This window comes from Chenopodium quinoa, unplaced genomic scaffold (assembly GCF_001683475.1).
Source record: "Chenopodium quinoa cultivar QQ74 unplaced genomic scaffold, ASM168347v1, whole genome shotgun sequence".
NCBI lineage: Eukaryota > Viridiplantae > Streptophyta > Magnoliopsida > Caryophyllales > Amaranthaceae > Chenopodium > Chenopodium quinoa.
The window spans coordinates 202,586-274,674 of NW_018745067.1; the positions used below are offsets into that span (position 1 = coordinate 202,586).

The 72,089-nt window shown below is 35.7% G+C and overlaps 5 protein-coding genes and 2 long non-coding RNA genes across 7 annotated transcripts; 3 read left to right on the top strand and 4 right to left on the bottom strand.

The window, feature by feature from the left end:
• The first annotated feature begins 9,099 nt into the window (after window positions 1-9,099).
• LOC110709381 (glutathione S-transferase T3-like) lies at window positions 9,100-11,274 on the top strand. Its single transcript, XM_021887593.1, has 2 exons — window positions 9,100-9,414; window positions 10,120-11,274. The coding sequence occupies exon 2, from the start codon at window positions 10,129-10,131 to the stop codon at window positions 11,272-11,274; it is 1,146 nt and encodes a 381-aa protein (XP_021743285.1). The 5' UTR covers window positions 9,100-9,414; window positions 10,120-10,128.
• Window positions 11,275-11,869: 595 nt separating this feature from the next.
• Window positions 11,870-13,216, top strand: LOC110709382 (protein ALP1-like). The gene has a single exon (XM_021887594.1). The coding sequence runs from the start codon at window positions 11,870-11,872 to the stop codon at window positions 13,214-13,216; it is 1,347 nt and encodes a 448-aa protein (XP_021743286.1).
• Window positions 13,217-18,338: 5,122 nt separating this feature from the next.
• On the bottom strand, window positions 18,339-19,322 carry LOC110709384. Its single transcript, XM_021887595.1, has one exon. The coding sequence runs from the start codon at window positions 19,320-19,322 to the stop codon at window positions 18,339-18,341; it is 984 nt and encodes a 327-aa protein (XP_021743287.1).
• Window positions 19,323-20,216: 894 nt separating this feature from the next.
• LOC110709385 (glutathione S-transferase T3-like) lies at window positions 20,217-21,395 on the bottom strand. The gene has a single exon (XM_021887596.1). The coding sequence runs from the start codon at window positions 21,393-21,395 to the stop codon at window positions 20,217-20,219; it is 1,179 nt and encodes a 392-aa protein (XP_021743288.1).
• A 1,845-nt stretch (window positions 21,396-23,240) lies between these two features.
• On the top strand, window positions 23,241-35,804 carry LOC110709404 (protein ROS1-like). Its single transcript, XM_021887625.1, has 20 exons — window positions 23,241-23,681; window positions 24,194-25,144; window positions 25,777-27,492; window positions 27,593-28,018; window positions 28,626-28,716; window positions 29,061-30,405; window positions 30,505-30,584; window positions 30,775-30,859; window positions 30,942-31,033; window positions 31,114-31,182; window positions 31,293-31,329; window positions 31,409-31,491; window positions 32,118-32,603; window positions 32,971-33,007; window positions 33,086-33,143; window positions 33,269-33,408; window positions 33,492-33,557; window positions 33,641-33,755; window positions 33,829-33,867; window positions 35,426-35,804. Exons 2-20 carry the CDS (start codon window positions 24,397-24,399, stop codon window positions 35,545-35,547), a joined length of 5,835 nt encoding a protein of 1,944 aa, XP_021743317.1. The 5' UTR covers window positions 23,241-23,681; window positions 24,194-24,396; the 3' UTR covers window positions 35,548-35,804.
• Window positions 28,450-29,054, bottom strand: LOC110709407. The gene is made up of 2 exons (XR_002508930.1): window positions 28,868-29,054; window positions 28,450-28,727 (listed from the first exon to the last, which is right to left on the bottom strand). It is a non-coding gene; the product is annotated as an uncharacterized LOC110709407 (long non-coding RNA).
• On the bottom strand, window positions 29,917-38,619 carry LOC110709405. Its single transcript, XR_002508929.1, has 5 exons — window positions 38,012-38,619; window positions 36,856-36,930; window positions 36,083-36,163; window positions 31,523-31,645; window positions 29,917-30,004 (listed from the first exon to the last, which is right to left on the bottom strand). It is a non-coding gene; the product is annotated as an uncharacterized LOC110709405 (long non-coding RNA).
• Window positions 38,620-72,089: the final 33,470 nt, after the last annotated feature.

A 72,089-nucleotide genomic window follows, 5' to 3' on the forward strand; every position in this document is an offset into this window, starting at 1 on the left:
AACCATTTATAAATTAACCTGCCTACTAAAACTAAGCCTAAACATCAATTCTCATATGTCGAATCTCGAATCAATATTGCATAACTCATACATTTAAACAAGGCCTAATCTAATTAAATAGTATTAAATCAATCAATAGGAATTAATCTAAAACATTGAAAATCAACAATAATAAATCACTAGTAGAAAAAAGCAATTAATTTACCCCAATTAGGAAGCGGTTATTGAATTCTGCTCCTAAAAACCCACCCAAAAAAAGAGAGAATAATACAAATGGGGAGTGGTTATGAGTGAACTACTTCCAAATATTGTAACTGAGAGTGGTTCCAATATTGAACCGCTCCTCTCTCTCTCTCTCTCTCTCTCTCTCTCTTCTCTCTCTCTCTCTCTCTCTATATATATATATATATATATATATATATATATATATATATATATATATATATACATATATATATATATATATAGCCTAATACCACTTAGCTGCCTAATTTGTCTCTCCTCTTTTCTTTCATCATCTCTTTCTAACTACCACAAACACCTACATTAACCACCACTTCTCTTCTCTTTCTCCTGTCTTCTTTCTCACGCCTCTCTTCTTTTCTCTTTCTCTTTGTCATTTCTTTCTCACAAAATTCGACATTGTTTGTGGGATTCGACCATGGAATTATTGGGTTTTTTTAAAGACAAACTACATGTTTTTATGTTAAATTCGACCATGAAAACTCTAGATCTAGAGTTTTCAGGGTCGAATTTGACCCTAAATAAAAACCCAAATTCAAGCTTATTTTGGGATTTTGGTGGAATTCAATGTGTGTTTCCTTTTTTCTTTCTTTTATTTTATTTTTTGAGATTTTTTTTAACTATTATGCTAATGTGTGGTCGTATTGGTTTGTTTTAGGCGGATCTAGTTTGGGTGGGGGTTTTGGTGGGGTCGTGGTGGGTAAGGTGGTTTTTTTCTTTTTAAAGGTGGGTTATAGATGGTTGGTGGTTGTGGTGATACGGGATAGGGGCTAGAGGTGGTGGTGGTGGTGATACGGGTTCTGATTTGATTTTGGTGGGTGGTATGGGTTACGAGTTAGTGATAGAATTCGTGGTGAGTGTTGGTATTTGGATGTACCGTTTTTGGTTTGGTGGCCGGTGGTGCGAGTGGCTGGAGGTGCGTGTGGCGGAACAAGAGAAGCAACATATTTTATTGTACTCCGTATTATTATTAATTAATTTATTTATTTATTTTGATGAAAATGTAATATTATATCAATTGATTAATAAAAATACTTATGTTTATACATATATTAAGTGTTTATGTATCAATTTAAGTGAAAATAAATGAATTTTTTAAAAAAAATTTAATAGGCATAATGGGAAGCGATTCGAAGCCAAAACCGCTTCCCATGCCATTACCTTCAATTGGGAAGCGGTTCAAAACGCTTCCCATTTAAAGGGGCAATGGGACGCCCCCTCAAGCCCAAGCGGTTCAAAACCGCTTCCCATTTGGGGTGTTGAATTGCTTCTCAATTACTTTTTACTACTAGTGAATCATTCTTCATAATATTTACGGATCCCCAAGAACCCTAGAAATAAACTACTCACACATAATTAAATCTAAATTAAGCAAAACAATTAATTAAACAAGACATAATTAATCAAAGCAATAAAATAACTAGACATATATAAAGGGGAAATAGATCGTTACCAAAATAAACGGAAATTATGAATTGCAAAAACCAAAGAATCTTGAGAGAACAAATTGTTAAGAAACTTAAACTCTTAAATTCGGAAATTTAACTAATGAAAAGATGTAATTATCTCGCTTAACAAAAAGCGTATTTGAATTAAAGAAAGAAAATCCTAATTAAAAATAAAGTAAAACGATCCTAATTGCTATCAAAAACCCACGCCCGGCAGGGCTACTGACTGCCTGATCGAGCGTACCTCCGGATGAATCTTCTCTCTTCCCTGCCCGACCGAGCACGTCTCAGGGGCGAGGGCCCTTCTCTTACCTGGTCGAGCGAGTCCACCAACTAATATTATGGACTCCTCGATTGGGTCCTTTTTCTAGCCCAATTCGAGCTTTTCCTCCTTGGGGTCTTTACAACTTCGGTCCATTGCCTCGGTTTCTTCTTCTTCGCTGAGCCCTTAATCACCAATCTCAATTACTCTAACACGATCTTGTGCTACAGAACATGGTCATGTGAATGTACGCCATATCAATTGCTTGTAGTCACTCAAATAAGTCCGAAAAATGCTCCAAATCTGTCATTTCTTACAAAATAATACCAAAGCTACAAAAACACTAAAAATGCATATTAGTAATAAAAATAACTCTGTAGAGCAAAAAAAACTCATAAATATGACCAAGGAGTTGGGGTAAATTAATATATAAAATAGACATATCATTAAATTTGGAAAATATACACAAAATAATATACGAAATATTATCTACATAAATAGATTATTTTCATAATTTATCGGATAGCCCTTAAAATAATATTTCGAATGAAATATCATAAGCCCAATTTTGGTTTAAAAGAAATTGATATGAGCAAAATACTAAATCTATAAAAGATACTGATGATGTTAGAAATCACAAATCTAAAACTTTCCAATGATATACTATTTGTCTATTCCGAGTTCTCGATCAAAAGTTATGATTTAATTAACATCTACAAAACCAGCATACTAGCACAACACGCTAGATTGGGCACACTAGTAGTGTCACGCTCAGTTTCTAAGCGTGAACGACCCACGGTAATGTGTCAAGCTCAATTCCTAAGCATTTCGTTCTAGTTTGGTGTTTTAATCCTACCAAAAGTCGTCCTTTTAACCCAAATATTATCCTAACACGCCTAGATTTGAGCCAAAAAACTGTAAATCCATCCGCTTATAAGCGTGACCAGTGCTAGCGTGGAACGCCCAGTTTATGGCATGACATGCTAATATGGGCGTGTCACGGTCATCTCCTAATTTTTTTGTCATTTCTTATTTCTCAATCTATAATAGGAAGCAACTTTCATATCTTGGGAACAAAAAATTTTTTGATCAAAAATCAATCATCCGAAGGCCAAATGAGATAATCTAAGACCACTGAACTTTGTGTTTCAATCCCTTGTTTAAGTTATTCAAAGTCCAAAATAACATCTGAAGGTTCTACCTTTGACCAAGGCGTGAAGGTAAAGTTTACTAACAATTAATTAGTGATATAGTATTTAAAGTTTCAGGTTCAAAGTGAATACTTATTTCTCACGTATTTATCTATTTTAATTATATTATTGCTTTGACTATTAGTAATCATGTTAGGATTATTTTAATTATTTTTAGTATTATCCTAAGTTGCTTTCAATATTTTAATGCCACACGCTATTTATTTGTTATACATGTTTTTATTGCTTTTAATTGCATGATCACTGATACCTTGCTAATCAAGACCAATATTTGAAAATCGCAACTAACAACATGATCATAGACAACTGGTTAGATACCCGTTAACAGAAAATTTTGAATTTTGGTACCTCGAAAATGACCCTAATTGAATTTTCACACCCGTTTAAAACTTTATATATATATATATATATTTCGGTACCTATCAAATGTAAAAATATAGGTTTCTGGTACCTTTGTCTATTTTCAGTTAACTTTTCCGTTAGTGGGGCCTAGCCATAGTCTTGCCACCTCCCAGCCACCCTTAGCCTCCCTCCCCCCCAAGCGGCTGTCAACAACCTCGATTACCACCTTCCAGCCAACAAAACACCAAATATCAGGTGCGCAACCAACCACAGAATCTTATCACCGCGGCCAGGCACGCGGCCTAGCCACAGCAACCTGCCGTCGCGGCCAGGTACGCAGCCCACAGTCACCAAAGCCGGCGAACACACTTTAGCTGCCACCACCACCACTCAAAACTCCATAATTCACCTCCAATTGGCCGCTCCATCACACCACCACCATAAAAATTACCCCCTGCAACACGCACCAGCAAAACCCGCCTGAAACATCCCCGCAAAACCACCTGAAACAACCCAGAAAATCACCCGTTTTCTAGGTTGTTTAAAAACCCTAAACGGGTTTTTTTTTGGGTAGTTTCAGGTGGGTATTAAGGTTTTGGGGGGCGATGGAAAAGGGAGGGCAGTTGTTTCAGGGGGAGGGAGGAAGCTAACGAATAGGAGAGGGGGGTTTTTTCGGCGAACGATGTTTTGGAGGGCGGCTATACGGCGGAGTGCAGTTGTTTGGCGGCTGAGATTAGAGGAGGGAAAGGGTGGAGGAGGGCTCCTTGGCGCCGGGGGAATGTTTGGGCACCGAAAGCAGGGACGGGGATGGGTAAGGGTGGCTGATGGGGGGGGAGGGGAGGGGTGGTAGTGGCTTATTGGTTTTTTTTTTAAAAGTTTTTTCTTTTCTTTTTAAATAAATAAAATTATTAAATATTAGATAATTAGCCCCACTAACGGAAACTTAACGGAATATGGACGGAGGTACCAAAACCTATATTTTTTACATTTGATGGGTACCAAAATAAAAAAAATAAAAAGTTTTAAACGGGTGCAAAAATTTAGTTAAGGTCATTTTTGAGGTACCAAAATTTAAAATTTCCTTAATCTTATTGTATAATTAAGTGATCACAATATTTAGCATTTTTATTTGCATTAATATTCACCGACTTAGTATAATCTAGTTTGGAGCAAATTACTATATGTCTCAACAAAAATCGAGTAGAGCCAATACGACGGAATAGTCTTCTTAATTCAATTTCTTACCATCATCCTTAAACCTTTCTTGTTGTTTTACTACCACATGGAATTAGTGATCTTGTGGATTTGATTGGGCATAACCTTTATTGTGGTTGTGGTTGTCCATCTAATGAAAATCCATGAATGGTTTACAAATGTCTTAAAAAATTGTTGGTGAAATGCATACTTTGTGCATTGTCCTATTCGATTTAATGTCACTTTCACATCTTTGTGGTTGTCAAGCACATTCACACATGCTAAGGTAGGCCGACTTCTTCGACACTTATTGTCACCAATCTTAAGAATACACATAACTAATCGTGCTTAAATGTGGATTAAGTTGGAATATGTATGTACTCATTTAAAGAAAGATGTATCTTATTGGTATAAGTAGTACATTAAATCCCTGTAAAGCAATCATGTGTAGTATCACACACACCCCTAAGGACAACAATGACCTTATTGCACTTAGAAACTACCTACATATTTGGCCAAAGCTGCTGGTGGTATATCCCCATAATGGAAACTAATCACGTATTCTGTAACACCCCGACCCCAAACAAATTAGGAAAGGGCCTATTGTCGAGAAATGCACATTAAGGGCCAATAATTGTCCTCACAGACCTGCACAAGACCTTCCGACACATATTTTCCTCACTCATACGCACCCAAAAAAACTTCTAAGCCTATCCTAAGACTGCTCTCAACCAAGTACGCTTAACTAAGAAGTATATTAGCCTATGAGCTTCAATTCCTAAAAAGAAGATGCATCTTGTTGGTATAAGTTGTATATTAAACTCCTTTAAAGCAATTATGAGGGGTATTACATATTCGATTAAAGCCTATACTAACCCCTAGTATCCTCTCCCATTAGGAAACTAACTTGGGATCATAAATCCATATGATAAATTATATCTTTATTTGTAGGGTTACTATGACACTCCACAATTAAATGTGTTTGTCTAGGAATAGTCTTAGCCTAGAATCCTCTGTTACCAGACAACCAACATTTATAGGATCTTTAATCTACATAATTAGAATTGGCATAAGGTTCCTATGATATCGCGAAGTTAAAATGTGCTTAGTTAAGATTAGTCCATGGATGTGTGAACAATATAAGTAGAGGATAAAATGCGCCAAAAAAAAAGTGTTGTTTTACACCGACAATTATTGGTCATAGATGTGTATTTCGTGACAATATGCACCTCTTTAATTAATTAGGGTTGGGGTATTAAAAATGGTATAAGAGCAACTCTATGACATCATTGATTTGGTTGATTGAAGAAAATTGCTTTGTCGCCTAATAGAGGAGACTTTTTAGGCTATATCACCAACTTTGGTAAAATATTTAGGCAGTTTCCAAGCATATTGAGCCAATTGTGATCTTGCGAGTGTATAATACTCCTCGTGTTTGCTTTAAAAATGATCTAATCTACTATTCATACTAATAAGATGCATTTTTATTTATTTTAGAGAGCTCATATGCAAAGATACACCAATGTTGAGTGTGCTTGAATTGGTTAATCGCTAGGAAGCTTTTCAAATTATGTAGGAGTAAAGACAATATATGCCAGAAGAACTTGGGTATTACTAATGTGGTTGGCCATTACCTACTGACAGGCTAAAGTCGTATCACCCAATCAAAAGTAATTTCTAAATCCTCTAACTAATGCAGGTAGGGAAGTAGGGTCGAATCTACAGGGAAACTGGTCTTTCTATTCCTAATTAATCTAAGCAATCTAAATTATTAAGTAACAAAATAATATTATGGAAGGGAAACTAAATTACGAAGATCAAGGGTAAAGGAAAATCAATTAATAAAGGACCTAGAGCATAGATTCACCAATAAATAACATTCCAGGGTAAAATGTAATAATCAATCATCAATGCATCAATTAACTAGATCATAAAGGGCTCTCGCTATGTATCACAATCACAGAATTAATCTACCGGCATTAAATCTCAACTCTCGAATCTCGACTTAAACATTTATAAATTAACCTGCCTATTGAAACTAAGCCTAAATATCAATTCTCATCTCTCGTATCTCGAATTAATATTTCTAAACTCATACATATATAAAAGATCTGCGCAAATCTAGTCGCATAGCATTAAATAAATTAATAGGAAATTAATCAAGCATTTATAATCAACAACAATAAATTACCCCTTCATATTATTTATGGATCCCCACAAACCCTAGAAAGAAAACTACTCACACATAATTAAAACTAAACTAAACAAAGCAATTGAAGGAGACATGATGAATAAAAGAAATAAAATTACTGAAATTAATAAAGAAGAAATCGTTACCAAATTTAATGTAAATAATGAGTTGTATCAAGAACAAAGTATAGATTTGTAGAGAGAGAAAATTAAGCTAAGTAGAGAGAGAAAGTCTAAGAGAGGAAGTACTAAAACCAATAACACTAAAACGTACTTATACAAAACTCCTCAATAATCCTAATTAAAACTAAGTAAATTGCTGAACACATCCCCTCATAAACACGCGCCTGATCAGGCGAAGGGCCGCCTGATCGGGCCCGCCTTTTTCTTCGTCTTTTGAATCTGGGCAGCCGCCCGATCGAGCCAAGAGTTTCCCGATCGGGCCAGGTTATTGGTTAGACTTGGTTTGGGCTTCACTTCTTAGCCCATTCCGAATTTCCACTTTGGGGCTTGATCACTCGGTGTCCAATGCTCAGTATTTCACATGTCGAGCCCTTGATCACCGGCTCGATGACTCTAACCGACCCTGGGCTATGAAAAGTGGCCGTGCTCCTCCAATGCTCGTAGTCGCTCTATAAAATCTCGGAAAAATGCTCCAAAAATGCAATTTCCTACAAAACTCAACCAAAACTACGAAAACACTAGAAAACACCAATTAGTAATAAAAGTGGCTCTAAACAGCCAAAAACACTACCAATTATGACCAAGGGACGGGGTAAAATACTATATAAAATGGACATATCACCTGCTAGTTGTTTCATCAACTGTCTTTTGATCCTATAAAACAAATGCAGACTATCCCCTCCCTCATCGAGGAGAGAGATAAAATCCTCTCAATGAAAATATTGAAAAACATTTTTAAAACCTCTTACGAAACCTTCCTTGTTCACTTAGCTCTTTTTTGTCAAATCGGGAGAAACTAAAGAATTCTCTACTCTTTCTCTCACAAAAATTAATATCGCGCCAATTACATTCACGTGTACATTCTTGTAGATAACTTATTTTACACCTATACTAAACATGTCCAACAAAAAGTAGAAAGGACGAACATCTAATATTTAAGTTTGCGAATAGGATATATGTATTTGTGTTTAAGAAACCTAATTAGAAAAAAGGAGCTAACTAAAAATATTACTTTGTATCACATATAATTAACTTAACACTTTTTAAATAAAAGTGACCGTGAAAGTACATGTCTTTCATGGGCGATAAAGTTAAAGTAAGGGAATACAGGTTTATCTGATTCCTTGACCAACATTACATGACATACAAATAAAAGGGCAAATGATGATACAAAACATAATCGTTCCACAATTTCTTTAAAGATTATAATTTTGTAAGGTTTTTCAAAATTTTATATATAAAAAACCTAATAAGAGAAAATTATAAAAGTGCTACTTGTAGGTTTTTTTTCATTTATTAAAATAAATTGGCATGTAGGTTGGATATGCTATAAGCTCGAAATCATTAGGCAAAAGAACCAAATCCTACTTAAAGTTAACGTAGTCCAAATTTATCAAATAACACAAGTTATGAATACATTGGACAAACTCTTTTGACATATAGTATGGTACAAATGATTTTATATTGGGTTACGGACCAAATGTCACCCTCATTTAAAAAGAAATGAGTATGTACGCGAAATCAAGGATAAGGTAAATAAATCACAGAGAGATTGTTATAAGATAACTATACTTGAACTATCAAAGTTACTAATTTTTAGTATAATCAAATAAGGTTCCATTTCGGTTCCAGGTGATCTTGAGTTTGATTCTTATCACTCGCCCCTGTAGCTCTCTATAAATATATATATATGACCAAATAAGATTATTACACTTTTACTAAGAGCACTGGTAGTGGTGAGCAAAAATTTTGATCATGAGCATTTTTGATGGAATTAAAATTAGATCAATCATCACAATGGTGAGCAAATGGAAATTACAAGAAAAATGCTCATGAGCATTTATTAAAATGCCCACAGCATGAGCATATTTTGGTATGAATAGTGGTGGTTGTGGGCCCCACAACGTGCAGATAGCAAAAAAAATTTCGCTGACCCTTCGTCAAAACGCGGTGTTTCGTTGAAGTGGGTTGAAGGGTGTGCATCAAAACGCTGTGTTTTGATGTTGGGTTGCTGAAAAAAAATTAAAATCTGATCTGACGCGCGTCAGTTAGATGGCAAATGGGGTGCAGCCACGTGTCATGCGCAGGTTATTGACCAATGAGAAAATACTAGCCGTTTACAACGGTAATATTATTTGTAACTGATTTTCCGAAAAATATATTTGTTAAAAAAAAAAAAAAAATTACCAACGGTCATAAAATTAAATTCTCTATAAATAGACATGCATTTTGATATGTTTTGATATAATTTCGTAATCACCTAAAATCCTCCACTTTTTTATTTTCTTAAGCATTTTAAATTTGTAGAAGAATATATTTGTTGCAAAACATCCATATTGAGGTAAATTTTTTTTTTAAAATATTTAAATTCAGTTATGTAATTAAATTAGTATATATGTGATTTTTTGAAGAAAAAAAAATATTGTAAGCCATGTAATTATATTGCATTATGTAATTAAACAAAGTTGTTGATATTTTCTCCATAAATTACTAAATTTGTAGTTAAAGTGTTGATTATTGGTTATTTTTTTTTTTTAAAATATATACATGTAGTTATGTATTAAAATTAGTATATATGTGATTTTTGGAAAAAAAAAAATATTGTATGCCATGTTATGTAATTGCTTTATGTAATTGAAGAAAGTTGTTGATAATTTCTCCTTACATTAGTAAATTTGTAGTAAATAAAGTGTTGCAATTATTGGTTAATTTTATTTTAAATATATACATATAGTTATGTATTAAAATTAGTATATGTGTGTTTTTTTTAAAAAAAAATATTGTAGGCCATGTACTGTAATTGCATTATGTAATTGAAGAAAGTTGTTGATGTTTTCTCCATACATTACTAAATTTGTAATTAATAAAGTCTTGAAATTATTGGTTAATTTGTTTTTTTAATATTAAAATTTAGTTATGACTTTAAATTAGTATATATGTGAATTGGTTAATAAAGTTGTTGATATTTTTTTGGATTTGTTGTCATTTTAATTTGTTTTTTGAGTAAATCTTAGTAAAAATATTTATCTTTTGTTTTGTGATGCAGAATCTTTTAATGGATCCAAACAACCCAAATTTCCGTCAACAATTTTCTGGTTTTAGTGATGATTTCCTAACTAATCCCGAGTTTCAATTGTTCTTGCAAAGAATGGGCAATACGTCTTTGCAACCACCTCCACAGTATCAGACACCTACTCAGTTTCCCCTACGAAACCATGTTAATGAAGAATGTACACCTGAAATTGAACATGATAGCAACACACAATTCGATGAGAGCGAAGAAGACAACGTACCAGAGACGCCGCAATATCCTCCACCAGTTCCCGAACTGAAATCCAACCAGGTTGTTGCACGAGCGACTCGAATTTGGTCAGTTGCGGAAGATGAAACTCTGATTGGGTTGTACTTGGAGATCAGCGAGAATGCTATTAAAGGCACGAGCCAGAAAGCAACTTCCCTTTGGCGCGATGTACACGCAGCATATCAACTTGCTCATGCGGAGAAGCCGCATATACTTCCACCAAGACCTATGAAGAGTGTGACGTCGCACTGGAGAAGGTTGGCAGCAGACACACTACAGTGGATATCTTGCTATGATGAAGCAGGTAGACTTCCGGAGGGAGGGAGTGGTTACAACGAAGCTGACCGTATAAAAAGTGCGTCGAAGCTTTTCCATCTCGCCCAAGGTCGTAATTTCGCTTTTCCTCACGCTGTTGAAATGCTTAATAGAGATCCAAAGTGGAGGCCAAAGCTGAGATGGTCCTTGTCAAAGGAGGAAAGAAAAGCTGTTCGTGATGTTGAGGAGCAAGGTAGTGCTGGAAGTGGGAAGAGGTCCAGAGATGATGGAGGGGATGAAACCCCTACGGATGGTTTTTCATCTGGAGGAATACAACAACCCGAAGGTGTGAAGAAAGCAAAGGCCAAGCGTAAAGGGAAAGAAGTAGCTTCGGACAGTGGTTCGTCTGAGCTTAGCGAACGAATGAAGGAATTGGCAACAATTCGCGAGAGGGAGGCCATTCTGAAGGAAGAGCGGATCAAAATTGAAAGGGAGAAGGAACAGAGGAAAAGGGAGGAACTTGACATTCATAAGATGAAAACCTGGTTTGATATGGTGCAAGCTATGAAGAATTCGCCTACGCCACTCACTCCTGAAGAAGAGTCGTACAAGAATTTCTTACTGGGTAAATTACAGGGCTTATAAGCATGTTTGGTTGTAGTAGGTGTACGCTTGTATTAGTTAAGTTTTTAATTATGCGCAATGTAGTCTTTTATGTTTAACATGTATTAGTGGTGTGTTTAATTTCACTGTCATATGTAAACTTGTATTCTGATTTTCCAATATTGAATGACAAGTTGTTTAACAAGTTGATTTCAGTTGTCATTGTTACCGACATAGTTGCATTCAATTGTTGTCATTGGGTAGTCACTTTTTTTCTGATTTCACTTTAACTTTGGGTCATTCATGGCAACAAAATTGCAATAACTCTTTATCATTCAGTAGTCACATTTTTGTCATTGTGTAGTCACATGTTTCTGAATTAACTTTGTCAGTATGCTTTAACTTTAGGTCATTCATACCGACATGGTGTAGTCACTTTTGTTCTGAATTCACTTTGTCAAGATTTGTCATTGTCAACTAGCATAGTATACCTATTCCGTGGCTGAAAATTTGAATGCTTTAGTTGGTGTGGTCATTCAGATTTGTAACCACATATTCATTTGATTTATTTGCTATATATAGTAGGCATGGCACATATCCACAACCACACCAATTAAGAAAATTACAATATTAATACATGATGTATTCCAGACCATCATCAAGTTCAAGTTCAAGTTCATCTTCTTCCAATAATGAAGAATATGATCAACTCGTTGATGAACTCTTCACATACCAACCCACATCTTTCCTCATGCCCCAAACACAATCCCAACGTACTTCAAAATCACGTGGAGGGGGTACGAACAGAAGAGATTGGGAAATGGGACATGCCAGGCTGTTCAATGATTATTTTTCCGATAATCCTGTGTACAATACCACCCAATTTAGAAGAAGATTTCGTATGCAACGACCTTTGTTTTTACGTATAATGAACAAGGTCGTTGAAGGTGATGTTTACTTCCAGCAGCGTAGGGATGCAACTGGAAAGTTAAGCATATCACCTCTGCAAAAATGTACAGCCGCGATACGAATGTTAGCCTATGGCATGGCTGCAGACGCTGTTGATGAATACGTTCGAATCAGTCAGTCAACCGCTCGAGTTGCCCTACAACGTTTTTGTGCCGGGGTCATTGACCAGTTCGGAACCGAGTACATGCGAAACCCTACAACTGATGAATTGGCCCGGATACTGCATCAAAATGAACTGCGTGGTTTTCCAGGCATGATAGGCAGCATTGATTGCATGCATTGGGAATGGAAGAACTGTCCAACGGCTTGGAAAGCGCAGTACGCCGGTAGGAACAAGAAAGCAACGGTAATACTGGAAGCCGTTGCGGATCAGGATTTATGGATATGGCATTCCTTCTTTGGTATTCCCGGATCTTGTAATGATCTTAATGTGTTGTACCGTTCACCAGTGTTCGATGAGGTTCTGCATGGTCGAGCTCCTCCGGTAAATTTTACGGTTAACGGCCATGAATACAACATGGCTTATTATTTAGCCGACGGCATTTATCCGAAGTGGGCAACTTTTGTTCAGGGTATCACATTCCCTCAACTGGCCAAAGATAAAATGTTCGCTGACCACCAGGCTGCCGCTCGAAAGGACGTTGAAAGAGCTTTCGGTGTGTTGCAAGCTCGATTTGCAATAATACGAAAACCGTCGCTGGCGTACGATGAGGACATACTGCGGGACATAATGAAAACATGTATCATTATGCACAACATGATTGTTGAAGATGAGCGCCACAACTACACTCGAGCCGAAGTTCTAAGAGCCTTCTACGAAGAAGATCAACAAGAATCAACACCAGCATCAACATCTACAACGCCACTGTTTGAATTCAACGTAGGCCGACCTACCAACTTTGATTTCAACGCATTTCTACAGCGAAAAGCTTCCCTCCGTGACAGAGAAATTCATCTATCTCTGAAACGTGATTTAGTCGAACATATTTGGCAACACTACGGGCCACGTAATTAGGGAGAAATTAGCACGACTTAAATAAAGCCAAGTACTATGGCGTAGCTACTTTTACTTGTTGTGTTTATTTTATTTCCTAAGTTTAATTACGCATGACGTTGCAAATGTAATTGGTTTCTAGTATTGTACCGCTTTTAAAATAAATAAAAACATTTAAGAAATTTTGAGCTTTTTTTAAATTTTTTTTTATATAACGTACTTAATTTTACGACAAATTTTAACGATAAAAAGGACAAAAATAAAAAAAATAAGTTACACAAATTTTAACTAGTTTTTATTTATTTGGAGTAACATTGTTAAAATATAAATGAAATAAATAAGTAAAGAAGTGTTGTGTAGGAGAGAGAAAGTAATGGTGGGGTATTGAAAAAGTAAGAGAGAGAGAGTGGTGGGTGGGCAATTTTTTTGCTCACCATTGGGAGAGAATATGTGAAAAAAATTTGCCCATGAGCAAAACTTATTTCTTGAGAGAGAAAGTGGGTAGAGAGAGAGTGGGTGAGCATTTTTTTTGCTCACCATTGAGAGTGGTCTAACAAATAATGTAACTTGACTCATCCCCTTTTAAAAATAATAATTCTTAACCTAATGAAGATATCTGAAATTAAAGCTAATACAATGTAATAAGTTTTCAAGAGTGACATATTTGGTAAATATATACATGTTGTAAGCTCATACATGCACATTGATATAAGCTGATGGCAGAAATATGCAAAGTGTCCAAGAAAAAGACCAAACACGTGATTAAAGCCTTAAAATGAAGTGAAGTTGTCGGTGAACCTTGGATTTTGTGCTATATATATTAATACCCAATTTTTGGTTAGTGTTTTGGAAACATTTAGTTGCAATTTCTTGGCATAATTTATGCATTTTTAAACTAATTTTTACCCTATGCATTTGTGATAAAAATTAAAAAGTTTATATGTATGTGTTATCTCCACTCCATCGATTGTAGCATAAAATATAAACATTGTTGATATTTCTCTTAAGCCTTGGCCTATAAAGATCAAATTTGCAAATGTTTTTAATTGCTATAAAATTTCATATAATTAAATACATCAAGAGAATTCTAATTTTTATAAAATGATTGCAATCAAAGTAACTACAGTTGTTTTAATCCTTTTTCAAATCTAGTTTAGAAATTTTTACGTGTTTATGATATCTTCACTCGATCGATTGACATTAAATATAAATGTGATCTAGCTTGTGCTCCTGTATACGATGTACACTTTATCAATTGTGTCTAACTAAATACGTAGTATATCATGAAGTTATAGTATGTATAGAAAACGGTTTTCATAGATTGATTTTATCTTCTTTTTCTTTCTTTAATGTATAAAACATAATCTTACACTTCAACCATCAGCTTAACTTTTGGTTGAGTTGGTTCAATTTCATGGTATCAAAACCTACGTGATACAAATGTCATGATTTTAAACCTCATATACCCCCTTCCCCCCACTTTCAAGTGAAATATTAAACGATGGGTATAAGGAGGATCCATGCTGCATCCACACTCCAAGCCTAACGGGCTCTCGTGTGAGGGGATTAATAGAGTATAAAAACATAATCTTAGATTTCAACCATTAGCTTAAACTTTTAGTTGAGTTGGCCCTCTAAGGGCTCTAACATTATTCACAAACTTTACATAGAAAAGCTTTTATGATTCATTGATAAGAAAACAATAGTCACATTGACTCTTAAACATTTTTGTAAAAGCTTTCTCAATGTGTATTGTCAAGATATCAAATCTCTATTATCATTACATATTGCTAATAAGAGATATTTATATTTGAATTTATGCATAGAAAAATGTAATATATGAAAATTGTCAATTAATTTGGAATAGGGTAAGTATTAAGTTACTTCTGATAAAAAATGTATTTCTTACAAATAGTTTCAATTAGGATTAAATTTTTCTTTTAATTTACCCTTTTTGTGTTCTAATCTAAACATACTTATGTATAATGTCTTTAATTATTTTTTTTAATTATAAACATAGTTGATATATCCCTCTCGTGACTAATTAATAGGTTCTCGCATTTTCAGGTGTTATTAATTTATGTCACATTAAATAAATCATGTTGATTTAGATTCAACAACCAAAAAATTAATATATCTTTGGAACCATTTTGTATTATCTTTTTTAGGCCTTATCGGATATCTAGGCTTTTACTATTTGACATGAAGTATAAAAATTGTTGATCCCTCTCATGATTTTATTAAGGTTCCGTCAAAAGGGTGAACCTATTTTGAAATATCACATTTTGTATTATTTTTGGTTAATGCTTTCAGATGTTTACAGTTGAATTTATGATAGTGCGTATCAACTACTTTAAAACTAGAGATGTATTTTTTTTTTCTTATCCAATATTTTGTATCACAAGAATTGTGTTTCATTTGAACACTTTCTATCAGCATTTTATAAATACAATTATTTCACTTCTAAACCGTTTAACAGGTGCACGCATTTTCAGGTGATATTAAATTTTGTCGTAGTAAATGTAACATGAGGATTCCAATTCATAGCTACTAGAAACAACCATAAGATTTATATATATTTTGACCAACTTAAAGATCTTTTTTACTCTTTTTCAGGCTTTACCGGATATTTCGGCCTATAAAATAAATGTTGTTGATTGACCCTTGTCAAGACCTAACAAGGGTCCATGAAAAGGAGTATACCTATTTCATGATTTACAATTACTAAATGAAGATACTTATAAGTAAGTTTATATGGATTGAAAAATGTGACAAATGAAAGAAAACATGCCAATTGAATTAGAATGGAGAAATTACAATTTGTTTTCATTTAATATATCACAAGAATTGTATTTAATATAAACAACTTCTATTAGATTTATAATTTTTTTTTTATTTTATCCCTTTTGAAATATAATCTCAACATATTTATGTCTTAAGTCATTATTTTTAAAGTATAAACATAGTTAATCCTCCCCGTGACTGTTTAACATATACGCGCATTTCAGGTGCTATTAATTTACGTCTTATTAAATGTATCAGGTCACGAGGATTTTGATAAATATAAGCAACAAACATATGATCAATATACCTTTTTAACCCTTTTTAATGATTTTTTTTTTTTTTTTTTTTTTTTTTTTGCGTTTTTAGGCTTTACCGAACATCCATGTTTTTAGTATTTTGTAATAAGCATGAACGTTGTTGATCCCTCTCGTGACCTAACAAAGGGTCCATAAAAGGGGTGCACCTATTTTAAAATATACATTTTTTTTTTACTTTTACTTATTACAAAATAAAAATATAGGTTACTTTATAGATTGACAAACGTGATAAATAAAATCAATTTATTTAGAATAGGGGAATTATTAATTTGTTTTTTGTTTAATATATCACAAAAATTGTGTTTCATATAAAAAAAATTAAAAAATAAAAAATAAAATTCATTTGACCCTTTTTGAGTTATACGCTAAACACATCAATGCCTTGTGTAATTTTTTCTCTAAAGTGTGGACCTAATAGATCCTCCTCATGACTGATTGACTGGTGCACGCATTTTCAGGTGTTGTATATTAATTTTTGTCTCATTAAAAGTATTAGATCACAAGGATTTTAATAAACACGGGCAACACACATATGATCAATATACCTTTCAATCCTTTTTAAAGATTTTATATGTATTTTTAGGCTTTACCGTACATCCAGGTCTTTAATATTTGACAATACATATGAACGTTTTATATCTCGGCCCTCTCGTGCCCTTATAAAGGGTTCATGAGAAGGGGTGCACCTATTTTTTTTTTTTTCTATTTAGTTATGTATCCTTAAAAAGCGTCACATCACGTAGTTGTTTCAAAAAAAAAAAAAAAAAAAAGCATCACGTAGCGCTCGCTTTTGATCGATTCATACAAATAGTTGTCATTAGATTGAATTTATCTTAATTTTACCCCCTTTTGCAATCTAATAAATTTTGTTTTATGTTATCCTCACTTCATCGGTATTTGTCATTAAATATAAATGTTGATCCCCCTCCCGACTATATAAAAGGTATATACTTTTTCAGTTGCTATAATGATTTGATTCATATGAAACAATTTTCAATAAATTATTTTATTTTATTTTTACTCTTTTAGAAATCTAATGTGCGCTTTTTACGTTGTGATCTTATTTTTACTTCGTTGTTATTTAGCATCAATTAAAATTATTGTTGTTTATTTTGTTCGATAACCTAATAAAAGGTGAATGGTTTTTTTTACTTGCTATTAGTTTGTCTCATGTAATATATCACAAGTAGTTTGATATAATGGTTGTCATCAGATTAATGGCATGGAAAGCATGGTCCATCCCCACCTTTTGTTGCTTTTAAATTTTATAAAAATATTTTGTATCAGCACGATCATATACTAGTTTTCAAGGAATATAATAATTGACTTGTTAGACCACTATCAGCAGTGAGGAAAAAAAAAACCTCTCAATCTCTCTCTACCCACTTTCTCACTCCTCCCATACAATTTCTCTCATCAAATGTTTTTTTCACTACATCAATGAGGAGAAAAAAAACCTCTCATCACTTTTTCCTCCACTATTTACTATACCCCACCATAATACACATCATCTTTTTATTTTATCTTTATTTTGAAATAATGTTTATACTACATATTTAATTTTCCAATACAATTAAAATATGTGAAAATAATTTATTTTTTAATTACATTTAAAAATAATTTAATAAAAATGTATAATTTAATAACAATTTATAAGTTTTATATTTACTTTTCAATTACGTTTAAAAATAATATAATAAAAATTTATAATTTTTATATTTATTTTTCAATTACGTTTCAATTATAACTTAATAAGATTGTTTTTTATTTGTCAATTACGTTTTAATTATAATTAATAATTTTTATTTATTTTTCAATTACGTTTTATTTATAATTTAACATTTGAATTAGTAGCACATTTTTGTAATGAACACATTAAATAGTCACATGAGAACTTCAATAACGGTAATACAAACACATGGGATGTTAAATAACGGTACAAGTACGAACTAGATAAAAGTGGTTCTACTAAAATAAAATACAAACACGAGTATTAAAACATAAATAACGATACGGTTACAAATAACAAACTAAAAAATTATTTATTCAACCGCATTATGACGAAAGTTCTGCCATATGTGCTCCACTAAATCTTGTTTCAGAGATGAATGAATTTCTCTATCACGAAGGGAAATCCTTCTCTCCAAATACGTGTTGAAATCAATGTTGGGTGGTCGCCCGACGTTGAATTCAAATGGCTCGTTGTTAAACACCGTGGCACTTGTGCTCGGGTCTGCCCGCCTCACCGTACGTTGTGGTCGATCTTCTTCGTAGAATCGTCTCAAAACATCTGCACGTGCGTAGTTGTGTCGTTCATCCTCGACGATCATGTTGTGCATTATTATACAGGCTTTCATAATATCACAGAGAATATCTTCGTCGTATGCAAGTGCTGGTTGTCGTAGTATAGCGAACCTAGCTTGTAAAACTCCGAAAGCCCGTTCGACGTCTTTCCGAACTGCTGCTTGTTGATCAGCAAACAACTTGTCTTTTCTAACATGAGGATGTGTTATACCCTGTATAAAAGTTGGCCATCTTGGGTAAATCCCATCGGCCAAGTAGTAGCCCAACTCATATTGATGTCCATTAACCGTAAAATTTATGGGTGGTGCATGACTTTGTAAAACATCATCAAATACCGGTGAACGGTAAAGGACATTCAAATTGTTACATGACCCAGGCATTCCAAAGAACGCATGCCAAATCCATAGATCCTGATCAGCAACAGCTTCAAGAATGAGAGTTGCACTCTTGCTACGACCAGCATATTGTGCCTTCCAAGCAGTAGGACAATTCTTCCACTCCCAATGCATGCAGTCTATACTACCAATCATCCCTGGAAAACCACGCAGATCATTTTGATGAAGGATTCTCCTTAAATCTTCATCTGTAGGTTTTCGTAGATATTCACTTTCAAATTGTGAAATAACCCCTTGACAGAAATGTTGCAATGCCTGCCTAGAGGTTGTTTGGCCGAGACGTAAATATTCATCCACAGCGTCTGCGGCTACGCCATACGCTAACATTCTTATTGCAGCGGTGCATTTCTGCAACGGTGATAAACCAAGCTTCCCAGCTGCATTTCGACGTTGCTAGAAGAATTGATCCCCCTCAACCACTTTGCTCATAATGCAGCAGAACAATGACCGTTGCATACGGAATCTACGTCGGAATTGGTTGTCGTTATACACTGGATTATTCGCGAAATAATCGTTGTATAGTTGCACATGCCCTTTTTCTCTTTCCCTATCCCTTTTGGGCTCCGTTGATAGTTCAGTTTCATTATTTAGTGGAGGTTCTTGTGGTTGGTCCGGAGGAAGTAATCTATGAGGTAGGTGATTTGCTACATACTCATCAACTAAGCAATCAAATTCATGATTTTTGGAGAAATCATCAGAAGAGGAGCTTGAGGTGGAAGAAATGAAAGACATTTTTATTTTGGTTAGGTAGTTGGTGTGTTTGGGATTGTTTCCGTTTATAATAACACAGGTATATATAGAAAATGTGAAAGTCATTATTGGATGGTAGTGGTAAGTTTGCATGTGAGTTAAAGTGGAATTGAAATTGCATGTGACTCGAGGTGACAATTCAATGCATTATTTTAGCATGTGATTGTGCAGTGTTATTGATGTTTGAGCAGAGGTGACAATTCAGTGCATTACTTTAGCATGTTGTGCAGTGTTATTGATGTTTGAGCAGAGGTGACATGTGACGCGTGTCAGATTGTATCTTTATCAGATATCAGCTTTATCAATTTCAAATTACTAAGAAAACATGTGAATTAACTGAATATTAATAATAAATTTAACATTACATAAACATAAATTTAACATAAACTAAATAAACACTAGTACATTAAATTAACTGAATAAAACATAAAGTTAACATTAACTAAATAAAACATAAGCCAAATCTCCAAGTCACACGTGCCTTTTACCATATAGCATTGCACGTAATTCCTCCTTGTAGGCCTCTTCATCGGGAGTTAGATCAGTACCCTTTGAAAGTAGATCTTGCAGCATTTCATAGTTCAGCCTTCTCTCTTGTATGTCAACTTGTTTTTGTTGAATTTCGACTTGTTTTTGTTTCCTCCTCTCCCTTTCCATGTCAAAATCCAACTTCTTCAACCGTATTTGTGCCTCTGTTTCCCTACAGGCATTATTCTGCTTCATTTGCTCACCAATGGTTGAAGAATCAGAAGCCACTTCTTTTCCCTTATTACGCTTGGCCTTTGCCTTTTTAACACCATCGGGTCGAGGAAGACCTCCAGAACAGAAACCCGTGGATGGTGTATCACCTTCCTCTACGGTTCTACATCGCTTATCACTGCCACTACTATCATCTTCGACGGCATCACCTACAACTAATCTTTCCTCTCTTGACAACGCCCACCTAAGTTTTGTCCTCCACTTTGGGTCATTTTTAACCATTTCCCAACCATGGTGACAATTAAAATTATGTTGAGTAGGCTTGGAGGAAACATAGAATAACTTACTGGCGTTATTAATTCGATCTGCTTCGTTGTAGCCACTTCCTGTAACCCTTCCTGCTTCGTCATAGCAGCTACTCCATTGTATTAAATCAGCTGCCATCCTTCTCCAACGACTTTCCAAACTCCTCAAAGGTCTTGGTGGTAGAATGTGAGGTTTCTCAGCCTGCGCTTCATCATATGCCGCTGAAATTTTTCTCCAAAGCACAGATGCTTTTTGGTTTGTACCAACAATTGCATCTTCACTGAATTGCAGATACAAACCAATAAGAGTTTCATCCTCCGCAACAGACCACATTCGACTCCCTTTTGTAAGTGGTTGGTTTTGATTGACAGACACTCTTGGAGGAGGTGGAGGGTATTGTGGAGTATCTGGAACACTTTCTTCCATTTCATCTTCATATTGAGAATTGCTCCCTTGATAAACAGGAGGTGAATGTGGTGGTGGAAATTGAGGAGGTGTTTGTTGTGGTGGAAATTGAGGAGGTGTTTGTTGCGGTGGATATTGAGTAGCTATTCGTTGAAGGAAGGTTTGAAATCGAGGGTTAGTGACAAAATCATCACCCAAATCAGAAAAATAATTAGAAAAATCTGGTTTGTTAGGATCCATTAGCAAAATAATAATAATAATAATAATGATAATAATAATAATAATAATAATAATAATAATAATAATAATAATAATAATAATAATAACAATAACAATAACAATAATAATAATAATAATAATAATAATAATAATAACAACAACAACAATAATAATACTACTACTTTTTTTTGACAATATAATAATACGATTTTTTTCAAGGATTAATAAATTTAACAGAAATAATAATAAAGAAATTATTAATAATAATAATAATAATAATAATAATAATAATAATAATACCAATAAAACTACTACTTTTTTTAAATTAACACTACTACTACTACTACTAGTAATAATAATAATAATTATAATAATAATAAAAATAATAATAATAATAATACTAAATAATAACTGAGGTTTTTTTTTTTTTTTACGAATAATAATAATAATAAAAATGATGAAAATAACTCAAAGAAATTGGGAAAAGAAGGAAATTTGTAGTATTTATAGGTTTTTTGAAAGTATATCAAAATATATCAAAATGCATGTCTATTTATAGAGAAAAAAAAAATCTATCCGTTGGTGAATTTTGTTTTTTTTTTTTTTATAATTACAACGGTTATATTTAACTTACAAAAATATAACCGTTGTAATAAAAGCAAAAAAATCTGATTGGTTGGAAGGATAAAGCCTGACGCGTGTCGCATCCCCATTGGCTGGGTCTGACGCGCGTCAGGCCAGCTGCCCCCTATTTTTTTTTCCCTTTTTGCCCCTCAAAACGGCGTCGTTTCGCCCTTCTTTAAGGCAAAACGACGTCGTTTTGCAAGCCAGAAGGGAAAAAAAAAAGCGAAGACGCGTGTACGAGTGGGGCCCACTTGTTACTGTTCACGAGTATTTCCCCTCAACTCTTGTGCGTTTTCCATAGCTCTCAACGGTGAGGGTTTTTTCCCTCACTAACGTAATGCTTGGGTATTTTTTTTACACCCTTATTTTTACTCGTGAGGGCTTTTCTCCTCACTGCTGTGAGTGCTCTTACCGATTTTTTGTTATACTTAATATCTTTTTTCGAAAAAGATTGTCTTATTTGACTTTATTAGCCCCACATTACATTATATTTCAAATGTAATGATTGACTATTATTTTTTAGCATTATAGGGAGTTGAAGTAAATCTTTATAGAAATGCCCTGCAAAGAAGATACTTGAAATATATACAAAAGCAGGTAAGAAATCACTTTTAGTAATGTGGGTCCTATATGCAAATATAAAAAGTCTTATCTAATGTGTATGTGTAGATATATGACACTTCTACTTTTTTATTATTAAACTTTGACAATATATTTTATTGCTCTGAGAAGCATATAATAATATTTTCTCTATTTTTTTTTGTTTGATTCAATTTGATTTAATTTTTTACGCTATTTACACATCATTGTTTGATCATCACTTGTGATTTATAGGTAAGAGAAAACATAATTATGAGATTTTATTAAAGATCACCTTAATAAATGCTATCATAATATTCATTTATTTATTTAATTTTTTAATTATAAAATATATTAATGGTTAAATTTATGCATTGACAATCATAATAAATGAAATAGGTCAAATATATGAATAAAAGATATCTCTTAATTGATAAACAGTAGTATCACATGTATTATGCTGAATAATATCCCTTCTTTTTCACATACGCACACGCTAAAAAAACAATAGGAAAAATATTTTAATTGATTTCCAAACCATCAATGGAACAATTAATAATTTATCTACAATAAATAAATTGATACTCTCATGTATATGTAATAATAATAGAAAGATAATAATAAATCACGCATAACATGAAATAATCAAACAAAAATGGAAATGAAGGATATTAAAATCACCGGTATAAATAAAGTTGATACAGAGTATGTTTTGACCATCAAAATCAAATATCACGTGCTAATATGATATGAAGGGGATGGAGAAGTAGTAGCACATGGAAAATTATATTATTGGTTTACCGGGAAAAGGTGTTATTATCAGTTTCAGAGTGAGGTGGGAAAAAAGAGAGAAAAGCTCTACCCTACAAATACAAACAACAAACAATTTCCTACATTACCATTTTATTTACATAATATAATTACATGAAATAAAATAAATAAAGAAAAACCACCACACCCAACCCATTCTTTCTTCTTTTTCTCACATATTTTTTTCTTCTTTTTCTCTCTCTTCTCTGAATGCACAAACTGTTGTTTCACTCCATTTTATCTTTCTCGACCGCTCAAAGGGTGGCAGATCTCCGGCATTGACCCACTTTTCCGGTAACCAGTCACCCTGATTTCATCTTGTTTACCAATTTAAATACTATTTTTTTTTCTGAAAATTTTTAATGTTCATTTTTTTGGGTGTTGTGGAAATTTGCAGACTGAACTGTAAATCACAGTTATATCAGCTGAAGAATGATCAGTTTTTTTGCTTTTTTTTTTTTTTTTTTTTGGAGGGGGGATTTTTACTGATTTTTGCAGCAATAAAAACAGAATAAAATTTGTTTCTTTGATTTTTAATTAATTTTTAATAAATTAAAAAAAAATTATATCGTTCTTCAGCTGGGTTGGAATGCTCTGATCTGAAAGATCTGCTACTTAATTAGCCCAAAATTTTATGATTCTGTGAATCTGGGCTAATTAAAATGCTTCAGCTGTAAATTAATTAATTAAAAAGATTTCTGGGTGTTTTTTTTTTACCATTTCTGTGAACAAATTCAGGGTATTTTTATTCCAAATTTATTGATTTAATTGCTTTCTTGTCTAAACAAATTTCCCCGAATTTGCAGGTTATAAAGGAAAAATGGGTTCAACCTGAAGGAGATTTTGCAGGAGAGCATAGTTTTGGGGAAGAAATAATTTTGGTCAATTCTCTCCAACAACCCATCTAACAAACACAATTTATTTTTTTATTTTTTTTTTATAAAAAATAAAAATAAGTGTTTTTTTTTTTTTTTTTTTTAGAATTTGGGTGAATTTCCCAAAGAGTTGAATGATGGAAAATTACAAAGGAAAATCAATTCCAACTGTAACAGATTTTGGTATAGAAGGGTCATGGATTCCATTAACCCCATTGAAGCCTCATCTTGGACCGATCTATGAAAATGGTGAAGTTGAGAATTATTTGTCAAGATTTTCTCAACAAAATGATCATGCTCAAACTCTTTTATCTTATTCAATTTCTTCTCAAGAAATCAATAATGGTAGTAGCAGTATCCCCAATAGCAGTAGCAATAACCATCACCAACAACACCACCTTTGGGATGATGGTAGTGGTAGATTAGTCAATAATTTACAGAGTAATAATAATGTAGGAGAAATGCAGAGAAGGGGTTTAGAGGATTATCTGCCTACTTGGAATAGCCAAGGTAGGAGAACAAAGGTGGCTTATCCTTCTACAAACCCGACAGTAGCGGCCGCAGCCATGGCGGCCGCTCAGAGTAGTAATAACAGTAGTTACCCTTACTTTAGTTCTTGGGAATCATCAATGCAATGGAGACAAAATGGAGTCGGAGACAGCGGCTCCTCGTCTGCTGCCGCCGCAGCTATGGATCAGTTTGAGAATATGTCATATACAAGTCTGTTAGCCAGGAATGATGCTTCTGGCCTGGGACTGGGAATGGGAAATGCAGCAGTTTATCAACAAGGTTGGGATTATAATCAGCCTCCTGCAGGAAATAATACCAACTTATATGGCAACCCAGTGTACAACCCGATTTTTGGAGGAGAAATGCAAAATTGTAAGTTTTCTTTTGTTTTTACAAAAGCTTTGATTATTAAATTGTTATGTGAAATGAGGTTGTTCTTTTTACCATTTTGCTCTGTATCTCACAACATCCTTACCACACATGCAGACCTCTATAAAGTGGTGGAAAACTTGGGAAAAAACAGTGATGAAGTTTGTTTTGTGATAAATATAAACGGGAAAAAAATTATTATTTTTTTATAAAAAAAAAGGCTAATTTAGTAGGCTGGGGGGTTTGGAGATTGCTAGATCTACCCACATATAAATTAGACATTAAAAAATTAGTGTTGTTAAAGTGGGATTGCACTAATCCTTCGTTTTAGAAAATTAACTATTTTTTTGATGTATGAGATGGGCAGACTCCAAATCATTTTGGGACTAAGGCTTGTTGACCGGGAGGTAGATAATGGTTTTTCTGTAGTATTTGGCCATCTGAATTGGCAAATTGACAAATTAAAAATATATTGTATACGTAGTATATTTTTCGAAAAAAGAAAAAGGGAATACGGTGAATGGATTCTATGCTTGCATATATAATCTCTACTTTTATATTCTAAATACCCTTTTGTTGGATATTACTGTTCTTAACATTTCCACAAGCTGATACTAAGCAATGGTGTGTTGTAGGTGCTTCTCCTCAGCAGTACCAGAGTGTTTATGATGCCAACTCTTCTCAAATCACAAAGCAGGCAAATGGAAATTATTCCAATTTTGCTCCTGCAACTCCAGATTCTCGGTGGAGAATTGACAATAATGTGGCTCCAGGGAACTCACCTTTTGACACTTTTCAAAGACCAAATGAGCAGAACCGGTTGCCGGAGCAAGTTGAACAAGTTGCTGCTGCAGCGATGATCAACCTTCAGACTGTTCATGAAGAAGTCGCTGTTCCCAATACAGAAGAATCATCACCTGGTAAAGTCTCCATAACAGAAGAGAATCACAACCCTGACAAGGGAGGCGACCAAGTTATTGACCTGAACAAGACGCCAATGAAGAAAACTCGGCGAAGAAAGTACACACCGAAGGTTGTAAGCGAAAAGAAGCCTAGACAGACTCCGAAACCCAAAACTCCCAAGCCCACTGATCCCAAGGAGAATGCACAAGTTAAAAGAAAGTATGTGCGGAAGAATAAGGTGAACACACCTTCAGCAACTCCTCTAGAAAGAGAAGCTAAAGCAGGAGAGCAAACACCTGCAGGAGCAACTGAAGCAGGAGAGTTAACACCTACAGGAGAAACCGAAGGAGATTCAAAACCATCGGGACTTGTCACCAAGTCCTGCAGAAAATCCTTAAACTTTGACTTGAATGGACAAGCAGCAGAAAGTAACTTTCCTCATATGTCAAATGAATATTTGTATTCTGAGCCACAGCCAAACAAGGGTGACAATGCAGATACTCTTAGACAGGGAGAAGAATTGATGGTGGAAACATCAAGGGTGTGCAATGGTTATGACCTTAACTATACCCACACTCAGGAACTCAAAAATCACTTCTCACTTCCCACAAAAGACTACCAAAATAGTGCACAGCCTGACCTTATTATCCTCTCAGGGGGGAAAGATGAGGCTCGTCACAATTTGTCAGGGAACAACGATGAGGTTTCATCCAGAAATGATGCTCGTCTGGCACAAAGTCCCAATTCAAGCCCTTGTGCAAGTTCCAACGAACAGAAAAATACAAGAGGATCAAAGAGGAGAAATCCCTGCATGACAGATGTTGCCACTGGAAGTGTGGATGCTGCCACTCACTGTGCCTTATGGCAGCAAAACCGCACAATTTCTGGAAATGCTATAATTGGAGAACTTCACACCTTTCTCTTTCCCGAAATTTGCAAGAAAAAGAGAACTGAGAAGGTACAAAGGACACACATATCAAGCATGCCATGTACTGCTGCTCCATCTGGAGATATCAACCAGGAAGCCGGCACTCATAATCATCCAAGAGTTGATTCCACTGCATCAAAGTACTACTGCAACCCTGCTTCTTATAGAGTAAATGCAATGTCTCATAATCATGCCGGGTTACTTATGGGAAGTGTTGAGAACAGGATGCAGCTATTGAATACTTGGGCTGACATGGGAAGGTTGAAGAAAAAGAGATCAAAAGGTATTACTCGTGTTCGTGATTTGGCCCCACTGATGGGACTTTCATCTGTCTTACCTCCCAAACCAGGACCCAAAGGTCCTCGCAAAAAGAAAATTGATGCTTCAGAACATGGTTACACTGAGGCCCTAGAAGCTGCAAGCACATCAAACCCAAGATCAAAGAGGACATCTAGGAAATCCAACAAGCAATGGGACCTCGTCTTGTATAATGCTAATCAGTCTGCCAGAAAAGCAACAGGTAAATATTAGATAATGGGGTGTTCTGCATCCTCCAAAATGGAATATAACTCTTTATTTTTTAATAGATGGAATATAACTCATTTTTCCACTTGCTGCAGGTTCTATTCCTGCACTACCATGGGCAAGAACCAGCTCCAGCTCCATTGAAGAAATAACTGAAGGAATGAAGCTGCTGGATATCAACAGAGAAGGTTACAGCACTCCACTTCTAGAACGGAATGCACTGGTCCCATATCGGGCAAAGAAGCAGGCCAAAAATGCGAGAAATGCACTAGTTGTTTATGGGAGAGATGGGACTATGGTGCCATTTGATGGTCCCTTTGATCCTGTTAGGAAGAGGTGTCAACGAGCTAAAGTTGACCTTGATGATGAGACCACTAAAGTGTGGAGACTTCTTCTCGAAAACATTGACAATAAAGGTGTTGATGGAACTGATGAGGATAAAGCAAAATGGTGGGAAAATGAACGAAGTGTTTTCCATGGGCGTGTGGACTCATTCATAGCCCGCATGCGTCTTGTTCAAGGTATGACTTAAAATCCTTTTGATCTATCTATTCTTTATGTTTCATTATAATAGATACCAATATGATTCTTTCTAAAGAAAAGAAAATACGAATCACAAAGAGAGAAGCTCAAGTACATTCCTAAAGGGCTGGCTTGCACGATTGTAAATCCCAAACTAATACTAAAGCCTTTCAATTGAAATTTAGAACTTTAAACATCTCCGAGTCCAAAGTCTAATACAATTTAAACCTTGATGCTAACTTTTTTACAAGACAATGCAACTTTGCAGAATAAAGAATAAACATATACTACCGACTCAAAAGTTAATATAAGGTATTAATTATTTAGCAAAAAGATGTAAACACATTTATATGCTAATAATTATGTGTTGCAACTCCATCAGCTTTGAGCCTATGAATACATTTCGTTCAGTGTGAGTAGAGATTAAGCATTATCCGTTAATCAATTTTCAATTTAGACATGCATCATCATCAATAATGATTGAATTCATAACACGGGTTTCAAAGCTTAGAAACTTACATAAAAGCTGAAATTATAGTATACCATAATTTACCTTCAGCCAAGAGTAATGAAGTTGGTCACTAACAACATGTTTGCTTTATACAGGAGATAGACGCTTCACTCCTTGGAAAGGATCTGTTCTGGACTCTGTTATTGGAGTCTTTCTTACTCAGAATGTATCAGACCATCTCTCTAGGTAAGACCATGCTGAAATAGAGAGATCATTATATTCCACTAAGAACATGCTTGGGTAGGGGTAAAGAATAAAAAGGTTAAATAGACAAATAACAGAGCAGGTAAATGGGTGGAAATTGTGATTGATTAAAGAGGGATCCAGAAATTAATACCCTTTTGGGGGGATTATTATTACTCTGAGGAGGGGGAGTTATTACCCATCTTCCCTCTATCTCTTCCTCCTCCCTTGTCAAACACCACTTCCACTCATCTTCCCTATTTAATTTAGTTGTCATCCCTTGAATTCTTAATTCTACTTTAATCATGCCCTGAATGAGAAGTATCTTAAATCTTGTTTGATTGCAGTTCTGCTTTCATGGCAATGGCCGCTCATTTTCCCCTCAAGTCAGAAGGAAGTGAAAGCAACCTTTCAGAGGAGTCAACAACTGCTTTGGTTGTTGAGCCAGATGTTTGTATAATTGAACCAGAGGAAAGCATTACTTGGAACAAGAAGACAGTAGATCAGACAATTTTGAATACTAGGATTATCCATGAAATTGACCATAGTGAAGAGAAGGTAGTTGTCAATAGCAAAGAATTGACTGGAAGAGCTCCTGGTTCAGTTAGCCCGAAGGACTACTCCAGTGAAAGCAGTGAAAAAACCCCCAATAACTCAATAGTCGATAATGCTAATAGCCAGACTACAGAGACAGAGACAGCAAGTGCCTTAGGAGATGATAGAGCAAAAGATGATGCAACTTCATCACAACACTCAGTAGTGTCATCCCAGAACTCCATCAACTCTCCAAATCTGCAGACTGCTGGAACCATGAGCATCTTTTCAGAGAACTATATAAATACACAGCCTCTAATAACTAGCTCCCAATCCAATTATTTTGATTGTTCCACCCCATTTCTGAGTTTACTAAAGATGGCAGAGAGTCCCTTCCTTAATGAATCTTACAGTCAAACCCAACAAGATCCACTAGAGTGCATCAATCATGTAACAAAAAGTTCTCCAGAAGCACAAGGAATCTGCTCAAACGACCAGTTGAATCTGAATTTTCAATTACCAGATGCAGATAGCAGATCTCCCGATACATCAAGAAAAGATGAGAACAGCTCACCAACAGAACAAAGCAATCTGACTACAGAATCAACAGTGCAACAACTTACACAAGAGAAAATTTCAGATAGCATTCCAAGATCTTTTCCAGAAAATATACGCTCATTTTATGTTCTTGAGGGTGATAATATGGTTATGCAGTCACAAAATCAGTTGGCAAAGGAACCATCAGATAATGCTTCATCTGCAAATGTTCAAACAAGTTCAAATTGGAAAGGAGCAAACTTGAAAAATCAAGTAAATGCTGATGTTACTGAAAGTACTGCAGAATTGAAAAGGGCGAACACTGATAAAAAATTAGTTGAAAAAATCTCAGTACAGACATATGCAGCAGGTGGATTGTCAGAGATAACAAATGCAAATTCTAGCAAACCTGGTAAAGGAAAGGCAGGAAAGGTAAAGGCTGATGCATTTGACTGGGACAGTTTGCGAAAACAAGCAGAGCCTAATGGTATAAAAAAAGAAAGACCAGCAAACACAAGGGACTCTCTAGACTGGGAAGCAGTAAGACATGCTGATGTGAATGAAATTGCTGAAACCATTAAGGAGAGGGGCATGAACAACATGCTTGCAGAACGGATAAAGGTGACATCTTATTAATCAAATATTTGGCTTGTACAAGTTTTGTCTAAGTTCAATCCCATAAATTGTTTGCATCATTGCTAATCCCAAATAATTGTACAGGCTCTATTGGACAGGCTGGTCAAGGATCATGGCAGTACTGACATGGAATGGCTGAGAGATATTCCCCCAGACAAAGCAAAGTAAGAGAATTAATCAAATAATGAAATGCCTACATAATAACAGCTAATTTTATGCTTCGTGCTTAATTATGTAACAATTAATGCTAATACATGAATTCCATACACTATTGTAAATTTACATTCTACTTAAACAGTCATGACATAAACTACCACTAACCGCATAATGCCCAATTTCTTGTTAATGATTCAGAGAATACCTATTGAGCTTTAGAGGGTTGGGATTGAAGAGTGTAGAATGTGTGCGACTTTTGACACTGCACCATCTTGCTTTCCCCGTAAGTCTACATCAATTTCATTCAAAAATAATTTTTTTTAGAAAGAATTATTTCATACTGACTGGGGGCTATATTTATTTAGGTTGACACCAACGTTGGACGAATAGCTGTACGGCTAGGATGGGTTCCGCTTCAACCCCTACCGGAGTCGCTTCAATTGCATCTTTTAGAAATGTAAGTTGTACAAAGTCAATGTTTACTACAGTGTTAATGACTCCTTTCAAAAGATGTTTTAACACCATTTGCTGCATCAGGTACCCTATCTTAGAGTCCATTCAAAAGTACTTGTGGCCACGGCTTTGCAAGCTTGACCAAAAGACTTTGTAAGAACAATATTATATTGATGTTATTTTTCTTTTTAATTTGATTATTGCATTCATTAATTTAATGAATAAAATTTAACCATTGGTAAATGTCATTATATGTGATTCAGGTATGAATTGCACTATCACTTGATCACTTTTGGAAAGGTACATTGATATCGAAAAAGCTTCTTAGCGTTTGTTTTCGTTAATAGATCATAACAGGATTATATTGTAATACACGCAGGTATTTTGCACCAAAAGGCAGCCTAATTGCAATGCCTGTCCCTTGAGAGGAGAGTGCAGACATTTTGCCAGTGCATTTGCAAGGTTAGTATTCCATCTGATCTAATCAATTTACCTTACAAGGTATTGAACAATAGGCATCAAGCGGATGGTTGTAACAGCTGTCAGCTTCCTTGGAAAACCTCTTTATGAACTTGGAACAGAGCAGATTGCCACTAGACACTTTTATCTGCAAACCCTACCAACACCATAAAAGAAATGAGAATGAAGTTAGAGATATTTTATAGTCGTTATAAAAATAATTACACAAGCTTTAAGCTAGGGTGAAACATATACAAGCATTATCCTAGGACAAAACACACACACTAGAGGGTGAAAAGTATACAACTACAGACTCAAATCTCATACGGCACCTTATATATATATATATATATATATATATATATTAAAAAAAATAATAATAAAAAAAATATATATGTTATAAAAAAAAAAGAAAAAAAAGAAGGGATTTTCATGCCTAGGGTATAAACTCAAATTTCCAAGGTACCGGATCGTGAAACAGTTCAATAGAACTGGATGGATTATAGAAAAACTATTTGCTTGCACTGCAAATTAGTATTGCCAAACAAGTTTCCAAATTATACGTAATGCTACTAACTACCTTGTAACCAAACTTTTATAATTGGGTAAATATTTATTGTTGGCTGCAGTGCTAGATTTGCCCTTCCAGGGCCAGAAGAAAGAAGCATTATGCCTTCAAGTGGGGGCAGTTCAGCACATCCAAATCCACAAGCTAGCACCAATTTTTTGCCTTTGCCCCCCTCTTATTCACAAAGCAACTGCAATAATGGTGCTCATCCAAGTGCAGTTTCATCTTCCCCACTGGCACTACCCTCGCCACAGACAATCAATCAACTAGAGAGGCAATCTGAAATTAGGAACTGTGAACCGATAGTTGAAGTACCAGCATCACCAGAACCAGAACCAGAGCAGGAACATACATTATGTGATATTGAAGACTACGAAGATCCTGATGAAATACCTACAATTAAGCTCAATATGAAAGAATTCTCTCGAACTCTACAAAATTACATGGATGGAAATTCAAATGCTTTGGTGGCATTAACACCTGAAGCTGCTTCAATTCCAACACCAAAGCTCAAGAATATTAGCCGACTGAGAACAGAGCATCATGTGTAAGTTAACAACTCTACCCTGCAGAGTATTGCTGTAGTGCTTTCTCCTTTTAAATCAATGAATATTTGAATTTTACTGTAACATAAAAACAAAATTTCCTAATCTAGGTCAATAATTAAGGCAAGTTGGATATAGTATGAAAATTATAGTTTTCACACCTGTTTTAGCTGGTGTATATGTTTAAGAATTAAACAGAAACCAAACAGCTATTTTTCATGCAAACTTCTAGCTACACTCTGCTTTCAACTGACAGTATGTGATTCAAGAAAATTTCATTTAAAGTCAAGTCCCTTCTCAAGAAATATATGACTGTTTTCTATGTAATAGATTTAGTTCCACTAACTGTCTTCTGAATGACATTTGCAGCTATGAACTTCCCGACGCACATCCTCTCTTGAAAGGGGTAAGCTAATTATAAATTGCATTATCTATGTACACTTTTTACCTTGGTTACTTTCTCATGATAGCTGCACAATTGCAGTTGGACAAAAGAGAGCCTGACGATCCATGTTCATACCTACTTGCAATATGGACTCCAGGTAAGTACAATTAGTGTACATATATTATCACGGTGATTCTACTGAGGATAGTCAAGGGGGCTAGTCCTGTTCCAGTTTTCATCTCACTAACTTACTTGTGACATACTAATTGATGCCCAAAATAGGTGAGACTGCAAGCTCTATTGAACCTCCTGAAAGAAAATGTCATTCTGAAGATCCCAGCATATTGTGCAATGAGGAGACATGTTCTTATTGCAGCAGTCAGCGGGAAGCAAACTCCAAGACTGTACGGGGTACACTTCTGGTAAGAGATCAGATATTTTGTATACCTTCATTTGTCATACATGTCATGTAGAGTACTAAATCTTGCCACAATCCATTATTCAGATACCATGCAGAACTGCAATGAGAGGCAGCTTCCCACTGAATGGAACATATTTCCAAGTGAATGAGGTATGTTCAGTCAATTGGGTTCATCAGAACATTAAATCTTTTGCTGCTCATTCTCCCATACTTAGCTTATTAATCGTATGCAGGTATTTGCTGACCATGAATCCAGTCTTAATCCAATTCCAGTCCCCAGGACTTGGTTATGGAACCTTCCAAGACGTACTGTTTATTTTGGAACATCAATTCCAACCATATTTAGAGGTACTGAAAGAAAAATTGTTTGAATTCGCATGTGTGGGTATTCTTCATTCTAATTTCTAAACTTTTCGCCCAGGTCTGACCACTGAAGACATTCAACATTGCTTCTGGAGAGGTATCCAACTATGGCAATGAATCCTTGAGCAATATAATCACATATATTTCCCTCTCCTGTAATTCTTTCCATTTCACCACACAGCTAGAAATATAAATGAAGAGAAATATATTTTTGACATAAATATAATCACTGCTCAGCTCTTACAATAAGGATAAAAAAAAAAACCACACAACTATAGTTCAAAGTATATTAAAATTTAGTTTGACTCTTTAAGAAGTTTGGAAAAAGTAACAACGTTAGCGGCCTTCACCTCCTACCACACCTTCTAACAGATGTGTATTCCCCTACTTGGCTGCCTCTATACGAGTAAGAGCAATGCACAATCTTCAATACAATAAACCCATTCTCAAGTATAAATCTCTTAAAGATGAACAGCCGACACTGAGTACACAAGAGACAATGTTCCTTTGTCCATCCCGCCCCTTAATTTACTAAAGAGCACTGAGAATTTTTTCTTCACTTGGTCGGCTACTTTCTAAGCTTCTATCTATCTTCCTTTATATGCACTAACACCTTACAACTTCCTTTCTAAAAACAGTCCTTTGCTTGCCCAATCATTAATTTGTGTTAGGCAGTTAAAAAGAGGCATGGGAATAATGTTAGTTCTAAGCTCATCTCTTAATTGTTGTTGACAAGAGCATCCTCCAACCATCATCCTCAACAATTTGCAACTACCTTTATTAGAAAGAAAATGCTATCACGTTCAAACTTCAATACTACCTTCTTTGTGCCATGTCAACATCATTAATATGGTGGGGAGGGAATGAAAGGTTTTGAAAACCTGTTGTTTTTTTAGACACCAAATAATCTGCCCACCCCTGCATAGAATGAGGCAGTCTGTGGGAACCAAGGGGTGAGATTAAAGGACCTAAGTCTGCCTCTGTAATGCATCCACGTATCAGGAGCCAGGAAGACTAGATTCAGGGTTCAGTTTATGAAGCAGTTAAATACCCTATTTGACACTGTCACTGTTAAAACTTTTTTCTTCTTTCTCTCTATTCCAGTTCCCAGCCCCCACTAAGGTTCTTAGTGACGACAACATGCTTAAACTCATTTTTTTCGATTGCATATGAGCCTGACTTTGTGTTAGATTTAATAGAAATCAGTAATGCATAAACTGGATATACCTTGTTGGTACTTTCCATCATGAATAATCTCTAAAAGTAGAAGCTGCTTAAATTGTTGACATGGATTGCAAAACTTGGATTCTTGCACAAATCCAGTTATCATAATGGTTTTCAAACAGATTTTTAGCCCTGTGAACCTCATTTTGCATCATACTAAAATTTTATAGTTTTCCTGATTCAGCTATATTTTCATATTTCATATAACCTTTTTTGGAAAATAGTAATAAGTAACAAAATACTTTGTAGTAAAAAGTGATAGAAAATAGCTTATTGCAAATTTTGATAGTGTTTGGTAAATTAAAAATAATGAAAGTAATTTGAATTCTAGGGGGAAAATGCATAAATATGATTTAAGTGTGTAAAACTCTACGCACACCAACCAGTATATGAAAATTATATGTTCATGCTTAATTTTAATGTCAATGCAGGATTTGTTTGTGTGAGGGGATTTGATAAAAAACAAAGGGCACCTCGTCCACTCATGGCCAGATTGCATTTTCCAGCCAGCAGGATGACTAGAGGGGCAAAAGGTAAGACATATGATGAGTAGGTGACCATGTACTGACAATTGATGTCACAGAAATGTCAGTGAGGTTATAGAGGGAATAGCATCATATGGAATTAGGAAATGTATCAAGATAATGACCTTGTACATCATTTACATAGATTGTAGGCAATTTAAATTCATGCTCGAATTGAGCAAGTTTTCTGCAGCAGGAGAATATAGCACAGAATTGAGATCAACATATGTGAATACACTACTTCATGACAGACACATTGAGATAAGAAAGATGTTCTCAGTGAAAATTCAGCATCCGACAATGTTATGCAGTGTTGTCAAGACATAGTTAAATAGTGTATAGAATAACAAGTTGGTAAAAAAATTTAGCAGATAAATTATGTCAAATTGTACATCAGTTATAGATAGCAGATGAAAGCAACAAAGCTCTTGAAAAAACATTTCATTTTTTTGTGTCAAAAAAAAAAAAAAAAAAAAAAACAAATCATTTTCATGGGCTATGGCTTATAATGTTACACGTAGGTGAAACACAAAATTGTTAAATCTGAGTGAGAAAGTATCTTACCAGCAAATCCCGAAGTTTGTATGTTAGGTTGAAGTGATTTCCCTATCTTCTGAAAGGATGAATATCTGACAAGCTGCAAGCCTGCAACAGGGAGGACTTGGAGTTAATATCATCTAGCACAGTTAAAAACTTCAACGCATCCAACAAAATCATAAGCTCAACGCAATTGTCACTACACAGTAAATCAAGATGCAGTGGTACACGGATGCATGCAAACTAAATTGTATGCCATGATCTAACTTTGAGGTTAAAGTTTCAAATTAGCTTTTTGCTGAAAATCTTAGTTAAAAACCAACTAATAACGGTAATAAATAAGCAATGAACACGGTTAGTAAAAAAAGAAAGTTTGAGGCAAACCGTGGAAGACAGTAGGAAGCATATTTCACACATCACAATTGAAAACAAATTCACTGTGTTACCCAGACTCTTCATTATGACACGAGAAATGTTCACAATATAGTCATGTTACACACTTGGACAAGAACATGACAGGTTTAACATTGACAGAAGATCGAAACATCTGTCCAAGATAACCTGGTTTATAAACCAAGATAAACCTTGTTCTTTTTCTGTTTTTGAAAGGAGATAAGCCTTATTCTAGGTACACTAATGTGTGTAAGATGGTTTTTGCAAAAAGTCAATGCTTTTGCTTTCTGTTGTAAACATGATACTTGGAACCATAATCAAAGGCTCTATAAATATAATAACCATATGGGTTTCATGTATCCATTAGATATATTATTGAGAAAGTAAATAAAGAAAATGCATTCTACCTTTGACTGGCTTCTAAATTGGTTCAAAATTTGCCTCACATTCCGGGAAGATTCATCATTCAACAAGCCCCGAATCTGCAAGAAAATAAAAGATTAGTAGTTCAGTGAGTTCTCACTACCTAAACAATGCAACACAACATAGCCTGAGTTTCAATCATGTAAGATCGAGTTGCTACACAGGAACCAAGTGTCTTCGCGAGCAAAGATTCTAAACATTTGTAGCAACACACAAGCAACAAAAAAGAGCATAGAATCGAGCAAACAATTAGCTTAGTCTTACTAAAAACAACAGTACAGCCTTGATACTTTCCAAGGCACATTTAAAGTCTAGGTTTAGCATTGAATAGTATCAATTACTCCTATTACTCATATGTGTAACCGCTTATACACTTCACTAGCAAATTGCAACCCACCATCTCCACCACAAGGTAAATTTAAATAAATTAATTAAAGGCTATTTATTTTTTTTTTTTTTTTTTTTTTTTTTTTTTGAGTTTATCCCTTTTGTTCAACTGGTTCAGTTACTTCAGTCGCTGCCGCTGGCTTCATAAAAACCCTAGAAAACTTCGAATTCAAGTTGAAGAGATTATTTAATCGCTTCGGATTTTATTTGAACATTCAACAATGGTTAACTTCTAAGTTCTAACAGATTTAGTCGCCGCCTTTTTGACGAATTATAAAGCAAGCTTAAGCACAAATCTATAATGTTTGAGATTCAAGTCCACCAGATCATTAGAATACAAATTTTAATCGCCGTCTTTCCCACACAATAAAAGTAATTAACCTAGAATTTTAAATAAAATAAATAAATAAAGCAAACAAACAGACTGAAAGTCTAAAAATCAAATTGACCAGATCAATTAGTTGCATTAGATTCTAGATGAACCTTCAAAAATAGTGAACTTCACCGTCCAACAATATTTCTAGAAAATTCGAAAATCAAGTTAAACAGATCAATTAAATTGCTTCAGATTCAATATAAACCTCCGAAGTTAACAAAAATAAAACTGAAATAATCCAAGCATCAAACTGTAATATTTTCGAGAAAAATCAAACAACTTCAATTTGTTAAAAGTGCGATTATGAAATTAATGGAGGAATCAATCTAAAACGAAAATCGAAGTTTTGGAAATCGAAAATCGACATACGCACGTACCTGCTCGTGTTCTGGTAGAAAGGAAAGAAGACGAAGACGCCGCCATTAGAGTGATGAGCGGAGGAGAGAGAAAGAGAAGTGAAGGGAAGAAAAGAGCGATTTTGAGGTTTTAATGAGTTTTGCCGCTCTTTTTTTATTTTCAAGTTCCCTCCAACTTTTTAAAGCCCGCCATGGATTTGTGAATTTTGGACGCGGAGAAGACGGTAATTTGAGGTGAGTTTTGTCTCTTTATTTGAGTATTGATGACTGAAAGTTGTAGGGCATGTTCGACAATCTTTTTGGATAATTTTTTATATTTTTATCGAGTTAAAACTTTATCGGATTTTATTTTTGGGTTCATAATTTATTCTCTTCATTTTTTAAGTGATATTTTCTTCGTATATTCTTAGCTGCACATTGGTACAGCTAAGCTGGCTGCACCACCCTCTAAATACAATTATGGAGTATTTTCTAGTAAAATACACCCGACGTTTATCTTCCTCCTTCAATACTTGTTGATCCAAATCATCCATTGCTCCATATTCTTCCTTCCATAATTTTAATACTTTTCAAATCTATATTTTGTTTCTTATTTCATTTTTTAGTGCTTAATTAATTAATCAAGCTATTGAATGATGATTCCTTACAAGTCACGATGAATTGCTTTCTCCAATAATTTCTCTCTCCTCAAGTACTTATTTCCCTTTCTCCTCAAATATTTCATTTATAATTGTAATTTGCATGATTGTGTTGATCTTTTTGAGTTTTTGTTTAATTATTTGAATTCTTATGAATTTGTAATAATTATTAATTAAATGGTTTAAACAAAAAAAGAGAGAGAGATAGATGATTTTGGTAATTTCCTCTCTCCTCTTTTTTATAGTCATTTTATTCCCAATTATGTTATATAAAAAAAATAATAAAATAAAAGGTGTACTCCGTATCAGTTTTTACCACATACCACTGAGTTAAAGCTTAATTCACTATATACCACCAAAAAACTTTCTAATACATCAAATACCACTCAGTTAATGTGCATTAACACAAAATGCCTTTTCTAGTAACTTCCTTTAGTTTGCCGTTTAGAGTAATTTACCATTATGCCCTTATACATCCAACTGGCGCCATTGATAGGGTTGACTCCCCCAAACATCACATTTCCACTTCGAAAAAATTGACCCCCATTTCCCCTTTCCATTGAAGCGTCTCTGTGTTCTTCTCCATTAAAGTTGAACCCCAAAATCAATCAAAAAGCTTCAAACTTTCTTTGATCTAAGGTGTACATTGCTACTAGGACAGTAAATTGGGGCTTTCGATTGAACAAAGAAGCAGCTTGGTGAGGTTTGAGAAAGAGAAAGGTGTACGTTACTGAATTACACTCCTAATTCGCACCTGGGCTCGATTAAGCTTACGCAAGGTAATATTGTCCTTATCAATTGGTTTTCGAGCTTTAATTTTGTTGTTTTTTTTTTGTGAAGTTGAGTTAGGGTTAGGGTTTATTCGACAATGATTATGTTAGTTTGGTTGTTATGATATTAAGTTCGAATTTGAATTATTTAGGTTAAGTTTGATGTGTTGTATGCGAATTGTTTGGAGTGTGATGTTAAATGTTGATGTTTATTATTCATTCTTAGGATGAGTGCACTGTGGTTGTTAGTTTGTTCGCTAGGTGGTACTTTTGATGTTAGGGTGGATGACACTGATAAGACCAATTTGATGGAGTTATTTGAGTATATGTTTGAGGATTTAGTGAAGCAGTTTTCATCCCTAAATACTTCACCTTGTTTGTGAGTAAACTTAGAACTAATCATAAGTTAGAGTTAGTTGATGATGGGGCAATGTTGAAAATGTGGGAGTGGAATGAATAGAAGGATGAAATAGAATTGTTCATAGAAGAGACAGGACAACCATCTATTGTGTTCCAGTCTGCAGAAGTTAGTTAGACAAGAACTTTGAAGAACAAGGCTGAACAAATTAGGCAGAAGGAGGAAGAGAATAGGTGTAATACCTCGTATTTTTATACGTATTTTATTTAAAATATGTATTTTATAAAGGTATTTAAATAATTTTAATATTTTAATTATGGTATTTTAATTATTTATCCTATATAAGTTTGGAAATATTTTTTATTAAAGGAAAGTTTGTTTAATTATTTATTTTATAAAGTTGGGGTTTTATTTTAGGAAAGTATGATTTTAACAAGTTTTATTAGAGAAGGGATTAGGAAAAACTAAAAGAGGAAATTTTAGGGTAAAATGGGTGGAAGAGAAGGGGTATAAATATCCCTCTTATGAGGCAAATCAACTTTGCTCAGAGTGGAGAAAACCCAAGGTAACTTCTCTCCCTTTTCTCTTTATTTTTTTTTCTTTTTTTCCTCTTTTCCCTTCCCCTTTTTGCACGGCCGGACCACCACTGCGCACCACTGGCGCACAGCCAGTAGCCGCGGCGGCACAGGCAGGGGCGGCAGCAGCCCAGCCGTGCCGTGGTGGCTGCTGCCGCCACTTGCAGTTCCCGAAAAAAAAAACTTTCTTGTTTAAAACTAATCTATGCTTAAATCTATTTGTTAATTATGAGTTTTGGGATTTAATTTTGATGTTTGATTATAATAATTATGTTGATTAATTTTCAGATTTTGTTTTTAATTAAAAAAGCCCCAATTTTTGAAACCCTAGATTCTTGATTTATGAATTATTGAAAAAATATGATGTATTACGGGTTAGATATTCGATTAAAGTGTTTTAAGACTAATTTACAGCAAGTTTTAATTAAAATAAAGTGCTGGAATTTTATGTAGAGCACTTAATATTATGTTTCTTGAAGAAATTTCAATTACCCATTAATTCACTAGTAAAATTCGGCTAAATTGCGACCGTTTTTCTACGACCGTCTGGAAAACGGTCGCAAATTATGAAATTTACGACCGTTTTTTATGCGATCGTAATATTACGACTGCTTTGACAACGGCCACAAATTTGCGACCGTTTTGCGACCGTTTTTAGCCTTTTAGACGGTCGCTAGGATGTTTGAACCATTAAAAATAATTCTAAATTAAATTAAATAGTTTGCGACCGTCAAAGACGGTCGTAAATGTCATAATCTGCGACCGTCAAAGAGACGGTCGTAAATGTCATAATCTGCGACCGTCAAATAGACGGTTGCAAATGTCAGAATATGCGACCGCCTCTAAAACGGTCGCAGATTTCTAATTTTGCGACCATTTTAGCGGTTGTAATTTTTTTTATAATTTTTAAAATAGGGGTATATAAGGGATGAAAACTTACACTAACCCTAATTTTTTCACAGCCGCTACTCCTCCTTCATTTTCTTATCTCCTCTCTTTCCTTCTCACGTTCCTCCTCTCTCTAATTCTCTTTCTCTTTCTCTAAATTTCCTCCCGTACTCTTTCCTCTTCTCCTTCTCGTTTTCTTTCCACACTTTCCTCCATCTCTGTTTCTTTGTTTCTTCTTCATTTTATCTTGTTCTTAGGATTTCTGTCAACTAATGAATTGTGGTGTTGTAGTTTCGTCAAAGTTTGGTATTAATGGTCAAATTCGACCATAAAAATTCCAGATCTGGAGTTTTTATGGTCGAATTTGACCATATAAACCTAAAGAGGAGGAAGTTTTGTGAAAGGTATGTGTTTCTTCTTTGAATTTTTATTATATTTCTATTTATTCTCAATTTTTGTTGTTTTATTTTGTTCTCTAATTTCCATGATTGTTCATTTTTTTCCGATTTTTGTTTGTGTTTTTGTTTGAGTTTTGGTTCGATTTTTGTGTGTTTTTGTTTGAGTTTTGGTTCGAATTTTTGTTGATTTTGTTCAAATAGTGGTTCAATTTTTGTCGAAATTGTGTGATAGTTCGAATTTTTGTGGGTTTTTTTGAGTTGAATTTTTGTTCAAATTTTTGCTTAGTGTTTGTGGGTTTGATTTGTGTTCGTATTTTTTTCTGATTTTTATTTAATTTTGGTGCATTTTATTTGTGGGTTAAATTGTTTTGATTAATTTATGTTGTTTTTTTTTTCGAGTTTTTGTTTGATTTTTGTAAATTTGTTCGAAATTATATGGGTTGTTTTTGTTGGTTTAATTAGATGTTTTTGTTGGTTCAATTTCTGGGTTAATTTTTTTTATATAAATTTATGTTTTTTTGGGTTAAGGGTGGGTGGGTGGTGGTGGGTATTAATGGTTGAAGGTGGGCGAAGGTGATGGTGGGTAGAGGGCGGGGGCTAGTGGTTGTTTAGGGTGGGCAGTGGTGATGGCTTGGGTGGGATCTAGTTTCGATGGATCTGGGTCAAGGGTGAGTAGGTGATGGGTCTGTTTTCTTTTTTTTTTTTGTTTTTTTTATAACTTTTAGCGACCTTTTTTTTTTGTTTTTTTTATAACTTTTAGCGACCGCGGTCGCTAATTTCAAGATTTGCGACCGTTTCATAAAGTGGTCGTAATTATTAATATTTCCGAAACAAAATTCGAAAAAATTCCATTTTTCGTTGAAAATAGTAAAAACGGTCGCAAAAAATCTGCGACCGTCAAACGGTCGTAATTTTGTTTTTTTGCGACCAAGAGAATAACGATTGCCATGTTACGACCTTTAACGATCGCAATTATGTTTTGCGACCGATTTTGCTATTTTCTGCGACCGTTTGAGGTGGTCGCAATTTGGCTAAATTTTAGTAGTGAATTGGGACTTAAGTATGGTGTTTTAAATATAATTTCAGCTTATTTTAATTAAACTATGGGGGTTTTCTTTTATAATAGTATATATAGCTGGAAATTTTTTTAGAGTGGATTTTAATACTCTATTATGATTTTAATATGTAGGAGACTTTGAAGTAAGCAATTTCTATTAGTCGTGGCGATTTTAAGATCGTACTCAAGGTACGTTCGCGTACTTAGCATATTTTGGTGATGTAGTATCATGTTAGGCTTGATTTCAATAAATTACAAGTAGTATCATGCTAAGCTTTATGTATGGAATTGTGAATTATTGGTGTTGGTGACTGAATTGTGAAGCATGAATTATTTGTGATGGTTTATGGATTGGGAAATTATATTTTTGGCATGATTATATGGACTATACTTTTATTTATGGCATGATAGAATGCATGTTTAGTTAAACTATATGTTTAATTTGGCTTGGAATATTAAAAAGGAATTTTATTATGGTTCATATAATTTTTATTGATGCTTTAAGCATGAGGAAGGAGCTATATGAGTGTCTATGTACACAAGGAATAAATTGTATGTTGGTGCCTTTGTGCACTTAAGGTGTTTTTAACACCGAGGGATAGGATTTTTGGCGCTTTATGCGTTTAAGGTGTCTTTGACACTGAGGTAGAATTAAAAAGGGTTCAACATTAAATATTATGTGGTCACTAAATATTCAAGAATTAAATTGGTATGTTTGTTGATTGAATAGTTGTTGTTGATTGAATTATTATGCTTTGAGAGTCGTCACCAAGTCTAATAATATGTAAATAACGTAAAGTGAAAAAGATTACGCACCAAAACTCTTGGAAAGTATATACCTTGAGTATGAACATATAGGGGGAGTTATGTGACTTTATATTTTATCATAACTTCTAATAGAGTACATGACGTTGTACATTCCTTTTTATCTATTATTATGCGCTGGAATTCCTCCACCTATGTGTGGTTTGTCGCTGGCACGGTTAGCTCCCGTGTCAGTTAACCTCAATTTATTTGGGGGAGGTAGAGTTGGAAACCCGTTTGATGCGTAATCAACGCTAAATACATTTTTTAGTGTCTAGATAATGAGTCTTATTGAGTGTTGTGTGTTTTTGTTCACAGGTGCATTGAGGTAAGTGTGTGTTGATAGGTGAAAACATATTAGTGTGTTTAATTACGCTTATGTACTCAACTTTGCTAATTGTGTATGTTTGTGTGTTTTGTCCATGTCTTTATCTTGGCCCTATGATGACCCATTTTTAATGAAGAGTAGTGGAAGCAAGTAGAGATAAGCTTTTCAGGTAATGAAGCACATTCATGAGGGGGCATGAGTGAAGAGCGAATCATGCTAGTTTCTATTAGATTGCGATGTGCTTTATGCATTGACTATTTGTGGTGTTATTTTATAAGTGGACTAACACAAAGTTTTGGATTTGGTTTGGTTTTGAATAAGGGCCTTTGATGGTTCCAAGTTGTAGTTTGATTTTATTTGACTTCGTTTGTTTTGGTTTTAAACTTTACTTTTGTTGGTTGACTTTTAAGTGGACTTGTTTTGACTGGTTTTGATTTTAAGTCTTCCGCTGTGTATCTTTGATAGTTGCCTTAGCCGTTTTCACGGTGGCGGTTGTAGGTGTCGCTCGAAGTGTGCCTACGTTAAAGCATGTTGTGAATATGCTTGGCACTCTTAGGAAGTAGGAATTGACATATATGATTAGGGACAAGGAAAGTAGGGAGCCACCAACAAGTTTTTAAGGAATCTGTAAACCGTTCACGGATCATAAAAGGCAACCATGATAAAGGGACAACGATAGGCAACAACGATTGACCCGTGAAGGTTACACCCCATTCATAATCCATGAGATTACTAACTCCATATGGTTCGGAACCACGAAAGGAGGATTGGAGATGATGGTACGAAGTGAGTCATGGAGTCACATTCGCCCGTATTGGCCTCTACTCGATTCTTATAGTGAAAAGTGATTCCTGCGATCTCAAAGGCATACAAACAAAATATTCAATTTGCTCCAAACTATTATTATGTTAAATTGGTTTAATATTAATGCAACATATAATTCTAAATATTGTGATCACTTGAATTAATAACAAGATTAAAAAGGATCCTAAACAGGTCGTCCAAATTATCTTATTAGGCGTGATTTTCAATTACATATTCCCTTTAAACATGCAATATGGTGATCAATAAAAAAATAATAGAATAAACATTAATATTGAAAGCAATTTAACAATAATATCGTTAGTCAGATCAAATAATAATAATAACCCTAATCATGATACTAGCAACAAGAATAAAAATAAGAGTAATTAAGTGATTAATTATTCACTTTCCGCGTTTCCTTGAATTGCTACATCATGAATAAACTGTTAGTAACTTCAATAAAAATAAATCAAATGGAAATTAAATTAAATAAATGTAGATTTGATTTGGTTCAAACCCTAAGTTAATTATACCTTTCACGCCTTGGTTTAAGTATAAAACTTTGGGTATTGTATGGACTCCTTGGAGTGCTTAGGGAAAGTATTATGGAAGAATAGGGTGGCTAGTATTTAGGCTAAAGAGGGAGAAGAGAATTATTTTATGATCAAGCCTGTTAATGATTGAAAAAGGGGAGATATGACCTCTATTTATAAGGAAAAAGAGGGTCGAATAATCAAGAAAAGATAAGAATTCGAATCGGAATAAAACTCTTGCGATAGACAACAGTTTTTGCAATTTTTGTTTTTATCATATCTTTTGATCTAGAAATCGGAATAAGATAAACGAGATATTGTTGGAAAGATCTTGAAGTCTAATTTCTAACCCAATTTGAATAAGATTAAAATACTTTGTATAATAAAATATATGGCTGAAATAGTGAGACGGTGTCAGTTTTGGTTAGAGTTTGATATTTTATTCATATCTTTTCCGTTATAGCTCGGAATTGATATTATAATATATTATTGGAAAGATAATTCAAGAGATATCCAACCATATAAAATTCAGATAAAAACTATGAGGCACGAAAATAATATCTGTCTATCTTTGAACGTCTTTCAATTCGGATAGAATTAGGACTTCAAAAAGAAAAGTTTTATTAATTTCAAACTTTTTAATCTTATCTTTTCAAAAAGGATAATTAAGATCTTTTTGAAACTTATATAAGCTTCCAATTAATCCTAATTGGTTTAGGAATGGGATTAAATAATTTGGACCCTCCACATGATCACTGGGTCGTAGGTAAGGTGGGCTTAGGTTCGGTTTGGGCTCAGTTTAATATTTTGGCCATAACTTATTCGTTATAACTCGAATTTGGGCTTATAATAAATCGTTGGAAAGCTCTTCTCAAGCCCCATCCAACTATTCAATCATTGGAATAGATTATGGACCAAAATAAACCAGATTAAATGTTTTTATAAAAAGGACACGAAATGAATTATTTTGGGTTTAAAGGCACAAAAAGAGGAAAATAAGTTATGTTTTGGGGAAATTGGCTAGGTTTTGGGTTGTTTATGAAATGGAAATATGTATTTAAGCACTCCGAGATTAAATACTCAACCCGACTAATAATGGCGGTGAAAGGTTGTTCATCATCGGGTTTAGCTTTGGGGAGACATTTTTAGGTGTCTACAGCGGTAATGTCTCATATATTCCTATTTCGTATTTTAAAAGGGTAAAAGAGGGATTTTATGGAAAGGAATTTCTAAGGTGTTACAATAGGGGAAATGCAGAGGCACCATAAGCTAAGGAGGAGCTTAAGGCCCAACAACCATTTATTGTGGTTGTAGAAATCCCTATTGTGAATGCAGATGATGATGGGGTTGAATATGTTAGGATATTTAACATAGCAGCAGCTGATGTGTTATTTCCAGGGGATTCTCAACCTCCACCCTCACGAAAAGAAACATCTCAACCCACAAATGAAAAAAGTAAACCACCATCACAACCAAAGAAACTCCAAGAAGAAAAAAAAGTAACTCCAAAGAAGACAAAAACCCAACCTACACAGTCTACTCAACCAAGACAACCCACACCTCCACCACCAAATGTTTCAATTCCCAAGAGCATCCTTCTCCACCACCAACACCAACACACCATGCTTCCCCAAACAACCCACATATGCAGAGATCACTAACCTACCAGACAACCTACACCACCCCCCAACCACCCCCACCACCACCACCACAACTGATATGTCCATTTTATATAGTATCTTTGAAAGGAATGGTGTCCTTCGAACAAGTGTATTATTCTGATAGCGGGTTCAGAATTATTAGAAAGCTAATATATTTAGTAAGGTCAAGTGATCGGAATGCCTGGGTGGAGGCCGCTTCCGATCAGTAATATTAATATAATTAATATTACAGCTTAATCTTGACTGAACCTTTCGGGTCACACCCAAGCAAAATATACGAACCGACTCGACGAATTAATTCGGAAGAAATTAATTCGTCGCCCGAGTGTTAAATATTTAGACGTCGGTAATTCGAGCTTGGAGCGTCAAAACCGATCGTCGGAAGTCGAGTCAAAAATAATAAAAAGACGAGACGCGCAAAATAATAATAAATCGACCATATTCCCAAAATACCCCTAGCATCGGAATGCCCCGAGCATCCGAATGCTAGGGACAAAAATGTCCAAGCATAGGTGGCTAGCAAGCGCACCAAGTCGAGCCTAGCATGGCTGGCTAGGTGCGTGCTAGCGTACCGTGCTAGCAGCCACGCACAGCAGCAGCCCACATCTTGGTGCGGGGCTGGGCTCAGGCTGGGCTCGTGGCTGGGCCATAGGGCCGGTCACTATGGGGAAGATTGAGGAATATGGGAGCAAGTGGGTAAGGACATGTGGCACAAGGAGAGTATTGAGTGGGGAGCAAGTATGGTCCCTTACTCTCCATGTGGTCCTCACCAACCCATTTCACATGGTAATGCCACTTGTAGATTTATTATTAGTTTGCAATTTTAATTTAATTTAGCTTTAAATTAATTTGTGGAATTTCACGATCCCATATTGATGGGATAGAAATTCCCACTCATACTTTCCTCTATAAATACCAACCTTGGGATTTGGAGTAAAGTGCTTGAGTGGGAGTTAGAAAGAGCATTCCATATTTTGGGAAAAACTCTTAAACTCCACTAACACTTGGGTTTTGGTCGGACCTTTCTAACTCCAAGGTAGCGGACCTAAAAAGTCGTGTTCGTCCTTTGTGGGTGGATACGAGGCACGACATCTGCGGTGCTCAAGACTTTCAAGTAAGAGCCCGTTTTGAGAGGGTGAAGCTCGCTTCAAGGGTATGATTCGTTCTTCCTTTTCTTGTGTTTATTTATTTATGCTTTATGGTTTTATTAATTACGAGTGGTTCCTTGGGTTGGGGTTGTTTCTGCGGTGAGTCGGACTCACCAAACCCCAACAATCTTACCCCCGTCCCTTGGTCATAATTAGTAGTGTTTTTGGCTCTTTTGAGCCACTTTTATTACTAATTGGTGTTTTCTAGTGTTTTCGTAGATTTGGTTGACTTTTGTAGGGATTTGCACTTTTGGAGCATTTTTCCGAGATATTATGGAGCAATTACGAACATTGGAGAAGCACGACCAGTTTCTATAGCCCAGGACCGGTTAGAGCCATTGAACCGGTGATTAAGGGCTCAGTATATGTGATACCGGGGCATTTGGACCGAGTATTCAAGACCTGAAGAGGAAATCCAGATTGGCCCGAAGAATTGGAGCCCAATCGTAGTCCAAATAGTGGCCCAAGAGTGCCGCCCGGCCAAAGGAGATCCCGCCCGAAGGCGCGCCCGGCCGGGCGGGGGAAGTAAAGTCGGCGCCCGGCCGGGCGCGAGAAACATACTTGATGAGCAAAAAGGCGCGCCCGATCGGGCAGTGCCTCGCCTGATTGGGCGCGTGTTATTATTAGGAGTCGATTAGCGTCATTTAAGTTTGTTTTAGTTTAGGATTCTTGCTTAATATAAATACTACTCTGTTAAGCAAGTTTAGGATCTTCTTTTACTCTTTCTGAAATCTTTCTTAGATTTTCTCTTTCTACTTAGCTTTTATATTGGTTTCTCTCTCTCATATACTTTGTTCTTAACTCTATTCTTATTTCTAGATTTCTTTGGTAACGATTTCTCTTCTCTTAATATTAGTTATTTATTTTATTCCTTTGATCATGTCTTGTTTTATTACTTTGATTAGTTTAGATTTAATTATGTGTGAGTAGTTTTATTTCTAGGGTATGTGGGGATCCATAAATAGTATGAAGGGGTAATTTATTGTTGTTGATTATCAATGCTAGATCAATTTCGTGTTAATTGATTTAATGCTCTGTGACTAGATTAAGCCTGATCTTTTATGCATGAGTTTGACAATATTGATTCGAGATTCGAGAGATGAGAATTGATGTTCAGGTCTAGTTTCAATAGGCAGGTTAATCTATAAATGGTTATGTCGAGATTTGAGAGATGAGATTTAATACCGGTAGATTAATTCTGTGATTGTAATACGTAGCGAAAGCCCTTTATGATCTGATTAATTTATGCATTGATGATTGATTATTATGTTTTTACCCTGGAATGTTATTTATTGGTGAACCTATGCCCTAGGTTTTTTTATTCATTGATTTTCTCCTTATTCTTAATCTCCGTAGTTTAGTCTTATATCCATATTATTAAATTGTTACTTAATAATTTAGATTGCTTTAATTAATTAGGAATAAAAAGACTTGTTTCCCTGTGGATTCGACCCTACTTCCCTATCTACTTTAGTTATAGGATTTAGGAATTATTTTTGGTTAGGTGATACGACTTTAGCCAGTCAAAATTTGGCGCCGTTGCCGGGAATTAGTGTTATTTTTATTTCTGATTATTTTTGTAGTCTAGGTTAATTCTTTCTATCTCAAAGGACGTTAGTTCTTTGAGGCAAGTCTCATATTTTCTTTTAGATCTTTGTTTATGCCCAGGTGTTCCAGATCAGGTTACATCCCATTCGATCCTGAGATCGAACGATCTTTCCATAGACAGAAGAATCTTTACAAGCAAATTCTGGTGGGTTCTGGTGATAATAATAAAAACCGAGACCCTCCAACTGATTCTAGCGATTAAAAGGTATCTTCAGATCCAGAATCAGTGATGACGGCTCCAAAGAAGCTTAGTGATTATTTACAACCGAAGCTTACAGATTTTCCACACCTTACTCCCACTCCAGCTCTTGATGGGGTACAGTTTGAGATTAAACCCCAATTTATAACGATGATAGAAAGGAAGCAATTTAGTGGAGCTAAGGGTGAATACCCAAATCTTCATATTACAGACTACTATCAGTACTGTAATACCATCAGGGAAGCTAGGGTCACGCAAGACCAAATCAGGGAGATTCTCTTTCCTTTTTCTTTAACAGGAAAAGCTAAATTATGGTTTAATGGATTAAATAGAACTTCACTTGGTATAACTAACTGGGAAACTCTTGTTTTGAATTTTTATAACAAATATTATCCTACAGAGAGAACAGCTATACTACGGAGTGCAATTCAAAACTTTGCCCACGAAGCCAATGAAACTTTATATGAGGCTTGGGAAAGGTTCAAGGACCTACAAAGAGAATGCCCCCACCATAATCTGGCACAATGGCAGTTGATCCAAGCCTTTTACAATGGGATTGGAAATTCATCTATAATAATTTTGGATTCTGCAGCTAGTGGGAGGTTTATGAATCTTAATGTTGATGATGCAGGTCAAGTTATCGAAGATATGGCGATACATAATTCCCAATATGGGAATCCTAGAGGCTTTGCTAACAAGGGGAAGCATAGTGTTGACTCTGTATCCTTTTTGCAAGCTGAATTAACCTCTATCTGCCAGAAATTAGATAATCTTAGTACTGCAAATGTAGCTAATGTTTCTGCAATTAATAATAATGCTAATGAGGCTTTCTGTGAAAATTGTGGAATTATAGGTCATTGGGAACAAGATTACAGAAGTTCCGTGGAGCAAGTCAGTGTCTTTCAAGCTTATAGGCAAAATAACCCATACTCCAACACCTACAATCCTGGGTACCGGAATCATCCGTACCTTTCCTACCGGAGAACCAATGTTCAAAATCCACCACCACCACAAGAACCACAGGCGCCATGTGGCAAACAACAGAAATATTACCACCCCAATGCTGGCCAGAAGAACTAACCACAACAACCCTCCTCATCTTCCGACCCTGCTTTGGTAGAAATTAGAGCGATGCTGGCTAATATGCAGAAACACATGGAGAGTAGAGATGCCAAAATTGATTCGATCCTAGCACACAATAAAATTGTAGATAATCAAATTGCGCAACTTTCTGCTACTCTGCAAGCCCGTCAACAGGGAGCCCTGCCAGCACAGTCGACCAGGCCTACGGATCAAGCCTATGTAATTACTCTAAGGAGTGGTTCAAACTATGAAGGGCCCCCTATGCCCAGAGATGATGAACTTGTTTTAATAAATAATGTTAATCTTGATTCCGTTAAACCTGACAATGTAGCTAATAGCCCTGCAGGGCTAAAGAGTAATACTAATACATCTGATTTTACATTGCAGGGTATGACTCCAGGGAAGGTGGCCACTCCAAATAAGAGCAATAATGCTCCAAAGCCAGTTATCAAACTCCCATTCCCCAATTGTCACCTGAAAACAAATTTGGATAAGCAGTTTGGTAAGTTTCTGGAGATGGTAAAAGGTTTGCAGGTAACAGTTCCCTTCACTGAATTAATTACACAGATTCCTGCGTATGAAAAATTTATGAAGGAAATATTGACAAGAAAAAGGTCTATTAGTGAGGTAGAGACAGTAGCTTTCACTGCAGAGTGTAGTGTCGTACTTCAAAATAAATCTCCACCTAAATTAAAAGATCCGGGTAGTTTTTCTATCCCTTGTCATATTGGCAATCTAATGATTGATAATGCATTGTGTATTTGGGTGCAAGCATAATGTTATGCCATTATCTGTGTGTTCCAAGCTAAATATGGGTAAATTAAAAGCTACTAATATTACTCTACAAATGGCTGACCATTCTTTTAAATACCCCTAGGTGTTTTAGAGGACGTTCCTGTTAGAGTAGGTAAATTTTATATACCTGTTGATTTTGTGTTCTTGATATGGTCGAGGATATGCAAAACCCAATTATTTTGGGTAGACCATTCCTAACACTGTAGGAGCAATTATAGGTGTGAGATGTGGCAAATTAACACTATCAGTGGGGGACGATAAAATTATTTCTAATCTTAATAATACCCTTAAAAGCCCCATGACAGAGGAGAAGTGCTTTAGTGTTGATGTGGTTCAAAATTGTTCTAACAAGCCCCAAGCTCTTGTAAAAGATCCCTTGGTGGCGGTATCTTGTGTTGCATCCTTTACAGATGAGATAGACAAATGGGAGAAGGAAGTTGATGCAATAGAAAGAGCCCTCTACACTGTCGGTCTTGGCTTTGAAGATGAGAAGGTGGAATTAAATAAGCAAGCTATGGAAATTGAGCCTATGGTGAGTGTTCCGCCAGATCGAGTTGCAAGTTCTAAATGCAGTGACAATTTTAAGCAACCATCGATCGAAGAGGGATCTTTAGTGCATAGCATTGAAGAGCCCCCAATCCAAGTCAAGGAGGATCCATCAGATAAAGTGAATTGGCTTCCCACAGGGTTTGTCAGGAAGCCGCGTCGTGGCCCAAACACCGCTTGACCAAGCGTTAGGCCAAGGGTCCTAGTCTAGGACCCCACTCCTAGTTCTTGTACTTGGTAAGAAGGTCGTGCGTGATCTAGATAAACCAACGCTTTGCGGGAGGCAACCTGTATTTTTAATGTTTTTTAGACCAGTTTTTCTTTTTTTTTTTGTGAGAGGAGAGAGGAGGGAATTTTGGTGAGTTTTATGAGTTTTTGTACATGTTTGAAGGAAAAGAGTTAGCCAAAAAAGAAGAAAAGAAGAAAACAAAAAAAAATTCGTCCAATTAGCCTCGGGCCCGATCGGGCGCGAGAGCGAGGTTAGAAAATCGGGTGTTCTCGCCCGATCGGGCGAATGCCGCCCGACCGGGCGCGAAATTTGACGTTTACAGACATTTAAAATCGCCCGATCGGACGAAGCTCGCCAGACCGGGAGCGAGAGCGGCGCGTAATTAAATACATAGATCGCCCGATCGGGCGATAGCCCGCCCGACCGGGCGCGACACCACCGTCCCCCTTTTTTCTTCTTCTTCCTTCTTCTTTCTTTCTTCATTTCTCTTTTCCTCCATAACTTTCTCTCTCTCTAAAACCTTAAAACCTCTACCTTCTCTCTAAGATCTTCTCTTCATTTCTCACCCAAATCCAAATTTTTTTACATATTCTTAATCCTCTCTTCATCCTCTACAATCCTACATAAAAATTTTTAAATTTCATTCAAATATTTTTCATACCCATTTTTATACTATGGCTTCAAAGAGGGCTTGATCAATTTTCGGTAGGAGTTCTAGCTCAAGGGAGGAGTACGATCCAGATTTGCAACTTTCCTACTAGCCAACGATCTGTATTGCTAGCCAGGAGAAAAAGGAACGGCTAGAACACCTTGCCGGGCGGGAGGTAATTCCTTCACGTTGGTTACACCGCCCTCTACTCTAGAATCTTATGGTTTGTTTGATTTTGTTAAACGATTTTTGAATGATATAGGAATGAGAAAATTCGTTGACATGCATTATCCTACATACCGTGAATTAACATGTGAATTTTTGTCTTCTTTGAAAGTTGTAAATAGTAGAAATGGACCGAATTTATTTTTTTAGGTTGAACAATAGGAATATTAGTTTGACATATGTTGAATTTTGTAAATTATTTGAATTGAATTCTGAATTACCATTCCAATGGCATGCTGATTATAAAATGGGTGATATTTATCATGCTCTAACTGGTTTACCTACCCCCAACCCCCAACATTCTAGTACGAAACCTATCCATCACCATATCCCAAAAATCTGGCAAAGATTTGCGGGATTGTGTTTTCTTGGTAGGAACGAGCCTCATAACGCCCAAACTAACGAACTAGTTGTTATTGGACACTATGTGTATGGGTTTGGTAAACTGAATATAGGTAGATACATCATCCACCACCTGAGTAGACATGCCACAGCCAGTGCCCAGTCTCGTACCCCTATTCGTATAAGAGGCCTTATCACTAGGATAACAGTTAAAAGGTCGGTTTTGTTGAGAGTGGACCCCACCATATGACTAATTGTGGACCGGATACCTATATGGCTGCTAGGTATTTTGAGGAGTTGGGTTGGGTACGATTGGATAGTGAGCAGACCCCCCACTGGTGTATTAGGACTGGGACCGAGCAGCCATTGCCCATCTTTTCCTTACCTAGTCCTGACTTGACCGCCTTTCCCCCCGGGCAAGCGTCCTACACGTACGACCTTTTAGTTGCCAATGCTAGGGGGCAAGCACCACCAGTTCCACCACCCCAGCCTGAGCCTGAGATAGTGCGTTCACCACCTCGCATGTCTCATTCTGTCCCCCATGTTGACTCTGACCCAGTTTGGGACCTTCAGAGTATAGATCAGGCTTTAGGTCGTATCGAGCATTCCCACACTGACCTTAAGAGGATGGTAGGCTCCATTGACCATAGGTTAGGGTAACTTGAGAGGAACCAGGGTAGAGCTCTCTACCCTATGTATGATGATTATGCTCGTCGGGGCAACATTACCAACGATGCCATTTACCCTGACTGGTTTCAGCCTCCACCCCAGGGATACGATAGGGATCCCACTGCCCATGGTATTTATACTGACTATTCTGCCTTCCATGGGTACGGCTAGGACATTCCTTTTGGGGGACCAGCAGGGGGGAGTTTTCATGTTGATTATTTTGGTGGTAGTTCTTCTGGTGCAGGTGGTGCAGGTGGCAGTGGAGGTTTTGGCTCCATGGATGAGGATGATGAGGACTAGCTATGTTGGGCTAGTTCTCGAGCCAATGAGGACATTGTCTGATTCTGGCTTGGGGGAGATTTTGGATTTGGTATCTTTCTTGTTCTCTTTTCTTTTGTTTTTGGTGTGTTTTCTTAGTTTAGATTTATTGCTTTCTAGGTTAGTTTTATTTCTTTCTTATATATGAAAAAAATACAAAAAATAAAATAAAAATAAAAATAAAAAATCCAAAAATACGTTCCTATGAATTGTAAATCATGCTTCCCTGTGCCCCATACTTGGAAAATATTGTTTTGACTCTTGGTATATGATGATAAGCATTGTAGATTTGTTGATCATGATTTGAAGTTTGATTGCTTAGATGTCCTAACATGCGTCAATTTTGTCCAACTGCTTGTGAATATAGTGCTTGACTAGTTGATTTGGTTAGGAATGTGTGATAGTTCCTTGTATGTCAATGAATTTGAGTATTGGTTTACAACTATAAGTAATGTTTGTATGACTCATTATTATGCAGATTGAGGAGGACGAAGGCATTTGTTCTTTTAGGTAGTCTTCAGATTAATTTAGATACATTTGTTCCCTTCTTGCTACCCATGTTGTTGCCTTGACTTTTTGTTGTTTATTAACCACATTACAAGCCTATTTTGCCCCGTTGGTTACTAGTCCCAAGCTTGGCTTAGGGGAGCTATTAGTGAGTGAGGCGAGGGAGTTTGTAGTGTGCTTATTATTTGCACAATTTGGGTGGGTTTTGAGAAGTTATTTTGTTCTTGATCGTGTTTATTTTTGATGAGCTTGAAAGTTATATTTTCTTGTAAAAAATAAAATATGATGTTATGAAAAAAAAGAGAAGTTCAAAAGAAAAAAAATAAGTGAACTTCAAGAGGAAGGAAAAAATTTGTTTAATGTTCAAATGTTCTAATTGGAGGTTGATCAAAAGAAAAAAATTGAGCTTCAATGAAAAAATTCAAGTTTGGAAAATAAAGTTTGTTTATTCACTCCAGTTCTTCATTATTATATCTTATGAGTGAAATTTGTAAGTGTTGGGATTGTTGTTTATGATTGGAGTATATTTGGTGATTTTTTTGTTAGAGTTGGTTATGTAGGAGATGTTGATCATTTTTATTTTGATCATGGGTTTTACTAGGATTTTCTCCCTTAAGCATAGCTTTTCTCTCACTTGTTCCCAAATGATTCCTACCCTTTACCCTAGCCTTACATTACAAGATTTAAAGACCTTCCGACCTTTGTGCATAGAGTTGTATGAATGTGAAATTGTTGTTTATCAATGCAAGTTATGATTTGACATATTTCGAGTCGACTAGTAGGTTGAGCGTACATCTTTTTATACACACGAGAGTGTGAGTTGGGAGGGCATTGTTCACATAAAGGGGTTGGTTGGAGAGCGATCGAGTACATCTTTTACTCGCCACATAAATGAGAGTTGAGTATGTGAGCACAAGTCTTGAATTCTATATGCTCTTGTGGTTTGCTCTATTTGACAATTGTGAGGGAGGAAGGGTAGTTGGATGGATTTGATTGGTTGACTTTGAAGCATGTTTATTGGATTTACCTTGAATTGTTTGTGCTTAATTTTTACTTTTTGGGGTGAAGCATATTTATTTATTCATTGATGAGATCTTTGCTTAGGGACAAGCAAATGTTTGGCTTGGGGGAGTTTGATATGTCCATTTTATATACTTCCTCCGTTCTTTTTTTATTGCACCATGAGGGATTTTACACTTCCCAATGCATTACTTTAACTAATAATATCTTCAATTTTACTTTTGTAAAAATTAAAAAAATTTGATATTTGGAAAGTAAATTTCGAGACAAATCTAACTAGATCCCACATGACTATGTTTTTCCTAATGGATAAATCACAAATGATGATCAAACAAATTAAGTGAATAGTGTAAAAGTCCTTATGGTGCAATAAAAGAAAAACGGAGGAAGTAGTATTTTACCCCCGTCCCTTGGTCATAATTAGTAGTGTTTTTGGCTCTTTTGAGCCACTTTTATTACTAATTGGTGTTTTCTAGTGTTTTCGTAGATTTGGTTGACTTTTGTAGGGATTTGCACTTTTGGAGCATTTTCCCGAGATATTATGGAGCAATTACGAACATTGGAAAAGCACGACCAGTTTCTATAGCCCAGGACCGGTTAGAGCCATCGAACCGGTGATTAAGGGCTCGGTATATGTGATACCGAGGAATTTGGACCGAGTATTCAAAACCCGAAGAGGAAATCCAGATTGCTCGAAGAATTGGAGCCCAATCGTAGTCCAAATAGTGGCCTAAGAGTGCGGCCCGGCCAAAGGAGATCCCGCCCGAAGGCGCGCCCGGCCGGGCGGGGGAAGTAAAGTCGGCGCCCGGCCGGGCGCGAGAAACATACTTGATGAGCAAAAAGGCGCGCCCGATCGGGCGCGTGTTATTATTAGGAGTCGATTAGCGTCGTTTAAGTTTGTTTTAGTTTAGGATTCTTGCTTAATATAAATACTTCACCGTTAAGTGAGTTTAGGATCTTCTTTTAATCTTTCTGAATTCTTTCTTAGATTTTCTATCTCTACTTAGCTTTTAGATTAGTTTCTCTCTCTCATATACTTTGTTCTTAACTCTATTCTTAATTCCAGATTTCTTTGGTAACGATTTCTCTTCTCTTAGTCTTAGTTATTTATTTTATTCCTTTGATCATGTCTTGTTTTATTACTTTGATTAGTTTAGATTTAATTATGTGTGAGTAGTTTTATTTCTAGGGTTTGTGGGGATCCATAAATAATATGAAGGGGTAATTTATTGTTGTTGATTATCAATGCTAGATTAATTTCATGTTGATTGATTTAATGCTCTGTGACTAGATTAGGACAGATATTTTATGCATGAGTTTGACAATATTGATTCGAGATTCGAGAGATGAGAATTGATGTTTAGGTCTAGTTTCAATAGGCAGGTTAATCTATAAATGGTTATGTCGAGATTCGAGAGATGAGATTTAATACCGATAGATTAATTCTGTGATTGTAATATGTAGCGAAAGCCCTTTATGATCTGATTAATTTATGCATTGATGATTGATTATTATGTTTTTACCCTTGAATGTTATTTATTGGTTAACCTATGCCCTAGGTTTTTTTATTCATTGATTTTCTCCTTATTCTTAATCTCCGTAGTTTAGTCTTATGTCCATATTATTAAATTGTTACTTAATAATTTAGATTGCTCTAATTAATTAGGAATAAAAAGACTTGTTTTCTTGTGGATTCGACCCTACTTCCTTATCTAATTTAGTTAGAGGATTTAGGAATTATTTTTGATTAGGTGATACGTCTTTAGCCAGTCAACAACCAACATCAGCTGCACCAAGGCAACCAACCCAAACTAAGGGTTCTTCTAGTTCTGCTGGAAAGCCTAAAGAACAAATTAGAGTTAAACCAAAAGAGTGGAGGGTGCCTAGAAGCACATCAAATAAGTATGGTGTTGAGGTTAGGAAAAATAAAGGAGGAGAGAGACAAGTGAATACTAGGAGCAAAAAACATATGCCTTTTGAGGAAAGTGATGGTGAGTCTGATGCATGGCCTTCTGATGATAATGAAGATAATGATTATGAAGTTTCTGAAGTTGAGGATGATTTGGATATGAACTTGAATATTGATGATGACTACATTGTGGAAGAGGAAGATCTAGCTGATAATATCCCTGAGAAGATATTTGAAGATTACCTAGATTGGTCCCATGTTTTAGACAAGCTGTATAGAAATGGCAAGGTGTGGTTTAACTTACCATTTGGGTCAATTCAACTTGAACCATGGTTAATTTTTGAAACCAAAACAAAATATCTTGAGGGTATTAAGATATTATTGCATATAAGAATGCTTTACAGTGTTAGTTGACTATGCTGACAATCAAAGATACACAGCAAGGTGTCTGATCAATGATTGCAATTGGAGGATTCATGCAGCAGTTCTTATTGATAAAGTCAGCAGGGTTATAAAGAAGCTAGAAGGTGAACATACAACTTGTGGGAGTCTAGAAGAGAATCCTATGGTCTTTTCAACATGGTTTTGTAGACACTTGATACAAGACTTGGAGGCAAACCCAGAGACTCCAGTTGAATCATTACAAAGAATGTGCATGGAAAGGTATAGATTAAGTTTGTGTTGGTAATCTTGAGCTCCACTAACTAATTAACTTTGCCATGTTTGTTGAAGGGTGTTGAATCAGCTCTGTTTGAGGTGTTCCCAAGAGCAACTAGGAGAGTATGCTATCAGCATTTGTACTCAAATTGCAAGACTGCTGAATGGAGTGGGTCAAAGTTTCATAAGATATTTAGATTGCAAAAAATTCATATAATGAATATGTGTATAACAAAGAAATGTCTAAGATTAAGAAGTATGATGCAGCAGCATTCAAGTATCTTACAAATGTAGAGGACCGATGGAATGTGCACAAGTTTGACAAAACAGTTTGTTGTGATCATAACACAACAAACTTTGTTGAGTCATTCAATTCATGTACAAAGCCCATCAGAGATTTTCCTGTCATGACATTACTGGAAGGTAGAATCTGGTGCCTAATTTCATGCATTCAATTGGTACTTCTATAGCAAAATGTTCAGATATTAATGGTGATATGTTTGTCTTGTTGTTGGTTTATTTATTTATTATTTTATTTTTTACTTTTTTTGGGTGAATGAATCAGCTATAAGGAATTGGTGCATGAAAAGAATAGGTTCTAGGTTTGATAAAGCAATTTTACATGGAACCTAATGTGCTGACAGAGTTTGCTAAAGGGGTTTTCGAGGAAAGAAGTGATGAGTCTAGGTTGTGTCATGTGACAGCTGCTAGTTGTTAGTTCAAACGAGCACTACGAGAGGGGGGGGGGGTGAATTGTATGTGAGTTTCTATTGGCTATTTTTGCAGAATGTAAACAAATGATAAAGGAACTAGCAAAGCACATAATATTTTACGAGGAAACCTTCTAGGGCCCAACTAGAAGTAAAACCTCGACCCTTCTAAGGGATTTCCAAATGAAACCAATTCACTATAATAGGGCAAACTTCTCAAGTTACAAACCTATTACAATCAGACCACTACTCACAAGTTCCAAAACGAACTTGCTACACCGGAGGAGTCTATGCTACCCAGTCTATGTCCCTGACTTAGACTCACTCATACTTACTAAGTACAAATCTCACTATTGTATGTAAAGATTAAATATAATCATACACCCAAGATCCCAACCAATTACAAAGTAAAAAATTATTATATGAGAGGTAAGCAATGCATGAAATCCGAAATAACTATGACAAAGCTAAAAGCTTGGCAAACTTACACAATAAAACACTCTTAGATTTTCTTCACGCATAAACTCACAAAGCCTGTATTTTTCGGATCTCTACTATATACAGCTTTGTATAGAAAGTAGGGTTTTAAAAGATAAACATGTAAATTTTCCTAAATCCAAAAACACGGTTTTAAGTAAATCTTTTTGAAAGAAAATCTTTTAGGAAATTTTAGTAAATATAGATTATCTTAAAGAATAAAATCTTTTAGGATAAACAGTTTTTAAGAAAATAATCTTTTATAACTGAAATTCTTTCTTAAAAACTTATCTTTTAAATTTTCCAAATCTAAGATGCTTGCCAAGCTTTTGTCATATATTCTAATAAATTCCATGCAAAACCTACTTAACATATTTACAACAATTTCTAAAGATAAAACTTTAATTAAACCAAATTGCTACGTCAATACTTTAAACATGTAGGATACTTGAGCCCGCTTCACGCAGTCCAAGACTAAGTTCCTCCTATCAATAATCTTCCAGTTTCAATATGGAACTTCGTAGACCAAGTTTTTCCTAAACTTGTTGTCTTCGACGCAGACCAAGTCAATTTCTTGCCTTGCAGTCTTCAGGTTCCATTTAAGGAACTTCATTAGTTCCTGCGAAGGAACTCTTCTTCTCTCTTTCTTAACTTTCCTTGACCTCTCTAGGATGTCTTTATAAATGAGGCTACTTTTCCACTTCCAAAGTCAACTTCACCTGTCTAGATCATAACACTTAGAAAACTATTATTAGTTTTGAAGTTTGCTTAGTTTAAGTTCATCATCATCATAAAAACCTTCAAGCTTCAACAATTTCCCCCTTTTAATGATGACAAACTTTAGCAAACTTCGAAGAAAAATTAAGCTATATGAGAAGGAAATATTTTTGTAATTTTTGTTTTTGGAAAGCAACAAAACAAAACATAAACAAAAGTAAACAAATCAACAAAACGGAATAGAAACAGGACAAAGGCAGAACTAAAAGATAGAAAGCAAACAAAACATAAAAATAGACATAAAGACAAAAACTAACAGAAACTAATAATAACACAGTAGCATCAGAGAGAGTTCTGATACTTTATCAACTGGAACCCAGAACAACTTCAGCCTTCAAGTTTGCTTCTTCTTTTCCCCCTTTTGGCATTATCAAAAAGTCTTGCATTTCAAGTGTTTTGCAACCACCCACAGCCCCACAAGCAATTCACCGAGTGTGGGAAAACTGAAGGCAGCACTACCAAACCCCTGTCAGTTAAGTTCCACTTGCATACATACATAAATCAAATAATTATTAAAAAAAATTTATAGTATATAGGAAAATATCTTTTCTTAAGATTTATGTATGAAAACCAAGCATCGCACGGCTTTCATCTAGTATATATAAATAAAGTAGGATTTTTTGGAGAGCATTTAGAGCGCCACATAAGAAATACAAGGCAAGAAATTGACTATATAAATAAACTATATTTTATTTTTGAATTAAAAAATTATGTCACCACTTGGATAAAAGTAACGAATTAGCTTTGATAAATCTAAAATTTTAATACCACGTAGATTAAAAACCCACGAATAAAATTATTTTATAAATTAATGGTTAAAAAATAAAAAAATATATATAGAAAGATAGAAATTTATTAAAACATTACTACGAATATTACAAGTCCAAAAAAATATATGAAAATATTAATCTCAAAAAAGATTGATCAATTAATGAAAATCATATCTAAAATAATATTATATTTAAATAATAAACGACTACAAAAAAATTTGATACCTACTATTATAAGATAAATTTTAATAGTAATTATGATAAGAAATAAAAATTATTTCTTAATTATAATTAAATTAAAATTTATGATACTTACCCTTATAAATTGACGCATCATATGACACCAAAAAAAAAATTCGAATCAATACAAAACTAATTAAAGAGAGTATTGGGTTAGTGATATTTGGCTGGGTATTTTGAAAATTATTCTAAGATCTTAGATTAATTATTAAAATTCGAGTTTAAAATTATATTTGTAATTATTGCTTTTATTGGGTTTATTTGGGATACATAATTATGTTTTGCTTACTTATTGCTTACATTGTGTTTATTTGGGATATATGTTTATGTTTATGTTTTGTTTACTCAATTTTATTTTGTTTTTACATGCAAATCTAATTTAATTAGAGTTAAATATGAGCAAAATGATTAGATAATCAAAGTATGAGTTATAGTCTATGAACTGAAAGAAGAGAGCGATGGAACGATCATAATATCACTTTCCCTTAAAAATAATATGTTTGTTGCCTTTATTTTTTCAAACGTTTTAGCCTTTAAAAATTATTATTTTAAAAAATTAACTTGACTAAAATTAATAGTATAAAATTCAAATTTTAAAAACTCTATCAATCTTAGAAAACTCATACGTTATGAGGTAGTAACATATGAAAAGGGTTATAATAATATAATATAATATAATATAATATAATATAATATAATATAATATAATATAATATATATATATAATGAAATAAAATGAATATTAAAATTAAAAAATAAAAAACATGTTCAAGATTAAAAAAATAATGAAATATGAAATTACAAAACCTGATAAAAATTACAATAATTAAAAAAAATTAATTAAATTTAGGATTAGATAAAAATACAATATAAAAATATTTATAATTAAAGAAAATTCCTTTCTATTTATCTTGTACAAAATATATCCGCTCATTTATTATTTATTCTACTAAAAAGATTAATTATTATATTACAAAGTTTATCATATTCATTGATAAAAATTTATCACCACTCTAATTTCGTAATTTTTATTAAAATTAAATGTATATGAAAAGACCTGTTGTATTTTATTTAAAAATTTAATCCCAAATAAATTAAACAACACAAATTAAATTATTTTATAAATTAATCGTAAAAAAATAAAGAAAAAAATATAAGAAAAGATAAAGTTATCAAATCATTATTACCAGTATAACAAATTAAAAAATAGGAAAAGATAAATCTCAAAAAAGATATTTTTTTATTAAGTAATTTGTAATGAGGCATTAAATATTTTTATTTATAGTCCAATTAAGAATATACAGATTTTTTTTTATTTATGTGTTGAAAATCTGTGCATCGCACGAGCTTTCATATTTATATCCTAATTGATACAATATACTACATATCTCAATATCTTTCTAATAAGTATATGAAAAATTTACCCTACAAATAAAATTTTCTTATATTCAAATTAAACGCCATTATATGTATAGAAATCAATTTAAACCATCAAAGTTGATAATCATACTTTCTCCAAGTTTAATTGTATTTGTTCGTTCATTAATAAATCATGGCAAACAAATCCTATAGCAGTGGACGCCTTCCTTTTGAGCTTGAATAGAAAATTCTCAAAAGGCTACCGAGTAAATCTCTTCTCCATTTCAAGTGTGTATGTAAGAAATTCTAATAAGGCTACCAATTAAATCTCTTCTCTATTTTAAGTGTGTTTGTAAGCGTTGGCGCGATGAAATCAACACCCCTTAGTTCATAACATCACACACACGACAAGTTCGAATAAACGAACCGAATTCTTCTACACTCGTCTTTTGTCGTCATAATTAGTCATAAAATTATTTAAGTTGGTCACGGGACATTTTCTCACTAGATCTCCAATCTTCTCTAGAGGCCAAAAAATTATCTCGATATTATTTATCCCATGATAATAGCTACTCTTACTCTTTTCGTTATGCGTTTGTTGATTCAAGTAATGTCTTGCATTGATTCCGAGAAAAAGAGAATAGTAATGAAATAAGGCTACAATTTTCGATTTACAACCCGGCTACCGGTATGCGTAACACTCTACCTGAGTCGTATCCAAATTACCAAGATTATTCTTCCATCTATATGATCGGGTTTGGTTATGATCGTGTAATGACGATTATAAGATTTATTATTACACATGCCATCACACTTCTGGTTGGCATTATAGCTTGAAGAATAATTCATGGAAAATCATTGAACCTCCTCCGCCAAGTCTCGATTACCATAACGTAATACGCATGGTTATGTCAACTAACGTGTTTTATCAGATAAGCTGTAATCCTGTTACATCTAATACATGTGTAGTTAGTTTTGATATAGGGATCGAAAAGTATCGTGAAATACCTCTACCACAACTCTATATTGAGTCGCGGTCATGGGCTAATTGGAGTTTAGTTGAATTATGGGGTCGTTTGCATCTCATAAAATATAATATGTACTATGTTGGAAAAATATCTGTTGATTCCATGAATGATAATAGACAAATCAAAACTTCCCTTGTTACAAATTCGATCGCTATACTCGAATCATAGACATGTCCTCCTTCTGTTGTGTCGTGGTTTGGAACCCATTGACTTAGAAGCGAAATATGCCACCACCAGTACTGGTATCCTAGTGATGCACGCCCCCCAAGTTGTACACAACGACCTCCATAACTCGTGTACTCGAATTCAAAGGTTGGAATTGCTCAAGAATTGTTCAGATCTCAAGAAGGTAGGTTTGTGTTTATGTGTTTAGGGTTCAATAATATTAAATTATTAATATCAGAAAGAAGAAGACAATACTTTTATTTATAGTATCCGATCCCAAAATAGGAGACAAATAAACAAACCCACTCAAGAAAATTAGGTTGGTCCGGTCGGGAAATGGCCCACCCAGTCGGCCGCTAGTATTCCTTGGAACGTTGAATCCCCCACGAGTGCGGGGCATAGGCCTTGCAACTATCCGATTGCATTACCATTTCTAACAATCCCCCACTAATGCAGGCTGATCAACAACATGAAATATGAATAGTAAATGAAAGTCTTGGTACTTAAATGCTAGTATCCGAAGAATTGAACTAACACATTAGTGCACAAGGTTTTCAACACTTCCCTAGTGATAATCCTAAGATTTTAATTAATTCCTATGAGCGAGAAAGGGACCTTGTAAACACACACCTTGACTTTAGAGCTTAAGCAATTCCGCAAATCTTGGCTACACTTGGGATCTTATGAGTACTTTAGAAGGATCACGCCCAATCCTCCCTAGAAGAGCGCCACTCTTCGTACCTAGTACCCACGTAGGTGTTCTCAGCATTCCCAGCAAATCTAATGACTATTCATGCAAACATGTGAAACTTCACATGCACCTTACAAATCCAAGGACTATTCATTCAATGGAACTAAAGCATATAGCTGCAGCTCAACAAGCTTTCGGGAAAGATGCACTCACCAGCGCACCATCTAGCCACAGCTCAATGAGCTATTGGGTAAGATGCACTCAACTCTTTGGTGTCTCTATCGGTCCCTACTCAAGTAGTATATGGGCTAATAGTTTTTGATCACTTAAGATCACTACAACTCCCTACTCTTGAGCCACTAGGCTAGAGGCATTAAGAGCTAAGCTCAACCTATCTCTTCGGTACCTCTCACATTCCTTACTCAAGCAGTCTTAGAGCTGACAGTCCAGGTCACTTAAGACCACCATCACTCCTAACTCTTGATTACCGGGATAGAGGTATTAAGAGTATGCTTAACCTCTACATCGGCGTCATTATCAGTCCTATTCTAGGAGTACCTGGGCTAGTGATTCTAAGTCATTTAAGAATCACTATCGGTCCCTAATCAAAGAATATCCGGACAAATGACACTAAGAGCCACACTCAGCCTGTCTCTGAATCACCTGGTCAGTGACCACTCAACAAAGTAAGATTCATCATAAACCAACTGTGTAAAATAACAATGAGTCAACCAAACTAGACTCCAGACTCAATCAGAATAAAAGTTCAAAGTTAAAAGCACATTAGTGCATCCATGTAAGCTGTCTCACCTGACCACCCAACCTGGGCCATGGACATATTAAGAGCACTAAAACTCTAGATGTTAATATCAAGCGGCATGTCCAGCAAGGCATCTCATAACCATAAAAATTATAGGGATACAGAACCAGATACCTCAACAGTGTAGACTCATTAATTAGCACTTCGTCATTGGAATGAAACACCTCATGGGATTTTAAACACATTCCCTTAAACGATCAAGCACTTACTTGTGCTCCATCCTTTTGTTAGGAACTGTTTGGTTCTTCCTGCTTTTACATACTCTCACCAGAGAACCATTTCCACAAGTCATGTCTTACTTTGTCACTAGCTTCGTAGTTCCTGACAACACACACAAAGACACTTGTGAAAAATAATATAAAGAGCATGAGGATCAGCTTACCCCCACAATGGTCAAACTTTTAGAGTTCATTTCGCAATAACTCATATTCTTGACACTTATCACCCCCTAGTAATGATCCTTGCTTCCTACTGGATAGTGTGTCACACTTCTGCTTTGCAAATAACTCCAACAGAGTACAACCCATCAACCTATAAAACATACACTGGCAGGGAAATCATAATTTTTGTTGTTTACTTAACCTTTGTCCCCAGCATCATCGCTCCAACTCCAATAACAATTGGACAATGCTACCTAGACAAATTGAGTGAACCAACAAAATTATTTTTGCAAAGCTACATCATGTTAAGAATAATATGTTAAATTAATTAACTTTCAAATCATTAGCATATTGAATCAAACATCAAAGATAATCCACATCCAACAACTCTAGTTTTAACATGATAAACATATTCACCATATTAAATTCTCTACACAGGGAGAATGAGTTCAATACATACCTTGGCCGATTCAATGATCTTACTATCCAGAATCACACCACTCATCTCATCATCTTGTACTTTTATCTTGGGATAGATACAAAATTAAGACCTTCAATCTCAATCATCCAATACATATGTAATTAACAACATATTATTAGACTAGCATTTGATTAATATCAATGCTCATCATGATGAACACACACATGCATTACATCACTACATCAGCATGCCAAGATTGAAAAATATATGATGTAGTTTGGGTACTTACACTTGACCCCCACATGACTTGTCTAGTCCACTCACCATATTAACCACAAAAATTTATATAATATATATAAATATTATACACCTCATACATTTGAGATGTCTTATATGATTGTATCACCTATGATCATTAGTCAATCATGCTAGGAAGCTTACACAACCTTACTGCAAAATAGACAAACTCATAACACCGGTGAGTAATAAAATTGGGTCAATACCAAACTTACACGTATAATTTGAAAATACAATATCTTACCCTCAACTTGCTTCCAAAGTAAACACAATACCTTTCAATTTCCTTGAAAGACACTTACAACTAAAGGACATATCATGGTAATGCAAGACATATAAATCTTAAACACATAAAACTCAACAGAGCTTACTTTCAAGTTAACATGCTTCTTCTCTTAAAAACTAGTTCAAGTAACATTTATGATGGTCTATCCATATGGTTCAGGATTCCTATCCACCATTATTAGAATACCAAGAAAACAATCCATCTAAACCTTTCAAATAAGAAAGTAAACACAAGACGAAACTCAACTAGTTCAAGCTAGCTTTAATCATTATGCTTACCTTAATTGGTTCACTATTCAACTACCTGCTAGACCAAAGCTTAAGAGACAAAAGCATCCACATGATCAACCAAGGTTAATAGGTTAATGCATGATATAAACTGTACTTGAGAACTTCACATACATGAGCCGTCAAATTAAGGTCATACAGACTTACATACATATATAGCTCATAGTTCAACATATAAAACAAACACACATTTACATACTGGTCACACCTACCATATGAAACATACTTTACAGATAAACTTCATAGTTAAAAAAAACACCCCCACACATGTGTGATAATAAAACCCGACTCCTGTCAAAGTTTTAGGGTAATACAACTAACAACTTGGGTGAATTACACTTTACTAGCATAACAACTTGAACTATATATATATATATATATATATATATATATATATATATATATATATATATATATATATATATATATATATATATATATATATATGAGTTGTAATTAAGACATAGAAACTTACTTTCTATTCTTACCTCGTGTGGGTTCCATAAAAATTGGACTTGTACATTCTTATTATTAACATCTTTATATCTCTGGTGCACCCTGCCTCCCTTCATACCCTGATTTGTCTACTGTGGTTTTTGAGGTTTCGAAGGTACCCCGAGTCCCTGCATTTGTTTAAGTCTCTCAAGAGCCTGAAAAGATCAGCCTCTGGGACTAAGTTAGGGTGGTACTATGTCGCTCCCAAAGAGAGTAGAGTCTTGTCCTACCCAAAACTTGGGCGTTTCAAGGACTGGACTGGCAAGTTCTTCTGGGTGAGGGTGCCTTCTAATTTTGCTGCTCCGCGTAATTTCAGAGAGATTCGCACCAACATGGCTGGGGTCACAATCTCTCCCTCTGAACCTGCTCGTGAGACAGAAGCTTTTGAAGCTCTGCAGAGAGCGGGGACAGGTGACTCCAAGTTTCCTAAGGTCTGGCTGCCCAATTCTATTTACATCGTGGGTAATGAGCAGCTTTCTGCCATGCGTTTGTGCCGTACACATGAGTCTGGTAAGCTTTTTCTGCCTTCTGCTTTTTTCTGTTTTTTTTTGCCTTTTCTTCTCTTCTTATTTTTTTATTTGACTTTTTGTCATTTTGTGTGTTTTTTTTTTATTTTTTTTAGGCTATGACAAGTTGGACAAACGCATGCTCGGGCTGGCCGATAATTGGAAGGACCCTTTGACTGCCACTCCTGAGAACCCTCCTTAGCTCTTTGATACGCTGGAGGTGTTTGCGGGTTCCCTGAAGGGCGAGGTGCATTTGGCTCCTGCTGAGCTGCGGGCTGTTGTTGGCACCGTGGCTATTGGCGAGCGTACTGGGTCCAGCCGCGCTGAGCCTGAGCCTTCGTCTTCTACTGTTGGGAGTAGGCGTGACACTCGCCCTGCTCCTCAAAAGGTGGCTTCAGATTCTGAGGCGTTAGTGGCGCCTGTTGCTTCCCTTGAGAAGCAGTCTGTCGCGGCTTCCGGCCGGGTGGCACCTCAGACTTCTGCTGCCAAAAGGCCACGTGAACAAGCTTCTGAAGAACCAAAGGCTACTGCCGATGATTTTGCTGACAGTGTTCTCCAGTTTCCTTCTGAGGGGATTAAGACCACTGCTGCGGGTGAAAAACCCGTTTCCTCTGCTGAGCATGTTCTGCTCTTTCCTACTTCTACTGATGATACTGTTGCTGCGAAGGGCACTGTCGTTCCTTCTGTTGCAGCTGTTGATTTTCAGCTCCCTGATGAATCTGTCCTGGAGCTTCAAGGTTTCCGCCGCGTCCCTACGGGCTGAGGGGGCGGCTCCGAAGCGCTACACGGGGTGGGCTCTCCCGAGCTACGGGCTCTCTCTAGCAGGATCGTCCAGTGATTGACCTGGAGGACGATCCTGTGTCTTCTGCCCCTACTAAGGATGAGCCAGAGGCGAAAAAGGCTCGCACTTCTCCTAGCCCAAACCCTCTTGCTTCCACGTCTGCCAACACTAGATTTCCAGGTGGGAACGTTGGTGGGGGAGACACTCAGAACTCCAGTGAGCTTAACCACTGCGTTCATCAATTCTTGGGTGATGCCTTTGATAATCCTCTTTCAGCGTCCTCACTCTGTGCTGGAGGGACTTTTCGCCCTACTGGGGCCATTGAGTTTGCTGAGGTCCCTATTGACATTCTGGAGCTGAGAACGCTCCCTTTTGGCCTTTGATGAATGTGAGGGCTAATGAGTCTTTATTTGTAGACAACCCTCAGTAGGGTGGTACTCTAGGATACCGCCTGACTCAGGGGGTTCGTCTCCCTGCGGATTCTACGCGCAGCTCAGTCAGCCTTCCAGCAGCTACTGCTTGCCATGATTTGCAGAAGGTTAGTTTATGCTTTTGGCTTTTCCTTTTCTCGATTCAGCTTTTCTCTGCTTGTTTGGTTGTTGTTGTCTTGTTTTACCTATTATTATACTTTATTTTTTTTTATTTTTTTTTATTGTTAACTTCTTTTGTTAACTCCCACTTTGGCTGACTCTTCTTTTCTGCTTTTCTTGCAGCTTGTTATGTCTGTGGGGGATTTGTCCAATGCCATGCTGTCAGTGGAGAAGGAATATCAGAACCAGGGTATAACTCTTTCCCAAAAGACTCTGGAGGTTCAGCAGGCTCAAGCTGAGAGGGATGCTATGGTTAATGAGGTGACTCCGCTGAGGGAGAAGGCGGATGCCTTGCAGCTTCAATTAGGAGAATTTCAGCTCACTCAGACCAAGCTGAAGGACTGCGAGGAGCAGTTGGGGACTTCTCAGGCCAGGGTGAAGACGTTATAGGCGGAGGTGGCAGATTTACAGGCTGCGCATGCTGTTGCGCTGGAGGCTGCTAGGAGAGAGGCTCTCAAGTCTTTTGCGCTCTCTCCTGCTTTTGCTAAGCTCCTGGTTGACCGCCATGATGGAGGATGGGAAGCTGCGGCTCGATGCGTTAGCAGCTTGTATGGTGAGGGTGAAGAGCAGCAGGCTCACTTTAATGCCTTCTGGGCTAAGGTTGAAGCTGCTGGTGAGGCTGGTTTGTTCGATCTTTCCGCTGATCACCCTCGCGCTGCTGGCTGCGAGATCTCCAACCAGGCCGTGTTGAACTTGGAGGTGCCTCTCTTGGTTGCTGCAGCTATTGGAGTGGAGTCTCTGACTGATGATCAATAAAGGTTATGGCGGCTGTCACCCTCCTACTCCAGTGGTTCCTCTGAGTTTCCCTCACCCAGATCTGTTGTAACTAGGTAGTTTTTGTTACTATCTTTGGGGTGTATAGCTGCCAAGGATTATGTTTCTCTGTGTATTTTCAGAATACTTTTTCTTTCGTTGCTGGGTCTGTCCAGCTTAACTTGAATTTGTGATCTTCTAATTTTACCCGATGAGTGTTTCCTTGTCCTGGTGGATGAGGGCTCAGCTTTATTTGTTATGTGACTGACCTGCTGAATGTTTACTCTGCCTTGGTGAGCAGGGGTTCAGCCTTATAATGCATGTTCCTTATGATCTCCTCTTGCTGCTTTTCTTGCTGTTTATTTCATTGTTTGCATGTTTACTCTTTATTACGTTTGGTGGGGCCTCGTAGGTTGGGCCTTCCTGTCTTTTTAATTTAGCTTCCTAGCGCTTTTCTGTTTCTTTTGCGCTCTGCTGTGCCTCAGCAGGGACTTTGTTACATTTTGTCCTTCTTGCTTTATCTGCTTCAAGTGTTTGCGCGTTGTGTACTTCACTTGGCTTTGACCAAAGGCTTCGTCTGCGTGCTGGTTGACATATTTGATTGAGCGTTATTTGACTTATCCTTGCTGAGACTTGTTTGTGTCGATCAGCTTTTTGCTTATTTCGTCTGTGTCATCAGCTTGCTTTGCTGTGACTTATTTGTGTCGTTCAGCTTATCTACGCTGCGACTTATTTATGTCGTTCAGCTTGTTTATGCTGTGACTTATTTATGTCATTCAGCTTATTTATGCTGCGACTTATTTATGTCATTCAGCTTGTTTATGCTGCGACTTATTTATGTCATTCACCTTGTTTACTGCCTGCTTACTTCTTTTTGTAAGGGCTTATTGCTTGACTGTCTTCTCCTTTCCTCTCCCCCCCCCTCGAAGAGATGGGCTGAATGGGACTAAGAGAACCTTAGTGTTGCCCATGTAGCTCATCTTCTTCTTTTCCTCTCTTCTCCCCTGCTCAAGCTGAACGTGCCAGGCTCCCCCTCAGGCGTCCCCGAGGTGGTGCCCTTTTTTGCTTTTTGCAGGTGAAGTGAGGTTTTAAGGAGGGATGCTTTCACTTTGTCATTTTGCGCTAGAGTGCCTCTTGCGTCTAACACTTTATTATTATTCTTGTTTTATTTCTGCATGTTAGTATATGATGCTTGGGCATACTATATTAAACAAATTTATGCAACATACTCCTCACGCAGAGGCTTGTATTTCATTAAACAAAAATGGCTCAAATGCCTTAATTAACATAACATGGACTGAATAAAGATTTATCGACTTAAAACAACTATGTTTCAGGCTATTTAAACAGAATATTTCTTTAACACATCAGCATTGAAACTGTTTCTTAAGACCTGGCCTTCTTGATTTACAAGGAGGAACGCGCCTGGTTCGACCTGCTCGTGGATGATGAAAGGGCCTTCCTAGTTTGCTGACAGCTTTCCATGCTGATTTCCTCTTCCAACTGCTGCTGTCCTCCTGAGGACTAAGTCTCCTGGAAGGAGCTCCC

Coding starts and splice junctions, on each gene's coding strand:
- LOC110709384 (XM_021887595.1), bottom strand. CDS start 19,322: ATGTTAGCGTATGGCGTAGCCGCAGACGCTGTGGATGAATATTTACGT.
- LOC110709381 (XM_021887593.1), top strand. CDS start 10,129: ATGGATCCAAACAACCCAAATTTCCGTCAACAATTTTCTGGTTTTAGT.
- LOC110709404 (XM_021887625.1), top strand. CDS start 24,397: ATGATGGAAAATTACAAAGGAAAATCAATTCCAACTGTAACAGATTTT. Junction 33,008..33,085: donor CACATCCTCTCTTGAAAGGG/GTAAGCTAATTA, acceptor GCACAATTGCAG/TTGGACAAAAGAGAGCCTGA. Junction 33,144..33,268: donor ACTTGCAATATGGACTCCAG/GTAAGTACAATT, acceptor TGCCCAAAATAG/GTGAGACTGCAAGCTCTATT.
- LOC110709385 (XM_021887596.1), bottom strand. CDS start 21,395: ATGGATCCTAACAAACCAGATTTTTCTAATTATTTTTCTGATTTGGGT.
- LOC110709382 (XM_021887594.1), top strand. CDS start 11,870: ATGATGTATTCCAGACCATCATCAAGTTCAAGTTCAAGTTCATCTTCT.